Genomic DNA, 72,089 nt, shown 5'->3' with positions numbered 1-72,089 from the left:
TTGGAGCACCTGTTGATGATGAGGACTTAGTGTCCGTGACCTTGAATGGTCTTGGGAATGATTATGCACAGTTTCGGACATCCATTGGAGTCCGTGAAACATTTCCTGATTTTCAGGAACTTATTGCTCTCTTGCTGAGTGAAGAGCAAAGGAATGGTGGTTCAGCCACCTCAACTTCTCAAGAGACTGCTTTCTACTCGAATACAGGTAGAGGCAGGGGTAGAGGAAGAGGCCGTTTTGGTGGCCGTGCAGGAAATCAGAACCAACAGCAACAACAGGAAAACCAGTCCTATGGAGGAGGACGTGGTAGTTCTAGAGGCAGGGGGAGCCAAAGAGGCCGTGGTTCATGGCAAAGGAACCAACAAGTAAATAGCAGCACAGAATGCTATTATTGTGGAAAGCCTGGACACAAGGAGAATACATGCTATAAAAAGCAGAATGACATCAAAAGTGGGAAGTTGCAGCAAAGCAACTATGCATCATCAAGTGGGCATGGTGACGACAGAAATGAGCACCTTTTTGTGATGCAGCATATGGTTAACTCCATGTCAGGAGATGCTACAGCTTGCAATGATGTTTGGTATGTTGATTCAGGTGCCTCTAACCACATGACCAGTCATGGTGAGTGGTTTCATGATGTTAGAAATTTGGATAAGCCAGGTTATGTTGAAACAGGTGATGATACTGCGCACCCAATTACGCAGGTTGGTAAAGTGCCATTGGCTATGCAGGATGGCAAAACGAAGTACTTGGCAGATGTACTTCATGTTCCAAAAATCACTAAGAACCTGGTTTCAGTTGGCCAGATGGTTGAGCAAGGTCTGCAGGTTAGATTTAATCCTGATGGATGCTTTGTTGAGGACTTGAAAAATAAGTGCCGCTTGGTTGCGAAAGGCAACAAAAATGGCAGAATGTTCACCTTGGATGTTGATATGCCTGAGGTGAAAGCTGCTATGTTTGCGCATGGGAGAGGTGTCATTGCAGATATTGAGATATGGCACAAGCGCATTGGGCACGTGAATATACAAAGGCTGAAATCTATGCAAACGAAAAACATTGTTGTAGGTTTGCCTAAATTCAGAGATGAGGGAATGTAAAAGGTATGTGAAGCATGCCAAATGGGTAAGCAGGCCAGACATGCATTTCCCAAAAATGCTAAGGTGAGCAGAAGACCTTTGGAAGTGATCCATTCAGATGTTTGGACAACCAAAGCTGCTTCTATTGGTGGATGCCATTATTATGTGACGTTTATTGATGACTACACTAGGAAGGTGTGGATTTATTTTATGAAGCACAAAAGTGAAGTGTTCAACCATTTCAAGGCTTTTAAGGCCATGGTTGAAAAAGAGAAAGGTGTGCATATTAAAGTGCTAAGATTTGATGGAGGGGGAGAGTACTTTTCAGAAGAATTTTGTGAATATCTGAAAGAACAGGGAATTCAAAGGAAGTACTCATGCAGGTCTACCCCTCAGCAGAATGGGGTTGCAGAAAGGAAGAACAGGCATATTGCAGAAGTAGGACGCGCGATCCTAAATGAGAAAAACATGCCTGATTATTTTTGGGCTGAAGCAGTAGCAACTGCTGTTTATATTATGAATAGAACCCCCACTGCAGCTGTCCATGGCATGACGCCTGAAGAAATGTATACAGGCCAAAAACCAGATATTTCTCACTTGAAGGTATTTGGTTACATAGCTTATGTTCATGTTCCTGATGAGAAGAGAACAAAGCTGGATCCAAAGGCAGAAAAATGCATCTTTATTGGATATGCTCTGCACCAGAAAGGGTATCACTGTTATAACCCTTCCACCCGCAAAATGCAAGTGAGCAGAGATGTTGTTTTTGATGAAATGAGCAGCTGGTATGCACCAACTGTTATGGTAGGAGATGCAGATGTAGGAAATGGGAATGCTGCAATAAATGCAGAGCAGCAATCTCAAGCCTTGAGTGGACCCAGAGAGTCCTCTACTAGTGGATCTAATGCATGGACAGGGAGATTGAGATCTAGTGAATCGTCACATGGCAGCCCTGATAGTGTTGTGCAGGGAAAAGAAAAAGTAGACCATGCTCCAGTGTTTGATGTGTCTGCTGGTAGCTCTCATGTTGATGGAGAGTCAAGCGGCTCTGAAATGAGCCTTGATGAGGAACTTGGGATTCCTTCTGTTGTTACACCTGGTGCAAGGAAAAGCAGGCATGATTTAAAGACTCCTGCAACTGATCCAGTTGTACGGAGGTCCACTCGTATTAAGTATCCAATTGACAAGCTGAGATATGATGGGTATACAGCACATCACTATGCTTATATGGTCAAGGTTCTAGAGGAGCCAGAGCCCACATGTTTTGAGGATGCAGCAGGGCATAAAAATTGGGAAGCAGCTATGGATGAAGAGATGGCTGCCTTGGATGCAAACCACACTTGGGATTTGATGCCTTTGCCTCATGATAAGAAGGCTATTGGCTGCAAGTGGGTTTACAAAGTAAAGCACAATGCTAATGGGTCTATTAGCAGGTACAAGGCAAGATTGGTTGCCAAAGGTTTTGCGCAGACATATGGAATTGACTATGAGGAAACTTTCAGCCCAGTTGCAAGGATGGCAACCGTGAGAGCAGTAATTGCTATGGCTGCTGCAAAGGGATGGTCTTTGCATCAGATGGATGTGAAAAATGCCTTCTTGCATGGTGATTTGCAGGAAGAGGTTTATATGATGCAGCCAAAAGGTTATGAGGATAATTCACACCCCGATTTTGTATGCAGGTTGCGCAAAGCCTTGTATGGCTTAAAACAGGCGCCGAGGGCATGGTCTGACAAGATAGGGCAATATCTTGTCACTATTGGATTTCAGATTTCCAATTCAGATTTTTCACTTTATGTGAAAAGGACAAACAGAGGGATTGTGCTTGTAGTCATCTATGTTGATGACTTGATTATTACAGGTGATAGTGATGCAGACATTAATGAAGTGAAGCTGTTGTTGAAGCAGAAATTTGAGATGAAGGATTTGGGAGAGCTGCGTTACTTCTTGGGCATTGAGGTTATTAGATCCCCGAGTGGGATATGGCTGTTGCAAAGGCAATACGGTTTGGACATGCTGTCCAAATATGGGATGACAGGCTGTAAGCCTATTTCTGTTCCATTGGAGCAGAATGTGAAGCTCAATGCAGAGACAGGTGAGCTTCTTGAAGATATTACTATGTACAGGCGCATAGTAGGTAGCTTGATTTACATGACTATAACCAGACCAGATTTGAGCTATGCTGTGGGGCTGGTAAGTCAGTTTATGCAGGCACCGAGGAAGCCACATTTGGATGCGGCTAGGCGCATACTGCGGTATGTGAAGTCCACATTGCATTATGGACTGTTTTATGAAGCTGGGTGTGCATTACAAGTACATGGATACACAGATTGGGCTGGTAGTGTCTTAGACAGGAGATCTACTAGTGGTTTTATGTTTTCCCTTGGGAGTGGTGCCATCAGTTGGAGCAGCAAGAAGCAGCCAACAGTTGCCTTGTCGAGTACAGAGGCTGAGTACAGGGGTGCAGCAATGGCTGCATGTGAGGTAGCTTGGTTACGGAAGCTACTTGCAGATATGGGACAGTCAATTCATGCAGCAGTTGTCATTCATTGTGACAACATTAGCAGCATCATGCTTGCTAATAACCCAGTTTATCATGCTAGAACGAAGCACATTGAGGTGCATTATCACTTTGTGAGAGAGAAGGTTCTAGCTGGTGAGATTGATCTTGTTTATGTCAGCACTGAGGAGCAGGTGGCTGATATTTTTACGAAGGCATTGGGTACCGAGAAGCTTCGCAGATTTAGGAGCTTGCTTGGTGTACGTGAGATGGATTTGAGCTTGAGGGGGAGTGTTGAGATATCAAGCTCTACCCCCGATATATCTCCTGGATGACTATCATTTATGTCATCGCCTATGTTAGTTGTACTCGTGGTGTAGTTAGACTACCACGTATGTTTTTGGTTTGGGTTCACATATGAACCACGTATTCTAGGTTTTGACATATAGGGTATTTCCCTCTTCTATTGTATTATTGTTGTGTGCAAAAGTGAAGAAAGGCTTCACCCTCCAACCTTGTGTCCTCTCTCTTTTGTGTGTTGTGAAGAAAGCTGAACTTGAGTCTCCTATCTCTCTCCCTTATTCTTTACAGGTCCAGCCTAGCATGCAGGCGACGCTGTTGGCACCCTTTACCACGGATGAGATGCTGGAGGTTTTGATGGCCATCGATGGACAGAAATGCCCAGGTGAGGATGGGCTATCCCGAGCATTCTTCACCTCCTTCTGGGACCAGATCCATCAGCCCCTCTTAGCAGCTTTTCAGAGGATTTTCAGCAGCGGTTATATGCCAAAGAGCCTCTCCTTGGGATTGATTTGCCTCATCCCGAAGGGAGGAGATAGACAGGAGATCCGTCAGTGGTGCCCGATCACTCTCCTTACCACTGCCTACAAAATCCTAGCCAAGATGATCAGCGCCAGAGTTCGGCCTCTACTTCCAGACATCATTCACGACACTCAGACGGGCTTTGTTCAGGATCGCAGTATCCTGGACAATGTCTTCACCTTTTCAGAGGCGGCAGAGTGGGCTCAGCACAGCGGATCACACCTTGCCATCCTACTTCTCGACTTTGAGAAGGCCTACGATCGGGTGGACTGGTCCTTTCTGGAGGGGACTCTGGAGCGGCTAGGTTTCCCTGCAGGTTGGATTCAGGGCATTTCAGCTTTGTACAGGACAGCCTCTAGCAGAGTCATCATTGGAGGCAGGATGGGAGAGCGTTTTAGCTTGGAGAGATCAATGCGTCAGGGCTGCCCCCTTACCCCTTACCTGTTTCTCTTCTTCACCGAGGCTATGACTTACTATCTCCGGACGAGGTCTACAGGGATCAGGGGTGTTCGCCTACCCCTCCGAGAGGACACGGAGCTCTTGGACTCGGAGTACGCGGATGACACAGCCCTGTATGTCCAGGACGATGAGTTGATGCTAGAGAGGGTGAGGTTGGCCCTGGAGGTCTTCTGTTCGGCTGCTGGTGCGAAAATCAACTGGAACAAATCAGTTGGTTTCCTCACAGACCCCGGGGCGCGTTCTCAATGGGGGAGGTTTTTGGGTTTCAAGTGGATCCCGCGGGGACAGACAGCTAGATACTTGGGTTTTCAGGTCGGCCTGGACATCACGCCAGCTCAGCAGTTTCTCCCGGTGCTAGATTCCATCCGATGGAAGCTGGCTTATTGGAGCACTGCTAAGCTCTCCCTTGCAGGTCGTGCCTTGGTAGTCAACCAAGTCCTCCTTGCCACGGCTTGGTATGTGGCTTCCTGTTGGTGTTTCTCGAGATCCAGTGTGGCTCAGCTTAGGAGGCTGGTTCGGAACTTCCTTTGGTCCGGGGAGGATGGCCTCAGAGATACCAGAGCCAGGGTTGCTTGGCAGACAGTTATTCTTCCGCAGGCTGAGGGAGGCCTTGGAGTCATCGATCCAGAGCTGCAGAGTCAGGCCTTGCTAGGCAAGTTCGTCATCCGCGGTTTGACCCCGGGGGGGCAGACGTGGAAGATGCTACTTCAACAGGGGGTCGGTTCTTGTGTCCCGCGACGAGGTGGAGAGTGGCTCCCGTCCCTCAGGTGGATCTTCACTTCCGCCCCACTTACTCGGCCCCGTTCCCCACTCGTTCGTAGCCTCCTTATGGTTTGGAGGCGGCTCAGTCTCATTCAGTCCCCTCCTCGCTGTCAGGAGGAGATTGATCACCAGCCGCTTATCTGGAATGATCAGGTCAGAGATGCCGAGGGCCTTCAGTTGGGGGGAGAGATCACACATCAGGTGGGATGGTTGGATGAGGGTGCCAGCCCAGTCCCTTCGAGTTTGGAGGGACACGTACAGATATTTGGAGATGGCTGATCTCGCAGACGCCGTTGGAGGAGTTCGTGGAGCCCAGGCGAGACGCACGGAGATCGACGGCGCGATCCCAGCTGACTGGTTAGTTCCACCGGAGCCTCAGATCCTCATGCCTGGTGACGACCGTTGGCTGGGACAGTTCACCCCCCGTGGCATCCCACTGGTGGTCGCAGGACGTATGGTCGACTCCTCTATTTCTTTTTTCGCGGTTATGGGGGATGGACCGACTCAGGAGAGAGGATGCACTCATCGACCCCCTACTTCCATGGCAGAGGGTTCGGATCGTAGGCCTTTTGGGGAAGGTCTGGCATACCGACCCTAGCACATCGAGCAAGATCAGCTGCAGCTTTGGCGACTCTGGCTCTGGGAGGGGCGGGCCTTGTCAGAGCTTGAGTGGGACCCAGGAGAGTGGAGTTGGCCAGAGGTTGTGACAGGACAGGGGCCGACCTCCTTCTTCACCTACAGCACGACTTTGGGCAGGCGAGTTCTTGGGAGGATGCAGAGTCGCCCCCCCACCCAGCAGCCCAGCTAGTATGCACAGGGTATCTCCAGATTCTTTTTGCAGGCCTTCTGGAAGGCCTTGTGGGAGAGCTGGCAGCCGCGGAAGATCTCCTACTTCCTGTGGCTTCTCGCCCACAAAGGTCTTCCGCGGTGGGGAGCTGGTTGAGACAGATAGGCCAGGACGGACGCTGTCAGATCTACCATGTGGCTGAGGAGTCACCAAAGCACTGCCTGTGGAGCTGCACTCGCGCCCAGGAAGTGTGGAGGTGGACTTTCGGGATTCTCACTCGCACAGCACCAGGCTTGATCACGTGGGGCGCGTTCTGTTGGTGCAGCACCGCACCTGGTCTACATCACTTATTCGAGGCATGCCAGCAGGACCCCACTTTTCTTATCACGCAGGGTACATGGGGGCTGCTTGAGGGTATCCCGCAGCACCTAGCAGAGGCGGATACAGGAGTTCAGGAGAGGCAGCCAATCTGGGAGATTATCAGCAGCATAGCAGGATGGCACATTTAGACCTCGCATTGCACGCAGATCCTCGGTAGCACCTCCTTATCGACTGCCCAGGTCATGACTGATATTTGGTGCGAGATTATTCATACCCTCAGAGGCCAGTGGGACCAAATTCAGGGAGATTCCCGGTCCGGTCAAGAGAAGGAGAGACGCTTCCTTCGGGCTTGGAACACTCAGGGCCTCTTCTTCGAGCAGACCTCGCAGGGCCTTCGGTGGTGCTATTCACCACCCCGATGGCTGTTCATTCACACTAGCCTCATCCCGACGTGAGAGAGTGACTTATTGTGTTACCTTTTAGGGCTGTGTTCGATTTGTGTACGCAGCCCGTCAGCTACAAGCTGACTTTTTGTATCTTGTTCTCGAAGTAATATAATTAGCACTGTTTTTTCGGAAAAAAAAATATGCATTGGATTTCATGTATCCCAGACTAGCAAAATACTTGTCGATTCTGATGTACCAACTTCTAGGTGCTTGCTTTAAGCCATAGAGACTTTTCTTAAGATGGCAATCCTGATTCTCCTTTCCTGGTTCAACAAAACTTGCTTGTTATTGCATGTAGCATTCCTCGTCTAGACATCGAGCTAGTACACATTTCATCTGCTAAGTGTTGCTAGTGATATCAAGAACCATATGGAATCCATCTTTGCTACTACTGGAGCATAAGTCTCATCATAGTCTTGACCATATTGCTGTGAATCATTTTGCAACTAATTTGGCTTTGTATCTTTCAATACTTCCATCTGGATTGTACTTCACTTTGTATATTTTTTTGCTATGGCCTTCTTTCCTGGTGGAAGCTTGCATAATTCCCAAGTATAAAGCTTCCATTTCTTCATTCATAGCAGTTTGCCATTCTTGCTTGTCAACTACATCTTCAAAGTATATTGGCTCTTCTATAGCCATGATGGTAGTCATAAGGGCATAGTTGGTGGCAACCTGAATTGGTTTGCCTTTCTGAGCATATGTCAATATGGATGGTGCCTGCTTTCCCTAGTAGACCGTCTTATTTGCTGTTGTTCTTCTTAGGGTGCTTCTGGCAATTCTTGCTCTTCTTCATCAACCTTTTTTGTAGATGAAATTGAGTAATCGGTGTGTATATCTCTTGTGTATTTAAGGTTATCCATTCTAATTCCTCATCAAAGATTACATCTCTGGAGATAATGACCTTTCGGTTGATGGGATCATACAACTTGTATGCTTTGATTTCTTGACTATAGCCAACCATGATGCATTTGCATGACTTCGCATCCAATGTGCTACAATGGTCATCATGTATATGGGCATATGATGTGCATCCAAATATGCAGAGATGCCCAATGCATGGCTTGTGTCCACCAGTGAATGATTCATAAGGTGTCATACCTTGAATCAATTCGATTGGAAGCCGATTAAGCAAGTAGTTTGCAATGGCTATTGCTTCTACCCAATACTGATTTGGAAGATGCTTCTCACTGAGCATTTCACTAGCACTATCTGCTAAGGTACCTTTCTTCCTTTCAGCTCTTGCATTTTGTTGAGGAGTATCTACACACGTGAATTGTCTTCGAATGCCATGACTTTTGCAAAAGTACATGAATTTTGAAGACATGTATTCACCTCCTCTCTCTGATCTCATGACCTTGATCTCTTTGGTTGTTTGATTTTCTACTACACTTTGAATTCTTGAAATCTAGAAAGAAATTCAAATTTCTCTTTCAAAAAGGAGACCCAAAAATATTTGTTGTAGTCATCAATGAAAGTCAAGTACTAAAATGAACCATTTATGCTGCAGGTCTGGGCATAACCCCATACATTTGCATGTACCAAATCAAGAATACCTCATCCTCGAGAGGTGCTTCTATCAAAATTGGTTTGCTTTTGTTTATTGAAGCAGCATGCTTCGCAAACTTTTCCAAGAAACTGAAGCTTAAGAATACCAATTTCCATATTATGATTTTTGAGCTCTATCAAGCTTTTGAAATTGACATGTCCATATCAATTGATTTTTGAGCTCTATTAAGCTTTTGAAATTTTGCAAAAAGTGGCATATGTTGTGGTTGAGGTGACATGGCATGCAAATCTGGTACTGTGGGCTAGCATTTTGAATAAGCGTCCTTCCTTGACTACTTTTCCTACTAGCTGATATCCTCTGGATTTGTCTCTGATCGTGCATTCATCTCCATTGAAGACTCAATGGTTGTGTTCCGTCATCTAAGCTTTGAAACATAGAGTACATCTTTCACTAATCCTTTCAGATCAGTGAAATTGTTCATAGGGATAATGCCTTTTCCTTGAACTAGATTTGGTGTGTTATCTGCCAAGTATATGACATTCTTCTGTCCTTCTAACGGTTTCATCTTTGTGAACCATTCCTAGTGCTTTGTCATATGAGATGATGCACCATTGTCAATGTACCAAGGATCTTGATCTACTTAGTTGAGTTGATAATTGTGTTGCCCTTTTGAATTGCAATCAATGTCTAGATACACTATTTCAATTTTTTGCAGATCCTCACTTGAAAGAAACATGTTCTCAGGTTCATTGGCGTAATGATTGTGACTTGAATATCCACCATGATTATTTCCTCTTCCTCCAAAATTCCCTCGATTGCTGTTGCTAGATTGACCTCCTTGGTCATACTGCTTCATGCGGCTCTCATAGTGTCCAAACTTATGATAGTAGTTGCACTGAATTTTTGACATGTTAGTGGATACATTCCCTCATCCTTGGAATCTTCCTCAATTGGAACGATTTCCTCTTTGCTGAGGATGATGCTGATGCTAATTCTGACTTTGATGCTGACTTTGTTGTTGATGATGACCACTTCACTTGAATGATCTACCTCTGCCTCTACCTCTACCTTTGCTAATATGTTAAGGTGTGAATGCTTGATCATTGGAATGACTTTTGCGTGTGTGAATGGACTGCGTCTTGAGTTCTTCACCAAATAAGACTAACTAGAGCTATTCTAGTGTTGGAATTTGCTGTTGGATGGTGATACTCTAGACTATATTCTTGTATCCCTCTCCTAGTCCATTCAAGATGACTTGAACCATTTCTGCTGGATTTATAATCTCTCCTGATGCTACAAGTTTATTGTTGTAATACTTGATCCTGAGTATGTAGCCATGACCGGTTTCACCATTGATGCAGAACCTCTAGTTTCCCAGTGTGAGAATCTTGGAAGTGTTCTTAGACTTGTAGAGAGCTACAAACATATCCCATGCTTCTATTAATGTCTTGACTTTATTGAGTTGTTCTAGCATGACATCTTGCACATTCTACTTGATCTGATGATATGCATATTTGTCTTTCTTGTCCCATTTTCATGTGCTCGGGCAATGGCATGATCTGCTACCTACAAGTGTGGACACTATTGGTGTAGCTAGAGATCCCACTGTAGATCCCATTGTTAGTGCTATGACAACAGGTGGAGTAGAGCTACTACTAGCTAGATCATCCAATGTGTAGATCCATGACATACTCCCATTTGTCTTGAAGTACAAGAATGGTCTCCATTCGATATTTCCATGTGCCGTAATTGGAGTTGTCTAGCTTAGTAGATGCCTCTAGATAGGTTGCTAGTCGGACATGGTGCAAGAAGTGTACTCAAAGTGTCTATGAAATCACTATATGAATCAACTACAAAACACAGGATTGTATTGGCTAAAATATGAACTATGATGAAGATGGTTGACGGCTTCTTGTTGTAATCTCACGAGCATGCTAGGAGATGTCCTCTTCCTTCTATGGACCCAAGACTACATCGTCATGAGTTTTTTCACTAAACATCGCCGTGATAGCCTGGTATGTTAAAGAAGGGGTGGTAGTGGATCCTTGTATAGTAAATTCCAGCGAGGTCCTCAAACCAAGAAGGGATGTGTAGGAGATGAAGCAAATTCACAAAGTTAGGATCTTTAAAATCCAAGCGAACCTACAACGATGTGTGTTACCTACTATTTCAATGAATCTAACTCTCCACTAATCCACATCCTTAGCCAAAGATTTGCAAAGCCCCTAGCAACCATTGCTTTCTTAAGACTATGTTCACATTAAAGTTAAGGCTTAAGGGTGAAGCAAAGAGAATCACCAAGCAAAGAGCAATCCAATTGATTACTCTAGCTGCATTTCAAATAGAGAATCCAAGAGGGCAGTTTCTTGTCAATTACTCCAATGGTAAAAACCATGAGACAATTTCTAGCTTCAAGGTAGTTCACTTTCTGGTTCTTTTTGCAAATGGATACATCTATAATGGTGTACATAACAGGGCTGAGATTACCATATCTCTCATCACAAGTCTCCCAAGTGTATTCTTCAAGGTTGCCAGCATCCTTTCTTGGAATATCATGTCCAAGTCTCTACCTACAAATCTGATGGAGAGGTGTGCCAACTCACCTGGCACCATTACAACCAAATGAAAGTTAGAATAATTTATTCAAGCTGTGGTAGCTAGGCTTCAATGCTAGCACATAGTTGCTATCCATGGAACTCTATCTAGACTAGCATGATCAAATCTTGGCATTTTAATATTTACAACATGCTTGTAAACCTCGAGTTTACCATCCAGAACTACTCGTAATCCACCTCCATTATAGAGTGGGAGGAGTTAGGGAAAAGAAATAATTTCAAACTTTAATTTTGGCAGGTCAGCTTCCAAATGAAGCCTAGTCATGGAAAAGCCATGGTGGACAATTATGGATCCCATAGGTTGCTGCTAACCGAGATAGCAAGTAGTGCATCATAAATAAACTTTGCAAAAACCATTCTCTCAATTTTCCATTGTTTGCTATTTGGAAACATACTTGTCTTCTCATGTTCTGTCCCTGGAGCCCGAATGGCTTTGGAGCATTAGCTTAGGCCAAAGAGAAATCAAATTATTGTCAATAGAACGAGTGAGCCTATGAAAAAATCTTTGCTCCAGCCTTCTCTTAGACCTAGAAGTCCTCAATCCCAAACCTGCAAAAACATTTGTTACTGGCTAGAGAGAGCGCTTCTTCCATGCTCCTTCAATCTCAAACCTAGAGGTCCTTATGGGAAACTTAGAGGAGTTTGCAGTGGTAATCGGTGGAGTTTTTGTGTGCTTCACTCAATCACTCTAAAGAAACCTTGAACGACATATGTTGCTTGCTTACAAGGTCCTAGCAACAAGTATAACCCATAGCAATGGTCGGGACCCGAGAGTTTGTTGCTAAACTTGCATGCACATAGTCTGGGGAGTTGCTGAGATCCTCTAGCAGCATGGCAGCATCACTGTTGGCTCCAACAGAAGCCTGAAATAAAGCCCAAAAGCAAGTGAAGTTGTAGCTTAGGGAATTGAGAGAGCTTGCAAGAGGCAAGCACAACAACTTAGCATCATCGATCTTATAAAGCTACACATGATAATATAGCATCAATATAAATCTCTGGCAAACCAAACAAGATGAATTACATTCATTAGGCCTACAAAGATGGGATATCTATGTTTGTATAAATGAGTGAATGGTCTTTCCACCAGTAAATAAAGTTTGTGCCATGTATGTAGTGATCTTGTGGTTTATTTGTCCAAATATGGTTTATAGTAGAACTGCGTATTGTAGTTGGTTGTTGGATCAATTGTGTCATGTTCCACTTGGACATGAATGTGGTGAGTTCTTTTGTTCTATTGTTTGAATTGTGGTAGTTGATGTTGAAGTCTCCAATAATTGTTATTTTTGTGGATGTTGTATATCGGTTAGTAGTGTATGAAGGCAGGAGTTAAGAGTTTGGTTGATGTTGAAGGGGAACTGTATACATTGATGATAGCAATTTCTTCATTTATTTTAGTTGAGAAAATTGCTAGTAGGCATTCACAATGATGTTTTTGTATATATTGTTCTCTTATCAAATGGATGTCTTTTTTGTAACATGTTGCAATTCCAATGCCATTTTTTTCTTTGCAAACATGTAAAGTCTAGCAAGTGGAGGATGTTGGAGGAGTTGTTATGCAATTCTTGAAAACAAAGTATTGATGCATTTACTAGGCTTTTGTCATTAATTATATCTTGAGAGAGTGATTTTAGAGCTCTAGTATTGAGTGATTGCAATGTGTTTATTATTATGGTTGGAGAAGTCTATTTGTTTTGTATTCCATAATCTCTGATTTTCAAGCGCTCAATTTCTTTGAGACCATTGGGATCTACTTTGATGTGCTTGTTTTCTATTGGATTAATGATGAACAAATTTTGAGGGTTGCATACGTGGGAGAGGGCTATGTATGCAAGGCCATGGGATTTGATTAAAGAGGGATCAAATGCTAGTGAGTCCATGGACAGGCCCTGAGGATGGTGGATTGCCTGTGCAACTGCTGGTTGTATCGGAAATTGTGTTCGAGAGATTGTATTCAAGTGGTTTTTCTCGATCTAAAATTCACGAGTGATTGGATGTATTGGTGTCCAAGTGGATGGGATTTTGTCATTGTAGATATGTTTGTTGTTGAGACATGCCATTTTGTTGATGTTGTTGTTGTTGAAGAGGACCCAAAGAACATGCAGTTCTTTATTTTCACTTCAGTCTTTGAATATTCCATCTACACCATTGACCAAGTCATCTAAAATGTCCAAATTTTTCGAGCATATTTTGACTATCATTCCAAGCTTCAAGTGCAATAATTTGTGTAACACACCTGTGTTCTCTGGGTCAGCTGGTATTGCTACTTTTTTGCTACATGTTTTGTATTTTTTGTCAGTTGCCCGAATTATTTATGGACTTGTTGTTAGCAATTCAAATACTTCTTTGTTGTGAATGTCTTTTGCTGCATTTGTGTAGAAAAGGTGAGGTATGTCTTGTTTTTGCAAAGGCTTGCGAAAGTAATTTCTATTTATGTATGTAATGTCATCTTTAGTGTGTTTTCCCACTCTTATTTTGTTTAGCAATTGTACATATTGTTGATTGTTTGATGCATAGGTGTGGTTAGCTCATAGAGGAGTACATTTTCTTCCCAATAGGTAGAAACTTTTGAATTGTTTGTTAATTTTTCCATAAAAATCCATGAATCTTTTATGGGGCTAGCTTGGCGTAGGTTTCCACACAAGAGTATGTCTACTTCCCCAAATGGTTGCATGAGACAAGCGTGCTATGACCGATTAGAGAGACTTCATCGAAGACCAATAGCTGGAAGTCTTTGTAAAGTTGCAATAGTTCTCCTCTACTGAGAGGCTTGTGTAGCGGGCTGCCATTAGAGGCAAATGGAGAGCTGAACAGTTGTTCCTCCAATATTAAAGGCTACCTTCCTAGTGTAAGCAAGCAATAAAACTTTGAGTAAATCTATGTTCATTGTTTATCTGTGTGAGTAATACCTTAGAAGTACTTGGACAATGACTAGTAATGTGAAAGTTTTCCCTGTGCCTTCGTTGCTGGTCAAGAAAAGATGTATCGTGTTTTGTGGTTCCACTCTTTTTTAGTCGTTCTTCATTTAGTTGTCTTAATGTGGTGTAATGCTCATTTTGCAGAAGTAGTTTATATATTAAGAGAATTGATTTTGGTGTAGAGTTTGCTTTTCTTGTTTTTGGCATATCAATGGCAATGTCATACATGTTCCAATTTTGTACATGGGATTGGTTTGAGGTTGTTGTGGTACTAGACACATGTGTATAATTTGGTGACAATGATTTACTAATTTTGTTAAAATGTGCCTTATTTTTGTATATTATTTCTTTGTTATCATTGTATTTATCATGCCATGTAGTATGTAAGCCATCAAGAGCAGGTTCGACAATGTGGTATGGTAGGAACAAAGTGCATAGCACTCTATAGTGGTTCTCAGGATCACCGTTTGCATTGCAATTGTTGTACCATATAACTCTTTCTTTTTTGCACTTTTTTTGGGTTGTTGCTGACAGGGTGTATTGACTGGCAAAGCTTGCCAGGAAAATTTGGTGTAGAATCATGGGGCACTCCAAATATTTAGTAATGATATCATCGAAGAAAATATTTATACTATTTGGGTCCAATTGCTCCAGTTGTTGTCATCGCTTCAATAGCAACGTATGTTTTTCTGGTGGACTTGTGTTGATGTATTCAAAGCACCTAGACGATGTTGAAAGAGGCAGTGACAAAGATAGGTAAACTGCTTGTTGGGAACTTATGTGTTGAGTATTTAAAATTGCATTGCCTATTCATCTGGTACGCTCATTGGGTCGAGCATTTGTTGCCATACTTTGTGACATGGCTGCTTTAACTTTCTGTAGTCTCTTTATCTATTTTTGTCATGTACGTTGTACAATACGCAACAGCCCCATGTGGATTTAGTATGAATTGCACATCAGTGTTTGCACCCCATAAATAAGACAATGTTGGATTGAAGTTATTTGTATATATGTCTTTAGGATCTCTTTTCAAGAATATTGTGGGTTGTAAAATAGAAGAACATAGACTTTGAATGTATTCATGTTGTGATAGTTTTATAGCTGCCAAGAAGGAAGTATAGTCTCGTGACAATGTTGCATCTTCTAGTAGGATTGACTTGATTGTCTTCATGTTCTTTTATAGAGTCTTATTATTTGAATCAAGCTGTAATGGAGTTAGAATATTTGTTGTGCTCATTGGAGGTCTCAAAAAACCAAATCTGCATTGCTTTTGTCTTTTGTAGCAAGTTTTATGATGTTTGTGTACTTGAATATCCTTTTGTGCAAATGGAAGCAAAGAGATGTTTGTACTTATGTTTTTATCCACAAAAGCTTCAATTTCTTCATCTGGTGAAATTCCATAGATTGGTGCATTGTTGATCCATAGGAGGCCATGGTCATGTTGGCTTCCCCTATTTTGGAACTTTGTGATGACAAAAAAGAAGTCATTCATTTTCCCAACAATGGATGGATCATTTTGCGAAGCAATGTTTTAAGAGGTTGAAATTTGTGGACATAATATTTTGCTATAGAAACTGGGTCTGACCGGATAAGTTTTCTAACCTCATTGTTTGAATTTGTTTGGTCTAAGGTATTAGAAGTTGGGTTTAGTTTCTTAAGGAAATCTAAGTGGGTTCCAAAGTTTCTCTACAGATGACAATGTGATGAAAAAAGTTGGGGTTCCCAATTGCCTTACCATTGCAAGAAGTTTATTTTGAGATAGTATTTGTAGTCTGCTGATGTTTGAAGGTGTGCGAAGTGACGATAACCTATATTCACTTTGCAATTTTTTCTCTATGTTAGTACTATTATTGCATCTTTTGCTTGGAATGACCTCCCTTGTGGTTGGCCTTTGCACATGCAAACCCAAGATGAAGAAAGATTTGTTTGACAAGGATTTTCATTATTTTGAAGAAAATGTTATCTATTGATAGCACAAAACGTCTATCTACATTCATTAATTCCCACTTTGCTATGGTTTGGTAGGACATATGTTCAGGAACATTGTATGCTCGAGCAATGCCAAAGAAGAGTTTTGGATATGTGAGCTCTTCACAAAATTTTTCTTTGAAAATGCCTAGTGGTGAGAAACCTTCAGATGGAGCAACAACAATTGTTTGGTTTTCATAGTCAACAACTTGTTGACTATTGTATATGCTATGAACTAAAGTGGTAGTTAGAAGCTCATCCTCTACAATATTGTTGGGATTGAGTTCTATTTGATAATTGATTGCTTGTACACTTTGAATATATCTTACATATTGTTCCCAAAGATTGTTTATGCATACATTGTATTGTTTGTATAGTGGTGTATCCAACAATTCTCTTAGGGCAAGCATTGCAAATGTTGGACAAACAATGCCACTCATGTAGCTATGTTGGTACGATAATTTTGGTTTGATTGCTACAACAACTGTGTCATTTTTTTCCAAGAAATGTGGTAGAACTTGCTGTGCTTTGCCAACATCAGCAAAAACATTGACAACACTTCCATGAAGGCCAAATTGCCCTTTATATGTTAATCTCTAATTTGAGCAAATGGAATTTTGATAGCAACCAAGCGTGCTTAAATATCATTTAGTTTTTTAGTGTAAGTCTTCATGTCTACCATTTTCATATTCTTTCTAGAGAGCATGGGTATTTTGCCATTCTTAATGTCTTTGTAGCATAGAATACATAGAAAACCTTCACTAGATTCAGATGTTGATTCATGTATTCCATCAGCTACAAGGAAAATAATCATGTCCTCCTTTAGTTTTTTAAAGTTTGCATGAAATGTTAACATCTTGAAACAAATGCATGGAAAACTGGGGGTATCAAGGACCTTCTTTTCATATTTTTGCAAATGAGATGTTATTGTTCTTTTTTTCTTTAGGTGTTTACCTTGTTCTTGAGTAGGAGTGTTATTTTGTTCAAGGCCAAGATTTTGTTGAAGTATTACTCTTCTCATCTTGTATATTTTGTTCAAAGCATTTTGCATTGTATAATTTTTTTGAGAAGAATGTTGAAGAAAAAGAGAAGCTATCTCTTTTGCAGGTGAACTTGGAAATTGCTGAATGAGGTCATGCAAACAGAGGTCATCATCTTTACTCCATATGTTATAAGCATGTTTACCGTGTAAATGTTTCAATGGAGTAATTGTGCAAGGAGAAGTTGATTCATCAAGCAATAATTCTTTGACATCACTTTGTTTCTTATTGCCTATTGTTATCTTTGTCAACAATTTGCTTTTATTGAAGACTAGTAAAAGAAAAGAAGATTTGAAAATGGCATGCAAATGTTCGAGTACATCTACCACCAACGCATGAGAAGTAGAAGAGTTTTCTACTAAATTTTGGATTGTTTCTATTGACACTCTTGTTGTTTTTGCAATTGTTGCAAATGAATGCCATGGATTGTTTCTTGTCTCAAATGTAGCAACAATGTTTTCAAATAGAGGTGTTAGCAATTGTTGGTATGTTATGCCAGGGAAGAACTCTAGAAGATAAATAAGGGTATTTGAGTTGAGAGGTTTTTTAATCATGAAGTCTTCATTTTGCAACAATTGTTTTGCATGAAAACAATGTTTTCAAATAGAAGTTTTAGCAATTGTTGGTATGTTATGCCAGAAAAGAACTCTAAAAGACAAATAAGGGTATTTGAGTTGAGAGGGTTTTTCATCATGAAGTCTTCATTTTGCAACAATTGTTTTGCATGAAGTACTTCTTCTATTTCCCATTGTATTCATTGTGGTGCGTTCAAAATATTATGTCTTTAAAAGAGATTTCAAGCTTGAAATGACAATGAAGAAGACAATCACATTAAGCATAAATGATCATAAGTGAGATAATATGCTTTTAGTGGTGTACATCTGGACAAAAGAATGCCAAATCGCCTTTGACACTCTTAAACTTACACTGGCACTGCACTAGTTCTAAGGGCACCTGATTGGGATTTAATATTCCATGTCTATTCCATGCTCATATTGATTCCTCAAACTTTGCCATAGGATGTGTGTTAGCATAGCTATGCAAGTATAACTTGGAGTACCCAACTTATTTTGCAAGTCATCAACTTTAATGATACAAAAAGAAACTATACAACTGTGGAAGGAGAAGCTCTGGTGATGGTTTATGCAAGAAATTTCTTCATCTTATTAGCCAACAAGTTTGTATTTTTTGTGGACCATCAGGCGCTTCTTTATTTAATAAATAAGCCTTGCATGACTAAGTGAATCATGCAATGGATGTAAATTTTTATTAAATTTTTACTTTACTGTCTCACGATCAGGTAAAACCCATGTAATATAGCTAGCTGACTATATGTCTTACATCCCCAATAGTGAGCCACCAATGGGCATTGTGACAAACTTTCAGATGCCCATTATTTCTTGTAAATTTGATACCAAAATGGGCAAACGAGATTGGATACTTTTTCGAAAATGGATTTCCATAAGATAGACCTGTTAACAAAGGATAGATCATAGAAGCTAATCAAGGATGTAGACCCATACCAGATAATTATCAGACATTGTATCAAATAGAAAAAGATAGCATTATGTGATGGTGTGTATGTGAAGCAAAATTTTTTGGTATCCTTGAAGAAGCACATTTTGGAGTAGTTGGTGGCAACTTTGTTGCTAAACTTATAGCCTGAAAGGTGTTACAAGTAGGTATATGGTGGACTACACTCTTTGGATATGTGGTTGAATTTATTAAACGTTGTGATCCCTATCAAAGAGCCATGAAGAAAAGGATAAAATGATTCTTACTAGTATGCTCACCAGTCAACCCTTTGAAAAATGGCCTATTGATTTTACGGCCCAATACGTTTACCTACTAAGAGCACATAGGCACCTTATTACTTCATGAAGTGAATAGAGGCTAATGTGACAAGAAACGCCGATGCTAGAACTATGGCTAAGTTCCTATATAAGAATGCTAGGAATACTAACGATCAATCCTACCAGGTTGCTTATGCATTTGCAAGTTTGAAATCAAACATTGGTAATAGGAAATGTATTGGTGGATTTGAGTGCAAGCTATAACTTTATTGCATAAGAGTTATGGGAAAGCCTACACTAGATCTATCTACCTTGGGTAGTGTCACATTCCAAATTTCTATTCTTAACCATCTATCTAAGGCTCAAACTTTTTTCATGCCTACTGGAAAATCGAAGAGCGTGTCATTTGGGATAGGTCATCTTGGGACAGGTGTGGTGCTAGAATGTCAACTACCAAATCGATTGAACGACCACACTCACAAATGGTGGTCGGGGACCTTGGTGGTGTCTCTTTGCAACGAAGCTGAAGGTACCATTGATTGCCTTTTTAAGGGTTTTTTTGTAGTCATTAAAGAAAAAAATGTAACCATAAAGAATTGGTGTTGCTTTTCTCCACCATATCAAATCAATACTTGGGGAACCTCCTCCCCATTATCACAATTGGGCAGTTTGTGCTCATTGCCTTTTGAATAATCTGTAGTAGAGAATAGTTCCTTTTGCAAGCAATAGGCCAAAAAAGGCATTATCTCAAAAAGAGCTTTTTAAAAGTCTCTTAAGCAATTAAAGGATGAGAATGTCTCTACAATTGATAGCTTCCTAAGGAATTTTTCATGCATTTTTGGGAGCTTCATGCTAAAGGTCTTACTAAAAATGTGAATGCCACTTCCAAGAAAGAAATATGCTCTCTCACAAGGTGAATCTAGGAATTATCAAGTTTGTTCTTGTGTGGTCTCGACGATGACTCACATGTCATGGGGATCTTGAAGGAATGTTGATGGAGCCTCCACTCCAAGCTACTCCTTGTGAGAGCAATGCCCGTTTGCATGTGTCACTCAAGCAGCTCTCGGATTGTTGCAGTATTCTTCCATGAGAGAAAGAGGGAATGGGGAGAAGGAAGAAGGGAGGGGAGGAGGGAAGGATAAGGAGAAGGGAAGAAGAGAGTGAAGGGGGATGGAGTGGCAAACACAAAGGCACTACAAAGGAAACAAGAGAACATCCAAAGACACTCTTGGAAGAGAAGAGGGAGCTTGTGTTCCAAACTTTTGCATACAACAATGAAGACTAAAGTCAACCATTTGACCTTTTATACAAGTCACCTTTTGAAGGGAGGACCAACCCTAATCTCTTTATACCACTCTCTCTTCTCATTCTTTTACCATCTTGTTGGGCCCACCTAGCTGCAAGACACAATCCTGGCTCTCTGGACTTGCCAGTGTCCATCAAATCACATCACGTAACCAGTAGTGGTATATTGTTAACCAATCTGTTAACATGCCCCCCTTCTTGATCTCGATCCAATCCTTTGGATCCTGCAATGCTCATGGTTGTTGGAGAGTTGTCAATGAAGATCATGCAAAGTAGTCTTTCTTGTGCATTGGGCTGAATCTTCTTTTGGTCCATTGCAGCAGCAGAGGGATGTAGTGACTCCTTGTTATGGAATTTTTGCTGGAAGTATGGATGAGTGATTCTTCTGGAATTAGCACCTCAGGGTTTGTGTGATACTTGTGACCATTCAAAGAAGGAATAAGAAAAAGAAAAAGAAAAATCCAAGGAGTAAGTTATTAGGAAGAAGGTGTTAGTAGGGATTGATGTAACATCCTAGTGGTGTTAGTGTTAGTAGCAGAGTAAGTAAAGTGTTAGTAGGGATTGATGTAAGATCCTAGTGTGTTAGCAGAGTAAGTAAAGTGCATTCTCATGCTCCTCTTAAGTCCCATATTTGATTTGAGTGAGACTTCTAATGGATTCTCATCAGACTATCTCTTTGACATGCCATGGTTGAACATCTAGAGTTGTGCATAACATTTTGTCTTGCTTCTCTGTATTGAAGTTCCTTTAAAATCCATTTCATTGAGGGCTTTGCTTGGAAGTATTTGAGCCCAATAAGGTTATGGCACCATTTGGAGCTTTATTTTTCTGAGTCATCAAATCAAGAGGAGTCTGATGATACACCAAATTGAGTCCCTAAAATGAGGACTATGGCTAAAAAGGATTATAGAAGGGGGATTCTAGGAAAGGCTTCTAAGCTAGAACAAGAGAAAAATAAAGAAAAGAGGATGAGCAAAAGTTAGATAGTTAATGGCGATGTTAGTAAAGGAATGTGAAAAAAGCTTTGAGGTTCACAAGAAACTCATCCAAACCCATATTGGTTTCATCACCTTCACCCTAGAGTTGAATGCATCCTCAAGAGCTACTTGTGGAGAACCACTTGTCATTCCATGTGTGAACTCAAATTCAAGACCCTGATGACTTAGGCATAAGTCCATGCCTTGTTCTATTTTGGCTTTGTTGATGGGATTTGTTGTTAATCCTGATTGGTGTATTGACATTCCCTAGTGTTTGTAGCTCCTCTTGACCTTAGGTTGATGTAGTTGTCAACTGCCAAGTCAACCAGTCAAAGTCAAAGTGCCACATGATTTGCCACCTTAGCAGTGCCACGTGTAGTCCCCTATCAGGGACAGTTACATTTTGCAAGGCACACACAATCACCCAATTGCCACATCATCACTACTTCAATGGCACATCCCTTGGCATGCACACCCCTGCATGTGACCCCTGACTACCACATCATCATTGAGCACATTTGCACTTCGTTTGCCCCTCCACCTAGATCAAGTCGTATCTCTTGATCCAGGAAGAATTTGAGGGCGCTCCAAAAAAGAAAAATCACTCAATTTTTTGTGCTCTACGTGCTTGTTACATCACGTGCACATTTCAGCACAAGTATCACTCACTTTTTGAGCCTTGCCAACAAATCCACTTCCTATAGACACATCAGCCTCTACATTAATGCATTTGACCCAGCACATAAAAAGAACCAAAGAAAAGAAATTATTTACTATTCTTTCATTGATCGACCGTTGGTATAGATCTAGATCAGAGTAGACTAGATCGCCATAGAGGAGACGCTTTGAATTTCTCCAAGTTGCCAATCTAAGCCATGCCCAAAATTCTTGACTAGTTTCTACTCGGAGTCAGTCCCTATGCTCACATACGATTTCACATCATTACATTACATGAAACCTGACATTCACCAGCTCAGTTTGAGAAGTCTTCAGTGGAATTGGCACATTGATCAGTGGAGGGTAGATAGCACGTGATTTGATTTCTCACACACGTGCCATCATTGTAAGCCTCTTTGGCTATTTCACGGCATTGTGCACTTTATTCGAGCCTTGTAAAGCCTCTTGGCTATTCCCGACATCATTTTCCACAAGCCTTGTAATTTAGATCGGATTATATATTGCAGTTCTATGTTCACTGACACTTCAGATTTCACTTGCCATAGTTAGTGTTTTGCTGTTGATTCAGACAGTGATTTTCACGGCACTTTGGGTACATCTCTTGCACAATGTCTACGTCTAGCAACCTCAATTTGGAGGCATATGCTAAGCTAGACAACGTCAATTATGACACATGGAAATACTGAACGGAGACCACTCTTGTACTTCGGGACAAATGGGAGTATGTCGATGGATCTACACCTAGACCATTGGATGATCTAGCTAGCAATAGCTCTACTCCACCTGTTGTCATAGCACCAATAGCAGGATCTACAGCTACACAAATAGTTTTTGTACCTATAGCAGATCCTACCATTGCCCCAGACCGAGATAAGAAAGACGAGTATTCATGTCATTTGATTAATTAGAATGTGCAAGATGTCATGCTAGGACAACTCAACACTGTCAAGACATCAAAAGAAGCATGGGATATGTTCGCAGCTCCGACTACAACAATCAACTCGTAGAGTAGCAAGAGAGACCATGAATCTAGCAAAAATGGGTAATCCTAAATGGACTAGGAGTAGGATAAGAGAATCTAGTCCAGAGTATTGCCATTCAACGGCAAATGCCAACATTGGAAGAGCTCCACTCAGTTTTACTTGGTGAAGAACTCAAGACTCAAGCCATTCATGTATGCAAAGGTCATTCTAATGATTAGGCATTCACAGCTTCAAACAAAAGTAGAGGCAGAGGCAGAGGTAGATCATTCCAACAAAGTGGTCATCATCAGCAACAAAATCATTAGCAAAGTCAGAATCAACATCAACATCATCCTCAGCAACATCAGAATCAACAAAGAGGAAATCATTCCAATCGAGGAAAATTCCAAGGACAAGGGAATGCATCCACCAATGTTTCAAACATCCAGTGCAAGTACTGTCATAAGTTTGAAAACTATGAAAGAGATTGCCGCAAGGAGTAGTACGACCAAGGCAATTAATCCAGTAGCAATTGAGGGAATTTTTGTGGAGGAGAAAACCATCGTGGTGGACATTCTAGTCACAGTCATTATGCAAATGAACATGGGAATATGTTTCTTGCAAATGATGAAATGCAGAAGACTAATAGAGTGTATCTAGACATTGATTGCAATTCAAAAGAGGATTTCAGTTATCAAGTTGACCAAGCAGATCAGGATCCTTGGTACATCGACATAGGTGCATCATCTCATATGACAAATCATCAAGAATGGTTCATAGAGATGAAACCATTAGAAGGTCAGAAAAATGTCATCTACACAGTAGATAATACACCAAATCTAGTTCAAGGGACACGCATTATCCCTATGAAAAATTTCACTGGTACGAAAGGATTGGTGAAAAATGTACTCTACATTCTGAAGCTCAACAAGAGCCTCTTGTCAGTAGGTCAAATGATGGAACACACCTACTGACTCATCTTCGACGGAGATGAATGCACTATCAGAGACAAATCCAGAAGATTTCACCTAGTAGGAAAAGAAGTCAAGGAAGGACGCTTGTACAGAATGCTAGCAAGAGCAATAGGTATCATTGATTGAATACATATAGATGTATGGGGTTATGCCCAGACCCGTAGCATCAATGGTTCAATCTACTACTTGACTTTCATCGATGACTACAACAGATATTGTTGGGTCTACTTTCTGAACAAAAAATCTGAAGTGTTTTCCAGATTTCAAGAATTCAAAGCCATGGTAGACAGAGGAGGTGAATACATGTCTTCAGCATCCATGAACTTTTGCAAGAGTCATGGCATTCAAAGACATTTCACTTGTGCAGATACTCCTCAGCAGAATGCAAGAGCTGAAAGGAAGAATGGTACTTTAGTAGACAATGCTAGAGCACTGCTTAGTGAGAAGCATCTTCCAAATCAGTATTGGGTAGAAGCAATAGCCACTGCAAACTACTTGGTTAATCGGCTTCCAAGTTCCTATCGAACCGATTCAGGGTATGACACCTTATGAAGCATTCACTAGACACAAGCCACACATTGGGCATCTCCGCATATTTGATTACATAGCATATGCCCACATACATGATGATCATCGTAGAAAATTGGATGCGAAGTCACGCAAATGCATCATGGTTGGCTATAGTGAAGAAAGAAAAGCATACAAGTTGTATGATCCCATCAATCGCAAGGTCATTATCTCCATAGATGTAATCTTTTATGATGAGAATCAGAATGGAAAACCTCAAACACATAGGAGATAGACTCACCGATTTCACAGTCATCTACAGAAAAGGTTGATGATGAAGAAGAGCAAGGATTGCCAGAAACACCCCAAGCAGAGCCACAGCAACTTAGATGGTCTACTAGGGAAAGCAGACCTCCAGCCAGATTGACATATGCTCAGAAAGGCAAAGCAATTCAAGTTGAAACCACCAACTATGCTCTTATGACTACCATCATGGCTACATAAGAGCCAGTGTACTTCGAAGATGCAGTAGACAAGCCAAAATGGCAAACTGTTATGAATGAAGAAATGGAAGCTTTGTACAATAATAATACTTGGGAATTATGCGCCTTCCACCAGGAAAGAAGGCTATAGCAAACAAATGGGTATACAAAGTGAAGTACAATCTAGATGGAAGTATTCAAAGATACAAAGCCAGACTAGTTGCAAAAGAATTTGCACAGCAATATGGTCCAGTAGCAAAGATGGATTCTATATGATTCTTGATATCACTAGCAACACTTAGCAGATGGAATGTGTATCAGCTCGATGTCAAGAATGCATTTCTCAATGGTTACCTAGATGAGGAAGTCTCCATGCAATAACCAGCAAGTTATGCTGAACCAAGAAAGGAGAATCAAATTTGCCATCTTAAGAAAAGCCTCTACAGCTTAAAGCAAGCACCTAGTAGTTGGTATAGCAAAATCGATAAGTATTTTGCTGATCTAGGATACATGAAGTCCAATGCAGATCATACTCTCTACTACAAAGTTCAAGGGGAAGACATTACTATTGCACTTTTGTACGTAGATGATTTGATTGTGATCGGAAGCAAGGATAGCTTCATCAAGAAGCTAAAACAAGACTTATCTACAAAGTTTGACATGAAAGATCTTGGACTTATGATTTATTGTCTTGGAATTGAGTTCTGGAGAGATTCAGACAGCACCTTTATGAGTCATCTCAAATATGTTGGCAATCTCATATATGTTGAAGAAGTTTCATATGGCAAATTGCAATATTGCAGCCACTCCCATGGAACAGAGTTTGAAACTTGCAAAAGATTCAAAAAAGCCTACAGTCAATGACAGGTACTACAGGGAGCTCATCGGATCTCTTATATATATCTGACTATCACATGGCTAGATATTTGTTATAGAGTAAGTTCACTAGTACAGTTTATGGCAAATCCAAAATAGTCTCACTGGAATGTAGCCAAAAGAGTCTTGAGATACATCAGAGGAACAAGACAGTTTGGAATAGAATATAGAGGAAGTCATCCAAGGATGCATGGATATTGTGACAGTGACTATGCGGCAGATCATGAGACCAGGAGATCAACACAGGAATATAGAGCACTCACTACAGCTGCATGTGAGGCTATATGGCTCAGAAGACTATTGTCAAAAACAAATTACTTTGATGAATCAAAGCCAAGAATCAAAGCCAACAATATACTATGACAATCAATCGGCTCAAGCATTGGCCAAGAATCTAGTATATCACTCCAAGACAAAGCACATTGATGTCAGAGAGCACTTCTTTGAAAGAGTGTTACTTTTTTAGTAACATCACATTGTAGCATTTTGATAGCAAAGAGAATGTTGCAAACATCTTTACTAAACCACTCGGTAAAGAGCTTTTTGAGAAACACGAACAAGCTCTTGGTTTGATGCAGAGGAAGGACATTCCCATTAAAGCGGTGTGATGGAATGTAATGTTCAGTCCTTCTTTGATTCCCCATAATCATCATCTTGAGGGAAGGCCTACTTCATGATGTTGATCTTGAGGGAAGGTGTTGAGAGACCATGCTCAACATGATGTGATTACATGTGAATAGGACTAACACATATAGAGTGCTATAAAGGAAAGGGTTAGATGCCCTAACCCTAACCCTAAATGGGTTTGTATATATTCTACATTTTCAACTAAATCTAGTGTACGGTTAGTCCGTACGGTTAGTCATTTGTGGTGTGCTCTCTAGCTATGCCCTCTCTCCTCATCTCCACTCTTCTCCTCGCCCATCTTCATGTTTTGTCAAGTCCCCTACTCCTTCCATAGCAACTCAAAGGGAAGTCTTGGGCTGACTCAACCAGTAGATAGGGTAAATCTTGTTGCTAGATAGAACAGGTGCTAGAGGAGCTATAAGTGTCAGCTCAACTACTAGTGTTGGAGGCAATATATAGGGAACCAAGTCCCCTCGGTCCTATAGGAAACCACCTCAAAATCAATTCTTTAAAGGATCTTAGCTATTCAAAAGTGAATTTGGTCTTATATTTCTATAGAACTACTAAGTGCCTAATCAAGGAGAACAAATGAGTAATGAGATTATTTGCTTATTAGGTTTCGAGCACCTCTTATATAATTTGGGCTCAAGGCATGGGAGGCATTCCATACCCAACTTCCACTACCTATTCTATTATCCCTTCTTATGTTGGGACCTCAACTACCATCACCACAAATCACTCTTATGAATCAAGTGTTGGTGGAGCAGCTATCTAGTGATTGGAAGAGTGGGAATGACTATTCCCCCTATGAGGAGAATACAAATTAGTTTAGCTTTTTGAGCCATTATCTTATGCAAGATGACCAGTATATTCTAGTCTATCAGATGGCTCTTATTTCTCAAAAAGAAGAGACATGTACAACTTGACAAAGAAATTGTCGACTCAATGTTACACCTGCCAAAGTCCTCATAGGGCCAATGAGTGTCCATATAACATGCAAAAAATCAACAAGTCACTTGTTATAAGTTTCAAGAACCTCAATGTTGTATTTGCCAAGGTCTTCTTCATAGGGCCAATAAGTTTCCATATAAGATGTGGAAAACCAAAAAGTCACTTGTTATAAGTGTCAAGGACCTCATTATTTGAAGGATTGTCCTTAAAAGGACAACCAACTCGCACCATCCACCACTTCATCTAATGCACCAACACCATTATGCACTAGGTATGGAGTTGACCATCTCTATATTGATTGACCAATGCAAAGGTCATCAACGCCTTCCACTAACTTTAAGGCCATAAGTCTTAATCTGATAAGCATTGAGAGAGGTCAAGTATCACCAGTATCCTTCAATGCAATCATGAGATTGCAAGAACTTGAGGAAACATGGAGAGTCCCAATCTGTTAATAGCAATTGAGCATGTTGATGGATCTGGCCCTATATGTTTCGATCCTTAAATGGATTAGAACCGTATGGAGCAAGTAGGATGGAACCGCCTCTAGAATGAGTCAAAAAGTCTAGCACCAACATCAAGGTAAATTTTCAAAACTTCAAGGGCACTGATGAGGCGAAGATCCATATAGTCATTTGCAGAGTTTCTTGTGAGTTTGCCACATCAATGGTGCCACAACAGACTGGGAATACATGGATTACTTCCCATGTACTCTAATAAAAACTACTTTGAGATGGTTTAATCAGTTCCCAATTGGGTGTTTTCCTGATTGGTATATAATGTTTGAAGCATTCCTATGGAGGTTTAGGTAGAAGATTAATGAAGACAATGTTCACACAAAGCTAAGTGAGCTAAATCCTCCCTTCAAAAGGTGACTTGTATAAAAGGCCAAATGGTTGACTTCTCTTCATTGTTGGATGCACAAGTTTGGAATACAAGCTCCTTCACCACGGCATCTACAATGCTAGATCTCCAACATCTCTACAAGACGTGCAAGAAATTATTGTTGCTGGTGAATACCATTGGGATGTTCATTAAATTCCTCTGAAATGTAATTGATGGAGTTGACCGTCATGGTTCATAGCAGCCACCTCGGTACATTGGAGTATCTGATGTTATTTGAAGGGGCTGGTAGTCACATCGTTTATCATGCCGATGTCTACAATGCAACATCTTCAAAATACCTGTAAGGCAGCTGCTGGAGTCATGCTACTCATTGAGCTCCCAATAAAGAGATTGGTGGTGGAATGGCATAATTTATCACATCAACTCAACACCACGGCATCTACAATGCTAGATCTCTATGAGCGTATGATAAAGTATTGTGGCTAGTGAATACCATTGGGACGTTCATTAAACTCCTCTAAAACGTATTTGATGGAGTCAGCCATCATGGTTTGTAGCCACCTCGATACATTGGAGTGTCTGATGCTATTTGGAGGGGTTAGTAGTCGCTTAGTTTATCATGCCGATGTCTACAATGCAAGATCTTCAAAATCTCTGTGATATATTTGATAGTAGAATCATCAGGCTCCTCTTTACTACAATTGATGGAGTCACTTACGCATTGAGCTCCCTGTAAAGCGATTGATGGAGTGGCATAATTTATCACGCTGACTCAACACCACGATGCCTGCATGCAAGATCTTCAAGATCTCTACGAGATGTTCAATAAGTAATTGTGCCAGGTGTGTATCTTCAGGATGTTCATTAAACTCCTTTGACAATGTAGTTGATGGAGACAATGCTTGACATCATCTTGTAACCACGACGTGTCTGATGTAAGTTCAAGTGGCTGGTAGAAAACCTCATGTAATTCATTGATCTCCTCTACACATTGAAATCTTTGAGAGGTTACGATTTGAACATTTTCCTTCTTGTATCATATGAGCCTCCACATTCGCAAATACTTGTTGCTCCAAATCATTTCTACCCCTGTAGGTCGTTCCCCTAAGCATTGTGTGGTATTCCTTGACTGCACCTGAGCTAATTTCTAGCACTAGGATGGAAGAATCTTTGATAGAATGGGTGGTCAAAGGAGTGAAAAATTCTCGTTCTATTCCTCTTAGAGATGGACAGGTCATACTTAGCTCATTTTTTCTTTTCAAAGCCTACTTCCGCTCAACAGCCGTGACAATTCCTTCAGTTCAACACAATTATTGAAGGAGGTGAAGGGGGTTGTAATGAGAGCCTACCTTCACAAGGTGACTTAGATGGCAATGAGTATTACCTACTGGAGTCATTTTTGTCGAAGACGTATCTCATTGTTCACAAACCAATTGGGGCGCCTGATAGTGCGGCTATTACTGCAGTAACATTCCCATCAGGTTTTGAAAAATTTATGCTAGGGATTTAACATGCTGCAAAGGTTGTACTGATTGAGGATGCCATAGAAGAGGCTGACATTGATGGGATTCAAAATCCATTTTTTGGAATCTCGGGGGATGGGAATGGAACCTTTGCTAGTGTGCGTGGAGAGGTTTTAAAACATGGGCAAGGAAGTTTTTCGACTGCTAGGAAAGGGGTCGTTGACCATCTTGAAATCTTAGACGATAATGGTGAGGGCGGTGATGACAATGGTCTGGATTCCAACAACACAATGGCGGGGACATTCTAGATGAGGACTGCAAAATTTGCCATAGCTTCCTGACGTGGATTGCGAATAATTCACATACCAATTTGCTGATTGCTAAGATATCCACCATCAAGAATAGTCTTTGAGTCACGGAGTTACCTCATCAAAAACGTTGTTATGGAATTTCCACCCACCTTTGGGAAATGTGAAAGAATGGATGCAATGGAACAGAAGTACGATGGTCACATTTCGATGAAACGATTGACCACCAATATATCTGTCCAATGTACTATGAGGTTAAGCTATTGCGTTGGGGCTTTGGAATACCACAGAGTGAATTGCCCTCACTACATCAATGAGAAGAAATACAACACAACCTTCTTCAAAGAATCTCTACCAAAGAGAGTGGCATTAGGATTGATGGCAGTGGACAAACATAATAGAATTGTTTGCCACTACTGCATTAACACTTGTCAATGCATGGTTTACTATGTAATGCCACATGATATAACATTAATGCACCTCATGGTCCATATTGGAGAGCATTGACATCGAGTCCAGCCGGGAAGCTCCAAATTAATGATCGAGAAAACAAGGGCCCTGATGTCCAAAGTCTTGAAGGTAGACAACAAGGCAAGGTCCATAAAGATTCAAATGATTGTGGCTAAGGAAATGATATTGGATTCCATGATGAGTGGAATACTAGGACGAGAACGCATTTGCCTTTTCCACTTGGCACAAAGTCTGCAGAAGCACACGAGAAAGTTTGTGAACGAGTCTATGTGTGTAGAGCATGTGATGAAGTGTGAAAGGCGACAGACGAGTGCGACAAAGCAAGAGGCAGCCATATTAAGCTTGGCTATAAGGAGGTGGTGGTGCAGTGGAGCTATCCAAAGGGAGGGTATTCCATCCATGGACATTTAGCTTAATTGGTAGGAAGCTCGCATTGCACACTGGGGAAATGTAATGGCTATGGTGAGGGTGTTGTCCCTGAAAAAACCATAAGATTGTGTCCTCTGTTTTTTGTGAGGGATGCACCCCAGTCTGACAACTTGTGATTGTTTGATTAGGTGGTGAAGAGTCCTTCAAAGGAAGTTCAGACACCAAGAACAAACCTTGTACAAAGTATGCATGGTAGCTAGTTGTCTGCAAAAGTATACAAGTCAAAGATAACATTGTATTGTGTATCTAACATGGCAAATGCACTGCTCCAAAGTGCAAAGTAGCATGAATGTGTGCTAGGTAGGCACATCAACAATGGGCCTAGTCTTCAAGATCTCGTGGAGAGGGTGGCCAATAGACAAACTCCATCCCCTCCACAGGTTGCGTGGATGATACATGAAGTGGTAGCAGGCACACCAATGTTTTAAGATGAACAGGTTTTGCACAGAGATAAGGAGACAGTGCAAAGGAAGGCAAGCAAGTCTTCAACACATGCAGCCAACTCTCACAAGCCTAGGTACGTGATGGAGACAAGGGAGCGCAAGAAAAGAGGGAGACCATGCAAAATCCAATTTGGGGAAGCTCCTACATCGAATGAAGTGCATAGGCCAGGTGTCTCAGACACTCCTTTGTAGAGAAATGATGGAGAGGAGGTTCCCACACCAATTGCTGCACCCAATAGAGAGGAGGTCCCTAGTCTCATAGAGGAGGTGGTGAACTGTTCTATGTGGGCAAAAACTTTGATCCATTCAAGGGTGAAGTGTTTTGGCGCAATTGATAAGAGGAAGTGTGGTTGCCATATAGAACAAAGCTCTCAAGGAGTCGTGGCTCCTTGTTTCTTCTCTGAAAGACACCATCCTGGCCCTGGTGGACTGAAACCCTAGTGGATGTGGTTTAGTGCAGGTGATTGGGAGCACACATGGCATGTAGATAGTAATATATTGTACAAACCAACACTTCTAGAGTTTTGGTAGGTTGATGCAGGAACAAACCAACACTTCCAGAGTTTTGGTAGGTTGATGCAGGAACAAATATAACATTTGCGGAGATATGTTGTCTACAACGCGAGCTGGGTTCAAGCTAAAAAATGTGAAGTCAACATGGGTTGAAGCGGTGTCCTCGGGCATACCATTAGAGCTTGCCTCCAATCCTACCAACAACAGGACCTCGACTGGGCAAAGTGACAGTGCTATAGCTACAAGATCGTCCAAATGGAGACATGGAATTTCAAAGGAGGTCTCCAAGAGAATTGCAAGTGTGGAGGAGATGTCTGATGAATGCAGTGGTATCCACAAAGATGACAATAGAGCCTCTTCGACATTGTGTGTTCCATGTTTCTAGCGACGGTGGAAGCACCTATGAAGTGCACATCAAGACAAAGCCCTTTTGTAGCTGTCCTAATTTCCAGAAAAGAGAGGTGGCTAAAAAACCATACTTGGCTTGCAAGCACTTGTACTTCATGTTCCTTCGTGTTCTAGGGCCACATAAGAGTGAAGATAAGTTCATTCACTAGCCAACCATTTTGTCCACACAAATACCATCACTGGTTAGTGTGTGTAGACCCAACACAGTATGAGTTAGTTGGCCTCTAACATTGGGATGGAGGGCCTAGCCCTTGGAATGTAATTGAACATGTTTCATCAAAAATTTGTTTCTGCAATGTCTCCGCACTACTACTTATATTTTTATAAAAACCCGCAACATGTTTGCTCTGCCTACAGTAGGGTAGGCACTATTTAAGAATGCTTTTTTTTCCCACCTCAAAAGAAAGGAGATTTGTGTGTCCACATTGCTTAGGTTTGCTAGCTGTTATTCATGCACAATCTTATTTTTCACGCCGATATTCATGTTCGCACTGCTTAGGTTTGCTAGCCGTTATTCATGCACAATCTTATTTTTCACTCAATATTCGTGTCCGCACTTCTTAGGCTTGGCAGTTGCTATTCATGCACAATCTTATTCTTCACTTGGAAGGAAGGGAAAACTGTAAAAAAAACCCTATATCTTGGTCTGCATTGTGTTCGCACTGCTTATGGTAGCTGTTTCTCATGCACCGTCTTTTCTTATTCCTCGCAAGGAAGGTGATATTGTATTAACAAAGTGAAAAGAGATACAAGAGATACTGGCAACCAGTTCCTTAGGCTGATCGCATGCAAGGGCTCCTTGCACTTGTGCAGCCTAGCATTTAGCAAGCATTTACAAACTTGAATCATTCTTTGAATTCTTGGGTCTTGAATCTTAGCCTCCAGTTGCCATGACACAGAAAACAAAAGTCCGAAATGCATTTGAGAGAATCGAGACTCTCAGGAATTCAAAGAATGATTTGGAGAGGGTCGCAATGACACCAACCTGTATATGCTTGCTCAATGTTAGGCTGCTGAAGCTTCACGTGGGTGGGATCTCAAGGAAACTCCAAACTCCCCATTATCCCACTAACCTTAAAAAAACAAGCCCGTTTCAACTCCCAGGGCTAGTCACTACCTTGGGAGGCATCCACAATCTCCTCACACACTAGCCTCACCCCCCACTTGGAGTCTTCTGCAAGCTTGTAAGCCTCCAAATACTCCTCCTTGCGCTCTGCGATTTGGTCGTTCAATCCTTGTTGCTTAATAACACGCGTGGCGGCCACCATATCCTGCATGAGAACTTGGATTGTAAGCGTGACAGTCACATGATTCAATGAAACCAAGAAACAATGTAGGAATATTCACTGTTTCTAAGCAGTTCAAATCGAACAACCATCCATGTATCATATCCTTTTGGACAAAGGCTTCTTCCCTCATCTCGGACTCATATTCCTCGATCTTCTCTAGAAGGGATAGTAGACAACAACGTAGTTCATTAAAGGTTTGCGGGTACATGTTGGCCATCCCACAGGATAGGGATGTTCGTGGGTAGATGTTGGCAAAAGCGGAGAGGGTATGAAAGATGCGCAACGAAATTTGGATGGTGATGGATGAACTTTGTCTGTTTAAATAGTAAGATGGTACAGTGGACGCAGCGTACTACTTTCAGTTTCAAACTGTATACTAGCACTGGCTACAAAATCCCAAGAAAGTATTCTAACTGCGGGCCTCCAAAACCTCACTCAAGAAACCATGTGGAAGGTGGCCACATGGAGCGCGCTAATGGGATCCCAGGCCCTAAGGCAAGGGCGGTGAAGGCAGTTCAGCAAGGATTGATCCGAGTTGTTTAATAATACGAAATTTTGTAGATGGATGACCGGCACTTCCCGCAAGCAGGCAAGTGGGAACTGGGAATCCGGAGCTACGCTAGTTATCATTTCAATCCATGCCATGTGGCCACCGATTCATGCCACTTGTGTTGACTGGAGATTAATGCCTTATACCAAGCTATACTCCCCCCTACGCCAACCTTGGCTGGTGCTAATAAGACTAATTAATTAATCAAACACAATACAATAGACAGTGGGAGCATATTTCACAATGCTAGATAAACTTTTTTAAATGCCTTCAATGTAAAGACTATGCGAGAAAATTATGCTACAACTTCGGTTCCGTGAACAATGGGCCTGGAAGAAGTCTGAAAAGAGGGAGCTATTTGAAATTACATCAAATTGGGCATGGAGTCCAGGCCAAGACCCCAAATGGCTGGAATGATGCCTTCAACAAAGTATGCAATGACTAACTTGAAGCCTTTACTGCAACTGAAGCAGCAGCCAGTTGATAGGCCTCCTGAGGATCTACTCAAGTAGATCCGGTGAAATGAGGTCCCCCCGATAAGAAGGCCTTGGAAAGGAACTTCCAAGAGCCAACCCTTTGGTAACCATTCACAAATATACCACTCGAATGATGCCTTCTCATGTTGAAGGTGGTAGAGGTAGCAACCAGGTGGACTCCAGGTGGATAGCCTAACAGATGAGGAATTATTCGATGCAGGGGGTACGATGAAAGAGCTGAAGGGAGGAGTTGGACACAATCGAGAAATTTGCAAGCCAGGGAATATCGTTCCTTCAGCACATATGCAATGACTCGCACTGAGGATCTACTTTAGGTAGATCCAATGAAATGAATCGAAGGGAATATACAAACGCAGGTACGGACGGTGAACTAAGCCGCAAGGAGGAGCTTGCCATAGGCTATCGAGCAATCTTCATGCTGAGGAATTTCGTTCCTGTGGACAACCTGCCAGCTGAGGACGCAGGTTGATACTCATGAATGATGTTCAAAGGGAAAAAGCAATCTATAGGCTGGGGGATATCGTTCCTCAAGTGTGTCCTTGGAAGGGATGCTTTAGGTCCCTATTGGGTTGTTAATTGTAATTGCATTATGTGAATTTCACATATTAGTGATGGTCAAAGGATGTGTCCAATATTCAATATTATTGAGTCACCCAGGAATCATCAGGGTAGATTGTTGGATAGATATTCCCAATAGGAAACATTATTTTGGGAACTGGCAAGTCATGAGTCATAATTGATGTCTCTCTGGATTCAAAGTGCTCTTCAACTTGTGATGATAATTCAAATGCAATGAGTGACTTTGGTTTACTAAGGTGCATTAGATATTCCTAGTAGAAATGGATGAGATGAACTTTAATGTGCCTAAGGATATGGAGTCAATAGTAAGGTAGGATATCATGAAGAGGGATGGTGCTAAATGTGACCAAGATTCTGTATCATTAAATGGCCATACAAAAGGAGGGGATTCCAAGATGAAGAGGACACTATAAGCTCAATTGGCATAGTGAGCTAGCAAATAACATGTAGTCATGGGAAGGTAGGGAAACCTCTTGGATGGAAAGACCCTTAGAGCTAGGACCTAATCTAGCACACCATGCTCCTAACAAAATCCAAACTATGTAAGGAATAAGGGCCCAAAAATTTGTCAGGTAATAGGGCTCTTAGTCTTTCCCGCCTACTCGAGCAAGCCAACAAAGTTTGAATGGAGCAGAGATGAGTGGTAGAGAAAAGAGTATATTAAGTGACTCATATAGTTGACCTTAGAGATGAGTGCTAGAGTAAAGAGTACAACAAGTGACTCACATATACAACCTCAAAGAAGACAAGCTACAAGGAGTGGGATGAAGCCTATTTTCCAACATATTGTGCATTACACAAGGCAATAGCCTTAAATGCTTGGGGTTTCAATGCATGTTCAAAATCTTGGAGGTCGCAACCTTCAAGACTTTAGGGTGGGAGGATTGCACTCTAGCCATCTTATTAAAGGAAGGACCAATGTCAACAAGGGCAACAAGGTAGTTGCCGTACCTCTTTGGTAATGTGCCACACCAGAACAAAGTGGCACGAGCAACTCAAAGAAACTGCACTTGTGTGACAATGGAGGCCTCAGACCTATGTTGTAAACAAGTGGTGTTTTTAGGTAAAAATAATGGTTTGGGCATTGTGCTCCAAGGGTGGAGGCTTAAGAATAGCTTATGGATGCTCTTGGGGGTGACAGTCGGATGAGGAGGGAGGGAAAGGTAAAATGTATCGTGCCCTCAGAGGAGAATGAGGGTGGGCAAGATCCAAGCAAGCCATTTAGGTAGGATTTGACCTTAGCTTAGTAATTTGCCGCTTAACATTTCAAATTGGCTTCCCTTGCACTCCAAGGTCCCTAATAGAAGCCTTAGATGGATGACAATCAATTCGAAACCAATTGGTTAGAATCTAATGCTTTTTAGTTATATTGCTAGTCAAGTTTTGGTTGAAATTTCTCCATTTCTAATGGTAGCGTGAGAGTGCATGAGGAGTAAGGGTGTTTACACACTATCCCCCTGTGGGCGTGCCCAAAGCTCATTGACAATCAAGATTGCCCACCCACGATCGAGATGCATTTATTGTATGTTGGGCACCAAATGCCCTAAGGAGGCATTCCCACGTTAAAGATTTAGCAGATGATAGAAATCCTCCATACAAATCGCTTGGGGCTTCGGCTATAAGGGAGATCTCTAAAATCACGGCTAACTTCAGGAAGAATGGTGAAGTTAGCCCGTGAAAATAGGCTCCTGGTGGATTTTGGGACCTTCAAGCCAATGACTTGCAAGGCTTCGCTTTTGCTTTTCCTATGCTTTGGCGAAGATGTTAGGGTGGTAACTCGATTTCTCTAACACCTTCGAGATGATCCCATGATACGATCCAAAAACTTTGCCTATTTCTACGTTTCTCACAGGAATATCCTCTGACCTGAGCGGGGGCTGAGTTGTTTTGTTAGCACCAGTGCACACGAGAGAGAAAATGATGAACCAGTGCGGCATTGAAGCTTCTAATCAAATAAATCACGTGAATAGATTTTGGTGGGCATTTAAGAACTCTGAAGACTTGCACGGAGCTTTGAAGGTGCTTCTGGCAAGCTGGCACATTTCTCATTGGCTGGACAGAGCATTGGAGACACTCCAGCGGGTACAAACTGGAATGCGCATCTGGTGCCCAAATTTGCACCCTCAAATTTTGAGTTGCAAAATCAGTGGTGCTTCAAACTTTCTGGAGGTCTATGCCATTCACCAAGAGCTGCGCATTTCAAGGATGGTGTGCAATGGGCTTTAGTGGGTGAGGTTAGGCCCTCCCCGGAAAAAGAAGAGGGCAAGAAAAAAGAATGGTGTATTTACACAAGGTCCGAAGGGTACGTGGGAGCCGTTAGAGAAGATGTTTGAAATTCGAATGTAGAATTAACTAAGGAAAAGAGGAGCTTGGGGTCCGCCCTTTACCACCATCAAAAGGGAGTTCAAATACTGAGAGAAGCCCCTCACCTCGGATGCGCACAAGGTAGTCGACGCGCTGTCGACGCAGAAACAACCTCAACATTCCACTCTTCCGATCACTTTCGACCAGGTAAGAGCGCCAATCTCAGATTTTAGTCTTTCAACGAATTTCGGAAGATGCAACTCACGAATTTCGGTGAGGGAGAAACTCAACAATCGTAGAACGTCGATAACGTTTCCTTGTCAGTATTCGACTACCACATAGCGAGTGGAAGCCTGCACAATAGTTGACGGTCGATCTCGTTTCTTGTTCAACATAGGTAAGGATTTCGTTTGGGAAGCACGCAGAAGCGGAGTAAGGAGAGCAACAGCGGAAGAACTCCTGCTTGATTTGGCTAAGATTTGAGTCGAGACAGCAAAGGAGAAACCGCTGCAAGCCGCCGGGGCGACCTGGGAAAGGCATAGAAGGAGAGCTCCCATTCTTTCGACTCCCGCCATGGAGACCATCATCGTGGACCAGGAAAACGTCGGCGTCGCGCCAAAGAAGAAGGTTAGTTTCCCGAACTGCGCTTTTTCCTTCTCTTGCTCTTCAGAGCAGGGGAGATGTTAGAAACGCTGTAGTAAATTATCAAATGTTGCCACTCCTCGCTGCGTAAGGCACATTCTGGTTCAACCTGAACCTGGAGAGATTCTTCCGAGAGCTGCTAATTCGAAGTACACGCAGTTCTGCCATATCGGAACGCTATGTTTGAAAAGATAGGAAAATAAATTTTACTTTCTCCATAGATCTACCGCCAAAGGTTCGAGAGTATCTTCCTCATTTGCCATATTGCAGATCCATTGAAGCATTCCCGACAAGCAACCAGTGCTCTCGTTTGTTACGTTTTCTTGGTTTGATTTCTTCTTCCCTCGCCTTGATTTCAGGGTTCCAAGGGCAAGGCTACTGGAAACAATCTCCCCGTGGCGAAGCCCCCTGTCAAGCCCCTTCAGTCTAGTTCTGGCTTCAATATAGATGCAGGCCGGCTGGAAAAGACAATTGAGGAGACATATCAGAAGAAATCTCAGTTGGAACACATTTTGCTGAGGCCAGACACTTATGTCGGTTCGATTGAAAAGCACACTCAGAATTTATGGGTCTACGAAGGACAGGCCATGATATACAAGAGTATATGTTATGTTCCGGGGTTATACAAAATATTTGACGAGATTCTGGTGAATGCTGCTGATAACAAACAGCGCGATCCGACCATGGATTCTGTGAAAGTAGATATCAACATTGAGAACAACACAATCAGCGTGTATAACAATGGTGATGGTGTGCCCGTGGAGATTCACAGCGAGGAAGGCGTTTACGTTCCGGAGATGATTTTTGGTCATCTGCTGACAAGTAGTAATTACGACGACACGCAGAAGAAGACAACCGGCGGACGTAACGGCTATGGTGCAAAACTTGCGAACATCTTCTCGACAGAATTCACCATAGAAACAGCAGATGGCAAGCGATGTAGACGTTACAAGCAGGTGAGCATATCTGACGTCAATGTCCGGCTTCTCTTGTCGGATTCCTAGGCCATTAACAGATCTCGAATCTAACTCGACGAGCTTCATTACAGGTTTTCAAAAACAACATGAGCTCCAAGTCGGAGCCAATAATCACAGCCTGCAAATCGAATGAGAATTGGACCAAAGTCACGTTCAAGCCTGACCTTGCCAAATTTCATATGAGTCAACTTGAAGACGATGTTGTCGCTCTTATGAGCAAAAGAGTGTTGGACATTGCCGGCTGTCTTGGGAGGACAGTGAAGGTAGAACTAAATGGTCAGCGGCTGCCGGTCAAATCATTTCAAGATTACGTTGGCCTTTACCTTGACACCGTTAACAAGAACAGAGAAGAGCCTCTTCCCAGGTTTGTCGAATTTTATTGTTTTCCACCTGACACCAGTAGTAACTGAGAACCGGGCGTCTAGGAAAATACACTGCGTTAAAAATGAAAATACACCACCTTTACGAATGTCAGGGTCATTGTAAAGGTATGTCTGGTTCATTTTTGAAGCTCGTTCTAAATAATGGAGCTCTCGTATCAGGATGTACGAGCGTGTCAATGATCGCTGGGAAGTCTGTGTCAGCTTGAGCGACGGGCAATTTCAACAGGTAAAATCGTCAGAAATCTGTATACAGGAGCATACTCGTCTTTTGAATCAGTAGAATTTCGGATCTTGACTGTCATACTTCTGATGTCCAACAGGTTAGCTTTGTTAATTCAATTGCTACAATCAAAGGAGGTACTCATGTACAATATGTGACGGATCAAATTGTAAACCATGTGATGAGTATTGTAAATAAGAAGAATAAAAATGCTGGGGTGAAGGCATTCCAAATCAAAAATCACATGTGGGTCTTTGTCAATGCTCTAATCGACAACCCTGCATTTGACTCGCAAACTAAAGAAACTTTGACCACTCGTCAAAGCAGCTTTGGGTCCAAATGTGAACTCTCTCAAGAATTCATGAAAAAAGGTACTGCTTGGAACTCATCCTACACCTCCAAGGGAATGATTTATAATTTAGATGAGCACTGACATTGCCCTATTGTTTTTCAGTGGCGAAGTGTGGAGTCGTTGAAAACGTCCTTCACTGGGCTGATTTCAAGCAAAGCAAAGAATTAAAGAAAAATGATGGATCAAAGAGACAGCGATTAACGGGTATTACAAAGCTTGATGACGCCAATGATGCTGGTGGAAGATACTCAGACGATTGTACTTTGATTTTAACAGAGGGGGACTCAGCAAAAGCTCTTGCTGTAAGTAGATATCATGACAATGAGACAAGTCAATGACACATACTCTTTATGAAAAAGCTGTAGCCATTGATTAGTGAATTTTAAGTTATTGTTTATTAATCAATCGATGGGCCATGTTACATACAGGAGAGTTACAAATCAGTGGATGAAACTTGTTGCATACAGATGAGGAATTTATTAATCAAATTGATAGGATTTGTTGCATACAGATCAGGAATTTACTGATCAAATTCATGGGATTTGTTACATACAGATGAGTGGTATTAGTGTTGTTGGACGCAACAGGTATGGTGTCTTTCCACTGCGGGGAAAACTCCTCAATGTACGTGAAGCCAGTCATAAGCAAATCATGGAAAACCAAGAAATCAATAACATAAAACAGATATTGGGGCTGCAACATGGGAAAGAGTACGATAGTGTAAAGTCCCTACGCTACGGTCACCTGATGATAATGACAGATCAGGTGAGTAGCCGTACATTAAATTCATTTTTCCTTCATGCTATGCCTCATTAACGTGCTGTTTTTGTTTCAAGACTTTCTTACAATTTTTTACATGTACAGGATCACGATGGTTCTCATATCAAAGGCTTGCTTATCAACTTCATTCACTCCTTTTGGCCATCTCTTCTGAAGATTCCCTCATTCCTTGTAGAATTCATCACCCCCATTGTGAAGGTGTGTAGTCCTACGATGCAAACCCTGTTAAAAGTTCTTTTACACTAATTACAGTGCTAAGTTTTGCGATTCTTTGTTCAGGCTACCCATAAAAATGGCAGGGTTCTCTCATTTTACACAATACCAGAATATGAAGCCTGGAAAGAATCTCTAGATGGACATACAACAGGCTGGGTTATAAAGTATTATAAGGTTTGAATGTTCTCATAAATGCATAATCTTTGAATTATTAAAATTAGTAGAGCTCATAATTTCTCATACCTGCTAGCGATTGTTACACTATCCAGGGTCTCGGTACCAGCACAGCAAAAGAGGGCAGAGAATACTTCAGGGATATTGAGAAGAACAAGAAAGATTTCTCGTGGGAGACCGAGGAAGATGGAGATGCAATTGAAATGGCTTTCAGCAAAAAGAAAGTTGAAGCTCGGAAGAATTGGCTTCGCCGATTTGAAGTAAGAGTTTCATTATGCATGATGACAAAAATTGATTTTGGCTCTCTTATTGCGGTTGAAAAGCTGAGCTTCTAATAGTCTTTATGAAACTGGGATCATGGCAGCCTGGAACATTTCTTGACCAATCTGTGAAGATGATCAAATACAGTGACTTTGTCAATAGAGAGCTTATCTTATTTTCAATGGCCGATCTTTCAAGATCCATCCCTTCTATGGTAGATGGGTTGAAGCCAGGCCAGCGAAAGATTCTTTTCTGTGCTTTCAAAAGAAACTTCGTCACACAAGCCAAGGTATGACTGTTGGATGTACTTTTCAAAATTCTAACCTCATGTTGTGCTTATGCAAATGCTGACTATTTATGTCCTCTCATCAGGTTGAACAGTTTACTGGTTACGTCTCAGAGCACTCTGCTTACCACCATGGTGAGCAGAGTCTTGTGAGTGCTATAATAGGGATGGCACAGAACTTTGTAGGAAGCAATAATATCAACTTGTTGGCTCCACTTGGGCAATTTGGTACAAGAAGCCAGGTGACAATTATTTCTGTACCCCTTTAAATGTGAAGAAATGGCAAGGAAAAGGCTAGGCGTACCATAATAAATCTAACGTAATCCTGCCGCTTTGTGCGTACCAATTCAACAGGGTGGTAAAGATCATGCAAGTGGCCGATACATCTTCACATGCTTATCCCCCATCACACGCTTCCTGTTTCCAAAAGCGGATGACATCCTCTTTGAATACTTAAAAGACGATGGCCAATCGATTGAACCCATCTGGTTAGTAACTAGACCTGTAGGAATAGTTTTCAACCAGGTTTTTAACTCAAGTACATCTTTGTTTCCAGAAGCTTGACCAGAAAATCTGCTTTGAATTCTGATTTAGGTACTGTCCGATCCTACCTATGGTGCTTGTAAATGGAAGCGAAGGAATTGGCACAGGGTGGAGCACGTACGTTCCAAACTACAATCCCAGAGACATTGTCGCAAACATAAGGCGCCTGCTTGACGAACAACCCTTGGAGCCAATGGACCCGTGGTACAAGGGATTCAAGGTATTTTAAAGCTGGCTTCGATTTTTGCTGTACACATTTCCATCTTTAATATAAAAGATCTGTAAAGGACTAAGCGAGGACATGGTGATAATATTGTTGATAGGGTACAATTGAACGTACTGCCACAAAGGAAAGTGGATTGACCTATACCGTAACTGGTGTATATGAGATAGTAGATGAGACGACCATAAGGATCACAGAGCTACCTGTTCGGAAGTGGACTCAGGATTACAAGGAGTTTCTTGAAGGAATGATGAATCCTTCAGACAAAATAAAAGAGCCATTTATTAAGGTCATTTTCTATACTTATGCCGGTTATGATCGAGTCAAAGTGCAAATTCTGAAATCCCGGGTTCCCTGTGACAGGATTACCGAGAGCACAATACAGACACTCGTGTGAATTTTGAGATCCAGCTATCAGAAAACAACATGGCTATTGCCCTTGCAGAGGGGGTTCTGAAAAAGTTCAAGCTGACGACTTCAATAAGCACCAGCAACATGCACCTTTTTGATGCTCGAGGACATATTCAGAAGTTTGAGACGCCCGAGCAAAGTATCCAGCCATCATGTTATTAGCTCTTTAGTTTTAGAGTGGAGTTTAAAAGGATTGTCATTTTTAAAAATGTTCCTTGACCAGTGCGTAGTCTTGGAGGCATTCTTCTCCATTCGCTACGAATTGTATGTGAAAAGGAAGGTCGGGTTTCTGTACCTAACGCTGGAAAGATACATTTGTAAATTGGTCGTTGAGAATTGCGAAGTTCGTAACCATCTATGGCTGAATTATGATCTGTAGGAAATTCAAGTGCAAAACCTCGAGCTGGAGCTCCTCAAACTTGCAAACAAGGTTAGGTTTGTTCTCGGTGTCGTCAAAGGGGAGATAATTGTTAACAACAGGAAACGAGCAGACCTTTTGTTGGAATTGAAAGTGAAAGGATTCACTCCCTTTCCAAAAAAATCAAAGTCTTCAGAGCCTCTAGTCGCTGGAAGTACTCCTGAGGGAGAGGACAGCAACGAGCCAGAAGAGAATGTTAAAGGTGTTACAGCTGGGGACTACGAGTATTTACTATCCATGCCAATTGGAACCCTAACCTTGGAAAAAGTGCAAAGCCTTTGCAAAGATCGGGACAAGATGGAGGAAGATGTGGAGGAGCTTAAAAGAGCAACGCCCAAATCTTTATGGATTAAAGACCTTGAAGCGTTCCTTGAACAATTAGATGTAAGTATATAATATTGCCAAACTGCTGTCTAGAATTTGGGTTCTAGACAATTGATCGACACAAAGCTAACGGACTTGTTGGCAGGCTCAAGAGGAGGAGGAAGCTAAGGACGAGGAGTATGAGCTAAATCATATGTCCAAAGAAGGAGGTGTGCGCGGTAAACGTGGTCCTGGGCAAGGCGCCAAGAAAGCCACCACTGCTCGAGCTGGAGGTCCAGGCGAACCAAAGAGTGAGGACTTTTTCTGTGAATGTGCATTGCCGAAGATTTTCTTGATCATCTGACCCTGAGTGAGTCGTGGTGCTCTTCTGCAGAAAAAGCTTCCGGAGGAGATGGGCCAAAGCAGGCAAAGGCAGCGCCCAAGAAGGCGGCACCTGCTCAAACTTCTGTGGTGAGATCAAAATCTCTGTCCTCCTTTCCCGAATTTTCCGTCATGACAGGCTTGAATTGCAGCGTCATTACGGAGCTTGACGACCGTTTTGTTGATTGCAGCAGGAAATTGAGAGTGACGACGACGATCTTGGAGCTAGCCTGAGGGAACGCTTGGCAGCATACTCAAAGTCTGGAGAGGGTACGAAGTCTTCAAGTGAAATCGGCATGTACCTTGAAATGATAATTTTGGAAGGCTTCTTTTGGAGCTGAGTCGAAACTTCGGATTTTGCAGTCTCTGTTCCAGTGACGGACAATGGCGAGAAGCAAGAGCGAACCAAGCGAGCTGCGGCGTCCAAAGTAGTATCTCCCAAGCTAATGGACATGTCGGACGGAGAGGAAGGGGAAAGTATGAGTGAAGGTGAAGCACCCAAGGTGGCAGGTGGAGTGAGGAAGGGCAGGAAAGTAGTGATGGAGAGCGAGAGCGAGGAGGATTATGACCCAGCAACAGATACTTCGGATTGGGAGGAGGAGAAGCCGAAAGGGAAGAAGGCAGCTGCTCTTCCAAAGAAGGTGGAGGCTGTGAAGCCCAAAGCAGCAGCAGCAACAACAGCATCAGCACCAAAGGTTGCAAAGCCATTGCCTGCAGAAGGGGCAGCTGGTGTTGGGCGCAAAAGAGGCAGCAAGGCCAGTGCTGCTGCCAAAGGGCAGAAGCTCATCAACGAGATGCTGCCCCCCTCCCAAGAGGAAGCCTCTCCTGCCCACAAGTCCCCCGCCCAAAAGGTCAGACGCATGCGCCCTTCCCCTTTCCACAAGAAGAGTGGGTCGGTCATCGCCAAACTCTCAGCCCCTCAGCCCCAGTCCAGTGATGTCGAAGAGGTGGCTGATTCAGCTGCTGCTGCTGCCGCCAATCGGCCCAAGAGAGCCAACCGAACCGTTGTGCAGTACGTTATCAGTGACGAGGAGAGCGTTGGTGCAGACGATTCTTCTGAGTTCGATGAGTCCGAATGAAGGGCTCCCTCATGATTTTCTGTTCATCAGCTTGATGAAGATTGCCCAGATGATGACTTGATTCTCTTTCTAGAATACGCCCATTGACTGACAGTTAAGCAATGTCAGGGTCATAGAGCCACTCATTGTGACTCCATTATCTCTTGACCATCATTCACTTTGTGTACCATTTAACCATTAGCGCATCTTCTTTTTGAGAATTGCTCGTGTGACGTTTTTACTTTGTTCAAGGGGAAAAACTTTAGTTTGGCCGTTCTAGCAACTTTGAAAGGTTTCCATTTGTCGTCCCCCAGAGTCACCCCTGCAACGATAGTGTGTGTAAATGCCGTAAGTACCTTTGCTCCTTCGATGCTTGTTTGGTAGTTTGTGATCTCTTGTTTGGGTTATTTCACTCTAAGCTTTAGTATACTTATTAGTGATGCCAATGCCCAATTTGTAGTGGGCAAAAGTGCATTTGTGCTTATGCTTAAGGGATTGATATACTCATGACAATATATATGTGTAGCATAACGCCACATGATAATTGAGCACCCTTAGAATTCTAGCTCTATCTCAATTTGTAGTGATTGGAAAATAACTTTGGCAAAAGTGGATCCATGCTTATGCTTAAGGGATTGATATACTCATGACAATATATATGTGTAGCATAACGCCACATGATAATTGATCACCCTTAGAATTCTAGCTCTATCTCAATTTGTAGTGATTGGAAAATAACTTTGGCAAAAGTGCATCCATGCTTATGCTTAAGGAATTGATATATTCATGATAATACATGTGTGTGGCATAATGCCACATGATAATTGTAAGCCTGCAGAATCAACGTGAGAAGCACCAGCTTCAGTGGGGACAAGGGAGCATAAAAGGCGCCCGAATAGAGAGACCAAGAAGGGGCACCGTCCTCGCGAAGTCTGTCATCGTCAAGAAGAGGGGTCTTTCGATCACAGACTTGTAAGGGGATGGACGTTGTGAAGTCGAAAGCGCTCACAAGTACAAGGGGAAAACTGGGCAAGACGAAAGTCTGTGATCGAAAAGTGGGGGAGGAGTGGACCAGGCTCAAGTTCACTGCCAATGATTGAAGTAACCATTCTAGTGGAGCTATGCTCACTGTGCAACGCAAGCGTTAGAGCATTACTTTGAGATGGAGGAGGCAAGGCGAGGAGATGGAGGAGGCAAGGCGAGAGGGGTGAAGGACGGGGGTGAGAGATAGAAGCGAAAGGGAGAGGGCCGGGATGGCAATGAGTCGTGGGCGTGAGCAGGGAGCAAGCTTGCAGAAGGCTAGGAAGCAGCGTGCCGGAGGAACACACAGGGATGGAAGGTCTCCTCAACCCCTCGCCTCCTCCTTGCCTTCTTTCCTTCTCAACTTGCTTTGCCTTCTGCTTCTGCTTCTGCTTCTGCTTCTGCTTCCTTTGCCTTCAACTCCCTTGCTCTGAAACCCGTTTGATCCCTCCTCCCTTGCTCGCTTATCCCTAGTTTTTCCTTGCAAGCTCGTTCAGGCACCTCGCATTCACCGCCGACGTTCCTTTCCTCCCTTTCAGATACATTCTTCTCAGAAATCGCATTTCTTATTCGCTTGCTCAGGAAGCATGTTTGCTGTTCCGCCAGAGTATTGGGGCTCGCTCCTTTTCCTACACTCTAAAGCAGCAATTCCCTGCCATATCTGAGCAGCCATCTGGATGACAGCTCCGCAAAACCAATCGTCAACTGCAGTGATTCTTCGTGCTCTTAGAAAAGTGCCCAGACCAAACCTCTACCGCAATTGTTCATCGGGAGAGCCTTGACCCTCTGCTACGCCTTCTTAGCCGGGATAATAGGATCGTCGTCTTCTCTAGACTTTCTGTCCTTCAACTTTCTATGGTTAAACCACATCTTCAGCTGTCTGTCCGAAAGTCCAAGCTGGACGGACGGAGAGCTGCGCCCGAACGGCTTCCGAGGGATACTTTTCCTCTGCGGGAGGGACCAACAAAGCCAAAACTTTAGACAATTTTGCACGACTGTTCCACAGGCTGTTGGAAACGACGCAAATCAGGCAGAAGAAGAGACTCAGTGAGTTCACTTGCGAAGACTTTCTCGAGCGTTTCCAACTGGAGAGGAGTTTTCATCCTAATTCTCACAGGGTCCTCTCTTGGACATGGGTGTGCTAGTCCACCCCCTTTCTTTAATTTGACTTTTGGGATTCCACTTGGTCCTAGACATTACAAGGGCTAAATGTGCTAATTGAAAGTTAGTCAACTCCATCCATGCTTGCAAGTAGTGGTCAGTATTGCCTCTATGATGTTCAAATAGGTGTTCTCCTTTTTTATGGTTAGGAAAAATCATTGCTATGTTGAGCCTTTTACAACAATTAACAAGTCTCACAAATTGGTCAGAAGAGCCTTTCACAACAACAAAACCTCACATTAACATCACAAATATCTACATTTTTAAATTTTATAGAATGAGACAAGAAAATTGACATTTTTAAGAATGCAAACAATGAAAGTGTTTGTATTCATATTGATGAAGGTATACAACTATATCATTGTAATTATTTGTAATAAATATGTACTCACATGCACACATTTTGCGCCTTTGAAAAAGCCCCATGTAGTAGGCAAGGGAGGCATATTTTCCAAAATGTTGGCTTGTGCCTCCCTTTCGCATTCCAAAAGTGTCAACCTCAATTGTAGCCTAAGAAATCCAACAAAACATATTGATTAGAACATTTTTTACTCTGAACTAAAATTCAAAAACTAAAAAAATTTACCACTTTATACGTACTAGCACTTCTCATCTACTTCCTCAAGACCTTTCCTATGAAGTTAAATGGAGCTCTTAGTCTACTCAATTGTTGAAGGTCCAATAGATGAAGAAACCGCTCTAGGTGATTCTCCTCTCTCTACTCAATTGTTGAAGGTCCAATAGATGAAGAAACCTCTCTAGGTGATTCTCTCTCTCTCTCTCTCTCTCTCTCTCACACACACACACACACACACACACACATTTGTATAAGTACTTACCATGTGAAGGAAAGAGCTTCATTGGAAGCATTAGATTGCATGTCACGAGCCATGTACACATGTTTTGTACCCAACTATTATTTATTTTATTTCTTGTTGGTCCCCCTCCAAAGCAAGAATTATAAATCTTAATTCTTTGGTCATGATTTTTTTGTGGGGAGGAGATGAAAACCATAAAATAATAATAGCAAAGGCTAGGTGGACAAGTATACTCTACTCAAGAATTAGGGAGGTTTAGGCATTGTACTTAGAATGATCTGTTGCAAGGTTCATGGGAGAGTGGCATTGCATTTGGAATGGACTGCTACAAGGTTCATGGGAAAGTGGCTTTTCAAGGTTGTAGAGGCTAAGAAATCTAGCTAAGCAATCCTTCTTAAAAGGAAATTTACATTTACAAGAGTATCTAGATGTAACCCATGGAAATTGTGCCTTGAGATCACACATATGGAAAGCATGAGGGGTTGAAATCACACATTAGGTGGACTTTTTTTCCAAAAAAGCTGGGAGATTCAAAAATAATGAATCCATTTGGTTCCCTATAATATGGAAAGATGTTGGGTTAATGGATAATAGATCTAAAACATGCACATAGGTTTACAAGAAAGGAATTTAGACCTTGGGGAACTTGTGGCATAGAGGTAGACAAGAGTGGAAATTGGATGGGACTCTCCAACAAGGATTTAGGAAGGGTAGATTTGACCTCTCTTGCATCAAATAAAGGTTGTTGGTATGGGATAGAGAATCCCAAGCATGCCACCGGGTGGGGAACAAGATACTTCTCCTCGTTCTTCTCTTTTATTAACCTATCAATCTTGCAGGAATTCTACATGGCACATTGAGAGTCGTGAATACAAATTTAGAATGTGTCCCCACAAAAACTAGTATTGTTATATGGGACATTAGTATTAGTGATGCAACATGAGAAGCTGAGTTGCTCTAAATTTCGCTAGGACTATAGCACTAAACCAAGTTTTCAAGATTCACTAGCCCAGCAACGCATTACTCAAAAATTGGTGTGAGAGGATCTCTAACCCTTAACACCCAATTGAGAAAACTTGCACAAATTACTTATAGTACGCTCTCAAAACCGAGCAAAAAGCACCAATGTTCAACAATGGACTACTAACACAACATTGCCATAACATCACTAGCTTAAGCATAGGTATTTCCTCTCAAATCACCAATACAATTTTTGCTTCTTTCTAGTGATCTATTCTTAAGATGCATGCAAGCAAGTTGAGCATTATACAAAAAATAGATTGCTTTGAATTCAACTTCTAGAAACACTTTTCTTTTAGGTTTTTTTTTGGGTGATTATTACTTTTCAAACTAATAAATTCTCAAGAATCAAAGTGCAAGCCACCCTCATCCACCTTGATGGACATTGAATGCACATTACAACATGTCCCATGGTTCCTTTTGTCGCCCATAAAAACAAAAGTGTCCTTGTGTAGGAACCATTCACATTATTTATTGAAAACAACAAGATTTATGATGGACTGATGATGTTTGCATGTTCATAGTTGTCAACTTGGGAATGTAGCGCTTTGTGTCAAGATTTGATATAGTCGCACTTGTCAAGAATAAGCCGAGCGGGTCTCTTATGCATGGATGTGCAAGGGAAATATGTTTTCCATATGAATCCCTTCCTTACACAACACATTTGCATGATTTTTATTAGAGATTCCTCATAACAAGGCCCTTCCACTTTTTCTCCTTGTTGATAACAAGTAGATGGTTACTCCACTCCCATGCAAGTAAGGATCAAAACATATTGATGATTTAGGATAGCTTGACTTTTTACAAAGTCATCCACCTCCAAGCATTGAATATACCCCAAAAAATAGTCCAAAACACTTGCTTTGCAATCACCTTGCTTCTAGAGCCACAAGCTTCTACTAGTAGAACCTTCAACAACAAACTCCAAGAGGAGTCAAGACTCCTTAAATCACACCAATAGTGTGCGCTATGTTCTACGTCCTTGAAAAAATAAGAAATTTAGCATTAAAGAAGCTCCTGTGGGAGTTCCCTTTATCTTATGAGTGTATTGAAAGCTTTAGCCAATCATTGATAAGGAAGTCAAGAACTACGTCAATAAAACCATGATGTCATCGCATGTAGGCAATAACAATGTAGATACCGAATAGCTCTCATTTTGATAATTTGTGAGCTGTTTTACGGACAAGGGGATCTTCCTAACTAGAGTAATTCAATGCTTGGTCTTTGAGCACAAGAACTAACTCAAATAACATGAAGACCTAGAGCTGGGCCATCAATGTGCAAGTTAGATGCATTGCTTTGAAACCCTATAGCCTAATCCACAATAGAGCAACTTGTGTTCTTTGTTGCATCTTTTTCACTATTAGAAGCTGTGATATTTTCTTTCATTGGATTAGTAGGATGCAAGAACTTATTATAGGCTCCTTGTGATAAAAAATTACCTCTAGTCATTCGAGTTTTTGCTTTTTACTTTACAAGACGTGAAAACTTGTTGTAGCCTAACAAAAATTAGCCTATGGTCATTTGAGCATATTTTGCCACTTTATTTTTGACTTTGCATTTGGACCTTTCTTGTGTGTTCAAAACCACCTCCATTTGCTGATACACAAATTTACGGCCTTGCTTCCTATGTACAACTATGAAGGAGATGATCCACGACAGAGCAAAGAAGAAGACGACTCACAGCAACAGCAATTAGATGCAGCAAAAGGTAACGAATTAAGCAATATAATAGTAGACCCTCTTGTAGATTTTCTACCACTGCCCCCTCCTCCGAAAAAGTGTTCAGCTCGCCGACAGGATACCTTCTCCGAATATTTAGATCGGAAGAAGTAGGGGCTTCAATCACAAGCTGCAAAAATCAAAGGGCTACCACAACCATTGTTCCATGTAGTGTGGTATATCATATATGAAGATAGATGAAATAGGGATTTACTAAGATTTTTAATCCACAAGGCTATGATCCTGAGGATTTCTTACACACCAACAAGCCAAGAAGCAAAAGGTTGATTTTGTAGCGTTAGAAATAAAACGTCAGAAATAACCATGACACATGGGTCATCCAAAAGAGCAAGTTTCTTTGAAACCTACAACGCATGTTTTAGCATCCATTAAAAGCTATCTTGAAGTTCTTTTTTTGGATTCCATTTTTTTGTATTTTGCCTACACTTGGCTATATGAGAATAGCTTGCTACAAGTTTGACAAGATTGTATCAAAAATTGATCCGCTTGCATTTAATTAATTTACTAATCAAACTTTCTTATACATCATATCACATAGTACATAAAGCCCTCAACATTTCTAAACACATGTCATATCCGGTTGGAAGATCAAGCCCTCAACTTGTTATTGATTAATAAGATTGCCTCTAAAAACCCTGCCTAATCTAATGTTGCTTGAGCTTCACCTATAGATAGTGTGGCAGCCAACTCCATTCCAGTCCCTCTGTGAAAGAAGGCCAACTCACACAGACAAGACCCCAACATCCACAATAAAGAAAGTTAGCCATCACTCACTTGGCAACCATTACCATTGACCTTCAGTATTGGGGAATGATAGCGATGGAGAGTTGTTATAGAGAGTTTGAAACGTCAATTATCTTATACAAGGATGACCTAAAAACCTGTTGTGTAGGGTGATTGGAGGAGACTAGGTACAAGGGGTGACTTGACAACCTTGACTCGAAGAGATAGTGTACAAGACGTAACTTGAAGACGTTAACTAGAGGAGACCATGTACAAGGGATGACATATGACCTATGATACAAGGATGACTTCAATTGACCAAAGAGCTTCAGTGATGGCCTCTTGTACACTAGACTAGCTAAGTGACTTCTCTACTTGACCAAGTCACCAAGACCATTAGAGGTGATAATTGATAAGGTTCCTAACATCCTCTGACCTCACAAGCCGCCAAGTTCGAGTATGCATCAAAGTGGTGCACATGAGAAGCACATGGACAAGGACAAGATTGCTGACATCCAAGGTGATATGATCCAGAGGCCACCTTGGTCAACCTTCGCATAAGTCAAAGCCAATAGAAGGTGTACATTTAAGAGTCATGATGCAACTGAAGAGTTAGAGGATGGCGTGACTTGAATGTATTTAGATATTCGAAGTCAATAAGAGAAGTAAAATAAGAGAGAGACAATAAGAGCAAAAGGGTGGGATTCCACCAATAGGAGAATTCACAATTCATCACCATTTCATGCAACCACCTACGATTAAGGCAAAGAGGAGGTAGAGGGGGTGGGGTTACTATTCAAAGAGAGAGAGAGAGAGAGAGAGAGAAGTGGTGGATGACTTATACTTGTTGACTTCTCTCTCTCTCGAAGGACTAGTTCTTTTTGTATGTTAAAGGCGTGTTCAACTTTGTGTGTGTCCTTATCACTCGTGCACGTATCCAAAGCCAGACAAACTTGTTCCATGGGGCCTCTTGGACATTTTCCTAAGTGCCTTTTGTGCATTTGTATATTAGTATTCCTTGTACATTCGCACCACTACACTCCCCTACCCTCGTAATCCTTTTATGCATGCACCAAACACTCCATGTAAAGATGCACCACAACGCTTCACATACCGATGCATGCCTTCTATGTTGCACCACATCACTTTCCATTCCTTAGTATCATGCACTAGTTTTATTAATCTCCTCACACCAATGGCCTTAAACTCAATACTACTTTGGTATCCCAAGATTGTCTTAATAAATGCATTTATTAAGACAATCTTGGGATGACATGCCCTTTCATTGGTGTCTTGTATGCATTTATTAAGACAATCTTGGGATGACATGCCCTTTCATTGGTGTCTTGTATGCATTTATAGTCAACATCGTGGACAAAGTTCTATGAAATATTATAAGAAGTTGCCCTCTATATAAAATCTTTGAAGAAAAGTATGTCTAAGAAGAGAAAAGTAATTTGAAAATGTGGCGGCCAAGTATGCTCTTGATTCTAGCTCAATAATAGATGATGTTTGTACTTGAGTTTTTACAATTTACATATCCTAATCAAACATCCACTTTGGTTATTCATCTGCAACATCATGTACTTAGATTGAGATTATTGTATTCTCATAATGTATAATATACAATTAAGTTTCAAGCGAATGAGGGATTTGTATCTTCATCCCAATCCCCATTCCATTCCGCAACTCCTCCCCTCCCTTCGCCCCCTCCTCTATCTTCAAAGACCTTTCATTTTCCTTATATGGCTTTCTAGATCTCAATGTATGTCAAGTATAGTATTTGTATGACCACCTACAAATAGATGTTCTACTTTACACTAGAAAACCATGTTTAATTGTGTTGATGCATCAATGGCCATTTGCATCCTATCTTATTTCACCTATGTTGCTTCCCTCATTGAATGTAATTGTTTGAGGTAAGGGCTCATTGTCTTACCAAAGTAATATTGAGGTCTAAGTCCATTGGTGTGAGGAGATTACTTCCAAGATTAATGAGGTCTAAGGCCATTGGAGTGAGGCCACTGGGTATCCGAAGAGGTCTTAATAAATGCAAAGTGCCTTGGAGGAAATATCAAAACGAGGATCTCACGCTACTTAGAAAAATATTCTCAATTTAACCCACCGAGTAGGTTAGGTTTATTCCAACTTGATCATATAGAAACAACTATGAATTAACAAAATGCGTGAAATAATCATTCAAGTTTCATTGTAAGTGACACAAATACTAAAACCCAATAGAGTTTTTTGGTAGGATGTATTTTGAAAGCTTATGATCACTTCCGAGTACCAATTCAATAGACCATCCCCACTTGGGTGGCAAATGGTTAGGCTATGAAAGAAAATATATTTGGCATGTCTCTTGAGGGACTCTTACGTGGAGAAATACCTTCTACAGATAAATTCAAATAACATGATGATACATCTATGGATTCTTAGAGACTGACAAGTGTGCAAACTAGAAGCTTTACCTTCTACATAACCTTCTACATACTATGATCCTTATTGAGTGAAGAATATAAAAGATTCTACTTTTCAATTGGACCTTAAGAAAATATCAAGGCACATTTAATGTCGAAAAAGTTGCTTGTGGAAACAAAAGTGCAAAAGAGAGAATTTATCGCCTCTGTCACTAGAACCAAAAGGGGGTTTAATCAAAATAGATTCCCTACAAATACATGATCCAATAAAGAGACATATTAAAGATTATGATAGATACTCTCAAGAAGAGATTGCCTACCCTTCCTTAGAAGGAAAAAGACTTACATGTGTGCCTAGCTTTTGCTTAAGAACAGTTCGTAAAACCCATAATTTCCTTCACTACATGTTTGGTTGCTGGTCGTGCATTTCCATGTTAAGCGATGCAACAGTCTGCACCCGAGATCATCACATCCCCTATTCAGTTCTCGTTCACTAAACTTCACATGTAACCATTTCCTGCAAGCCCTCCATATTTCCTTTATGCATGTCAAGCAAATAGTTCGAGGTATCCCTGAATGTACAGGGCAATTAGTTCACTTGCTAGGGAAGAAGAACTCATTAAGATAACTTGCCATTTGCTTATGGGCTTTCAATGATCCTACCAACTCGTTTGAGAACAAAACGTAAAGGATTATGGGAATGCCATCCAAATTCTTCACCCTTACCTATGATTGGCTTGCACAAGCAGTGTTTTTCTCCATCAATAATAACCAAAGACCTCATCGACAAAACAAGAGACAAAACACAAAGATATATGGTAGTAGCAAACCCCACACAAGTGATGAACATGAAAAGACGCACTTTAATCTTGCTTGATCGTGACAAGAAACAAAAGTACAGCAGCTTTTGAAATGAAGATGCCATTACTTACATATGAGTTGCTCCATCTTTGGAGCTCTTTTTTGAACTTCTTACATGATCACGATGGAGATAACATCTTCTCCTTGTATCCCTTGCCTTGAGATGCCATAGTGCAACAACAGCAAAGGGTTGTAAACAGACAATAAGATGTTTGTTCCAAAGCCTTGCTCAATGAAATATCTGGACCGATTTTGGAAACCAAGAAATCATTCTGAAAAACTGATGCGTGATGCCGTTTCTGCAAACCAGCATCAAGCCATCTCAGCAACGACCACGTGTTCATGAGGAAGAGGCGGTCACATTTGGGGTTAAAAAAATAAATCAATCCCTCTCTCTCTCTCTCTCTCTCTCTCTGTAAAACCTGTCCAACAGGGAAGTGAACAGTACACACTCCTTCACTTTAAAGCATACATACGCATAAGGGAAAAGTACAGTAGCAATGCCCTCAGCCTAAACGTCCTTACGAGTCAACCAACCAAACAACTGGTGCATATCTGAAGGAAATTTTGGGATACCACAGTAAAATCCTTGAGGTGGCGCCGAATACATAAGGTGGGGGGAAAGAGTTCTCCATGGAGATGTCTGGTGGGTGCAAGCACCCCACACAGAAAAAGCCAGATCTCGAGTTTCAAAACTAAACTAAACTAAAATCCTGGACATGGCTGACCTGCTGGCTAAGCACATACTAACAACTTAGGAATTTCTTGAAATTGTATCAGATGGATGTAAAGAGCTATTATCGCTTTGATAGTGGTTCCTAGTCCCAATGATCCTGTAAGGGACTTTAAATTTTCTTTTCCAGACAAAGGAAGCTTCTATTAATGCTTGAAAAACACCGTACAACTCAGCTGCCAAAAGGAGCTAAGTACAAGAAAATCAACCGGACTTAAAACAATCATATAATATCATGTCTTGCTTTCTCTCAGGAATACAAGTACACATTTCTAAAACAAAAGTCATAACAATCAGGACACGAAACAAGCAGACAGCCTTCCTCTTTGAAGGGAAACCCTTGGAAGGAGACAACTACGGGCGGAATGACCGCGTGGAAAGAAGAGGCATGGAAGGGTTGAAGCCATTATACAACTTTCAAAACAAATGCAAGAAGGCACATCTGTAGGGCTGGGAAATGAGAATGTTTCTGAACACCATGCTCGTACAAACGGTAGTGCTCTACGGCTGCCCAACCTGGGCACGCAGACCATCCAGGGCATATTGGAAAGGGATAGAGACCATCTACAAGGGTTTTCTGATCGGTGAGTTGGCCATAACTCCATACCTCATCTTGCTTGCATTTCTTTTCCAGACAAAGGAAGCTTCTATTAATGCTTGAAAAACACCGTACAACTCAGCTGCCAAAAGGAGCTAAGTACAAGAAAATCAACCGGACTTAATACAATCATATAATATCATGTCTTGCTTTCTCTCAGGAATACAAGTACACATTTCTAAAACAAAAGTCATAACAATCAGGACACGAAACAAGCAGACAGCCTTCCTCTTTGAAGGGAAACCCTTGGAAGGAGACAACTACGGGCGGAATGACCGCGTGGAAAGAAGAGGCATGGGAGGGTTGAAGCCATTATACAACTTTCAAAACAAATGCAAGAAGGCGCATCTGTAGGGCTGGGAAATGAGAATGTTTCTGAACACCATGCTCGTACAAACGGTAGTACTCTACGGTTGCCCAACCTGGGCAAGCAGACCATCCAGGGCATATTGGAAAAGGATAGAGACCATCTACAAGGGTTTTCTGATCGGTGAGTTGGCCATAACTCCATACCTCGTCTTGCTTGCAGAGACAGGGATGTTACCTCTTGAGGGTGAGAAATTATGCCAGTACATGGCCTATCTCAAGAAGCTCGGAAAGATGGATGCAAGCAGTACCCCACGCAAGGTAATGGAGGCCACAAGAATCCCAGGGTGGCACAGAGAAAGGGCAAAATGGATGGAACACTGGGAAATACCGGCCGCCGATATCCCAGAGGATGTAGAAGAAATCAGAAATCTGATCATGCAGAAAATGCTATGGAAGCTATGGCAAGACCCACGGCCGAAAATGGATGCTACAAAATGAGCAATCAATCAAATGGCCAAGTATGAAATGCAGGATTATCTCGGGAAGGACATGTCATGGTACAAACAGCATTTTATCTGTAAAGTAAGGACCGGCTCTCATGAATTAGAGTGGAGAACGGCAAGTGGACAAGACCCAAAACCCACAGAATGCAAGGCTCTGTAAAATTTAAATGTGGACCATCGGTACTTTATCATTGTGCTCTAGATGTGGAAACAATATATTTTATCGGTTGGTTTTGGAATGGGAGCTTCATCAAGACTTCCGAGAGAGAGAGAGAGAGAGAGAGAGAGAGAGAGAGATTTCATAATTTATATTGAGACACACCAAAGGGAGAGAATTACCCACAGTACATGAATACACATGGCTATCCACACATTGAAAGAGACCCTACACACCAGGAAGTACACCGCTCAAGAAGGGGGGGAGGTTTATTCCCCTCATTTCAAATCACATGTCATTGTCATAGGCATGGACGAGCATACTTACATGTGATTCGATTCAAGGGGCCCACAGCCACAGATGTATACATTGCAATGTGCCCCTTCCCCCACGAACATCTAAATACACAACGATTTCAAGAGGCAGAGGGCAGGAATCACCATTCTTGGCACTCTATGAGGACATCTAGAGATAAGTGCAACAAAGAGAGCCCTATTTTTTGCGGGCTTTAACATTAGGACAAAGGATATGCCATCAGAATTATTAATTTGCAAGAGGATGCCATCTTACTCCCACAACTAGACACACTCTGATAGGGGAGTTCAGTTGCAGCCCAGAGGGCACACATGCTATTAGGTCCACACTCACTTCGTGATTTAGTGTGAAAGCATGGCCTATCGCTCCTTTAGTGTTTCGGAATTTGAAGCCAGAGGTGTCAAAAAAGTTACCTCAGGGATAACTGGCTTGTGGCAGCCAAGCATTCATAGCGATGTTGGTTTTTGATCCTTCGATGTCGGCTCTTCCTATCATTGCGAAGCAGAATTTGCCAAGTGTTGGATTGTTCACCCACCAATAGGGAAAGTTGGGGGCTCGAACACGATCAGATACCGTCCTAGTCTCAACCATAAACGATGCTGACTAGGGATTGGCGGATGTTACTTCGATGACTCCGCCAACACCTTATGAGAAATCAAAGTTTTTGGGTTCCGGGGGGAGTATGGTCGCAAGGCTGAAACTTAAAGGAATTGACAGAAGGGCATCACCTGGAGTGGAGCCTGCGGCCTTGTTTGACTCAACACGGGGAAACTTACCAGGTCTAGACATGGTAAGGATTAACAAGGTACTTGCTAGATATGTGCAATACTCACGAGATAAAGTATATAATGGTTGCAGAGATAGCCAGGCTCGGAGAGACAAATGCTGCCAACATGGAGGGGGCCACAATGCAGTTGACTACGTCTTCAAATCCCTGTCTTCACGTCCAATGTCTCTGATCTCACAGTCCACTTCCTTTTGTCAAGGGCCAATCAGTCACGTCTATCCTTTGGCCTGACACTGTCTCAACCTGTCCAGACCACTTCCATAGCCACTTTTTCCACCTACTACCACCACTCACTAGATCACATCTAGGGTAGCTGTCTGTGCACTTGGGGAACAAAGACAATAAACCAGCCATAGATGTCAAAATCCACCTCCTCACCAATTCAAATCATATTGGTCTGTTGGTACGATGACAAGTACAAAGCACTTATGTAATGCTGGCATTTCCAGACCAAACAAGGATATCTAGACAAGAAGAAACTCGAAAAGAGTACGAAATCTAACATGAAAGGAGTTTCTTGTTTGAAAATTTATTGTACAAAGGTAATAGCAAAGAATTTAAATACAGCTCTTGGAAAGGAGATCGCCATGCCCTATCCAAAAACTATCTTAGAAACTGATCCTAACACTCTAAACAATGTCCCCAACCAGCCAATACCAACTTCAAGCATATAAGATTTGACAACCTCAACTGGTTCTTTATCAAGCGTGAATGACTCGTGGCAGTGTTGAAGATCATACCTAATGGTTTCACCAAAGTTGACCTTCATGTCCCAATTGCCATAGGACCCTCGTAATGCTGCCGAATTACTCTATTGTATTGCAGTTATTCCAAACAACGCTGGATGAAACTCTTAGAAAGGAGATCAGAATGCCCCATCCAAGAACTAGCTTTGGACCCTGTCATGAAACTCGAAAAATTTCCCTAATCAGCCCACACCTAACTTCGAGGGCATTCAACATCTCATATATACCTAGATGAATCCAAGAATATTCCCAAACTCATCCTCTAAAAACACAACATAGTGCAGTTTCAATCTCACGATAGTCACTCATAAGATTGAAAACCATAAACTCCATCACGCATAGCAAGGACTAGCTACTATGACATCCCCTCTGACGTCATCAACGCCCAACAGTGGGTGTAGACCATAGTATAAAAATATGCTCTCACACATACAAATCCACACACCCACACATACTTGAGCATCCTTTTCGTACCAGGTTTCTATCGGCACTCCGGATGTGAAGGGCAAACTCAGCCATGACTAAGGCTAGCACTAAAGGAGAAGGCTAATCAAAAAGTAGTCCAAAATCTCTTCATTCAAGCTACAACTGTGAAGTCTAAACAATTTCATTTTAGTCTCTCCCAAATGAGCATCACCATCTCATAGACAAAAAAAAAGCTGTCAAGAAATTGCCAAACAGCAAGCCCAAGGATCATGAAGGCCTTCAAGTAGAACTCATGATCATACCAATTAGTCAAAGAGGAGGTTCACATGCTGAAAATGGGCCTGAAAGCATTCTCCCTCGTAGTAAATGTGGGTTCTACGACGATCCACCTCAACCCGTTCTTCAATAAGAGTGAATGCGGATCCTAGCAACGGTTTTGTCAAGGTTGACCTCCATGCTCCCACTATCATAGAATCTTATGATAGAATCCTTCTAATGCTGCCACAGGCTCCCATATTGTGGCTTAAACCAATTCCAAATCATGCGCAGAAAGCAAGATGGGGAGAATATGTGCTAATAAGAATAAGTATTCTCTCAAAAAGGGTTGGGGATAAAGCGCATCCCTACTCCACACCAGTTAAGTTATTGAATCAACTCTCAACTAGTGAGGAAGGACCCAAAAGATCTACAATGGTCCGAAGGACATCTGATAGGCTCAATGTGAGTCACGCATAAACGACTAATATGAAAGATATAGCTGAGCTTGAAAAATAGGAGGATGCAAGGACAATCTTAGGTGGCAAAAAGCCATGAAAGAGGAATATGATAGTTTGAATTACCATGAAAGACTTCCATCGGTAACAAATGGGTCTAAAGGAAGAGTTGAAAGTGATGAATAAAGCCAGGCTGTGTGACGCTCCACATTTTTGTGTGACGCTCCATATTTTGTGTATAAATTTCTTTTTAGTTTTATTAGTAGTAGTTATTTGTGAAATTTATTTTCATGTGAATTTTGAGTTTTGAAAATACTAATAAGTGATTTGGGATTTAACAAATCCTATATATATATATATATATATATGCAGGTTTAGAGGAGGGTCCAGCTTTGCGGATTCTCAAGGAGAACTTGGAAAGGAGTGATTGATTTAAAAAGAACTAAAGTTATTGCTAGAATGGCCCAGGGGAGCAAAGTGGTCGTGAAGGGCAAGAAAAGCAGAATAAAGTGAAAAAGCCAGCTAAAAGTGGGGAAAAGCAGGTCGCACGTTTCTTGGATAAAACATCAGTCACTGTTTCGACCATAACTTTTGATTCCGAACTCGGATAGAGGAGCTCTTTTTTTTGTTGGAAAGCTGAGATTGCAATCTACAACTTTATAGAAGAGGTCGAGATCTAATTCTATGATCTATTAAGTCGAAAACTCAGAATACGCAGAGGCAGCATATTTCAGAAGCTCCGAGATTAAGAGTGAGAGTGCGAGTCAGAGTGAGATTCTTCTTTCATCTATGATTGTATCATCTTGAGTGAGAGTGAGATTCATTGAAACACCTTGGTGTGAGTGAGAGTGAGAAATCTGATGCAAGTGAGAATGAGAGTAAGAATAACTCAGGAGTTGTCCAAGACCTCGCAAGAGAACAAGAGTTGAAGAGGATGTTGCTGAATCAGCTCAAGAAGGCAAAACTTTCAGAATTTGACGGTGAAAAGAAGACTGGAGAAGATCTTGAAGCTTGGCTCGAAGAGCTTGAAGATTTCTTCGCCCTACGAGAATTTGTTGAGGTTGAAAAGGCAAAAATTGCATCTCTTCAACTCCACGGAGTCGCAAAGTTATGGTGGAATTCTCATCTACAGGTTAGAGAAAAACCAAGTGAACCTATCACTTGGGCAAAATTCCGAGCCACAACTAAAAAGAGGTTTTGCTCCCCTCACTATTACATGGAGAGAAAAAAATGAAATTTTATAACTTTAAGCAGGTTCAAGAGGGAAAGCACGATCTTTCTGTAGATGAGTATAAGGAAAAGTTCCTCCGACTGCATAAATTAGCACTTGAAGTGACAGGTGACTCTTACACAAGTTTGTAGAAGATCTTAAGAAGAATCTTTTATACATGATGAAAGGGACTGGATCCAAGGACTTCTTGGATGATGTGCCCAAGGCAAAAAATTTTAAAAAATTAGAAGCACACAACGAACGGAAAGCGACAAAGACAGAGATGATTCCAACAGGTCATCCTTTTCCAAGAGTTCAGAGTTCAAACATTTCCCAACAAAGATCAGAGTTTTCTAGTGCCAATAAATTTCAAGGATGGAGGGAACAACACGATGGTAGAAATCTTAGAAATCAAAAAAGATTTGTTCCTTATAGTCAAGAGGGCATCCAAAGCAAAGATCTGCCTGAATGATTCCAAGGTTAGCTAAACTGCTGTGCATGAATGGCTTTCCAATTCTTATTCAATACAATAGACACACGAACTGCAAGGCCACAATTAATACTTTAATAAGCGAGCAGTCATCTAGAAAAACTTACCACATATTTCACATCCCATATAAAGGCGTTTCTACGTCTGCGTCTAGGATCATAAGCAAAAAGATGATTTAACAATGCAGCAGGTGTGGCAACTACAAGGTTTGGGGGAGAGATCGGCCATCCCTGCAACATCAGAAACCCATCATTTAAATGAACGTCATAGTGTCACATCTGAAACCCATTATTCTAATATATGCCTTGTAACAGCATAGCTATAGATTTTTCTCAAGAAATGGGAAAGAGCTCTTGATAACTAACCTGACCTCCACACACAACTGAAACCTTCAGCAGTGGCACTCCAGAAGTGCATTGGCCATTTCAGCCACTTGCTCACAGAGCATTGCATTAGGACACAATACAAGTGCAAAGTGGTGCAGCTCCGAAGGGTGTGTTCGTCCCAAAAGTTCATTTTCTGCTGCTTCTGCACTATGATTTCCTTTACATAGCTTTTGAAAAAGAGGTGCAAGGTATGCCTGAGTCTTCCCACTGCCAGTTTCTGCAGCCATGACTACATCCCCATCTTTTAGAATGAATGGAATAGCCGCACCCTGCAATTGGTAAAACGTAAGGACTCAAATACTGCAGAAAAACTAGGGACCTTTTCTGACAGTAGTGAACATATCTATGGTTAACTTACATGACATAATAACTCTCGCAATCAGAGGGGATCACAACTCAGCTGAAGAAACGAAGAATAAAAGAATATAGGCTTGACGTCCAGTGCAATGGCACCACAAAATGGAAGGCTTATCTCCGTGTATCCTCAGCTCCATGTATGTTTCCTGCTCATCCTAAGTTCTCATTTGTAAAAGGCATATGCGAGCCCTCTTCTTGCTGCTACAGGGCCGATAAATACACAATATATATAATCATAACAATATATTTACTAGATATCACAAATGTATATGGGAATGTTCGCAACTGTCTCAGAGTCAATAGATAGTTTTCCACCTCAGTTTTCTACAATATGAGGCACGGACGTAGGAAAATTTACGATCTCAAAGTACAGAAGTATCATGACCAGAGGGAATCAAATGCCATCAAGGTCTGAGGTGATGTCCAGCATCATTGAGTGGCTTGGGCTCTGGCAATTTGCATCTTCTCCGGACAATGCATCTACCAAAAAATGGCCGCTAACATTTTCAACCGCAGCAATCTCACAAGATAGCAGCAAAGAAAAAGGGACCTACAAAAGAAGCCACAACCAATGTCGTTAAATGTTTGTTTCAAATTGAATTCCTCTACTCTCAAACTGATTACAGCTGCCTCTGCCAGCATGGTGTTTGTCAAACTTAATGAGGCAATGGAAAAACAGTGTATCGCATGCATTCACAAATGTAAGACGACCTGTAGAACCACCAAGCCAGATCAGCTCACTTTCTGTCTTCGCCTTAATGGCGTAGAAGGAATGTAGTGATCTCATACACAACCCTAGACTGGCTTCATAAAAAGCAGGGGCATCCTCAATAACATCTTCTCATTTTGGTGATCTCATACACGACCCTAGACTGGCTTCCTACAAATCAGAGGCATCTTCAATAACATCTTCTCATTTTAGCAAGCAGATGAATGGGGCAAGGAGGGCCATCAACTCTTGGCCATTCTTCTGCTTAACTTTGAGAAGGCTTACACAAGCTGGATAAACATTTGTATCATATACATATAGAGAGCATACCTTGACAGTGGTGGTGGGGGGGTGGTTTTGGGGGGGGGTTTAAAAAGCCCACCTTTGGCCCCTATTTCATTGCACTTCTGTTTGGAGCTCCACCCACGCTGCAACGAGGCCAAAAATATAGGAATCTACAAATAGAGATTTCATTGGGCCTCCCTTTCCTCTCTGTGGCTGAGACGATGAGTTACTTCTTCCACTCACACACATAGATTACCGGACTTCATCTTCCCATCAATAATGGCGAGGAACTCCTCAACAGACAACACAACTATATTCCTAGAGGCCTCCCTCACGAGCTTGCGATGCTTCAAAGTAGCCTTGGAGGAATTCTACCTTTGTGATCTGCAACTCGCACGAATCGGTTGGATTTTGGGTTGGTGATGCAAACATATCAGGATAGGGGACTGAGCATAGCTTCAGATGGATAGAGGGAGGCGCAACCACCAGATATTTAGGATGCCAAGTAGACATGAATATCACCTCCACCCAGCAATTCATTCCAATCTTGGAGAACATTAGAAGGAAGTCACTCTCTTCCACTATGGACCTAGCTTCTAAAGCGCTTGGGGTGAATTAGGTTGTATTGGCCTCTGCTTGGTACGTCACTTAGAAGTTTAGTACAAACCTAACTCTATTCCGGATCTAATGGTACGTATAGCACATAAGCCAAAGTGGCTTGGAGTACATCACCTTGCCTTTGCATTAGGGAGGCCTCAAGGTCATCAATGTTGAAGCCTTCATGGTGGAGACAGAAACATCTACAGGAGAAAAGAGTGTGCTGAAGCAAGAAGAGTACTTGCTTGAGAGCTCATCTAAAGCTCATGGCCCAGGTGTTCTAGAGATACAGCTGGGCTGGGAGATCTGTGTGGATCAGCCACTAGGGTCTCATTGCTTGAGTTGGTTACTCGGTTGAAGACTCTTCCATAGTTGAGATGAGTTGAAATAGACCTCGGGAGCACGGTGCTTGGAAGATTTCAGGCTGTTCACACTGATTGTGAAGGGGACAGCTGGATGATGGTTGCACCGGAAGTGCTCATATCACCAGCGAGTTTGTGACCAAAGATGGTAGTGCCTTGGACCAGTAGTACTACCGAGGTTGTACCTATGTACCGAGGTGGCTCGCTTGGGGCAGGGACTACAGGTTGAAAGACCAATGAATAGGACGGCACCGATTGTTCCAAAGGGCTTCTCCCATGGGACCCAGTGGAGCATCTACATCAAGATGAGGGGTTGGCCCACAATGTATCGCTGAGAGTTTCAAAGGTCACCCTCCTCATCTGTGAGCCTCCAATGAGGAGAGCTTGGGGGAGAGGTGCACCAGCAGATGTTAGATGCCATGTGTGTATAGAGAGAGTCTGCCACAAGGGCAGACAAGGAGTATGAGGCTGCCACATGGGCAGCATGTAGGCTGCTATGTACAGCAGAGAAAATTGTGGGACTGCAGAAGCAATGAGCATATGGATACACTGCTTGTGGCTAAAGAGGCGACTGGAGCTGGGATGCCATGCGTCAGTCAGGTGCATTTGGAAGAGGCTGTCTGACACAGATCTGCAATCAGCTAAAGGCTGCACAGCAGCCAGAAGAAACAGGTGCAAGAAACAGAGTTATCCGGGTACTGCAGAAACAGTTTAGGTCACCCCCAGATAGGGTCGGGCCCTGGGGTTGTGCCGAACAGAGGCAGCTGGAGGTGGGCCAGTGGCAGGATGCCAGACGGCCAGGTCAGTCAGAGAAACTGCAAAAGAACCTACAGACTGCGTCGGCCCAGTCTGTAGTACAGGTCGGGCAGGTTGGCTGGGTTTCCAGCCTTTAAAAGGACCCGAAGGCTGGGGCATTCTCCATTTTCTTGTTCCCATATTTTTGGTGTCTCAATTGGAGCTGCCACCACTGCAGCAGGGAGGTCCAGATCACAGCAAGTCTTGATCAAGGGGCTCCTACACAACAGCAAGGGAAGACGGTACAAAACAGACTTGTGCCTCACCATTGGGCTGCCTCCACAGCAGCAAGGATGTCAAGAATCCAAGAGCAGGCACTGCCTAATGATAGGCTGTCCAAGGGAGCAGCAGGAAGGAGTGATTGCGGGGCACCACTATAAGGCCCACAGAGGCTCTAGGAGAGCAACGCAGGCGGAGTGTTTTGAAGGTGCCACAAGGAGGTAGGAGAACAGGTTTTGAGTGAACAGGGATCCACATCTAGTCAGCACTCAGCTAAGTGGCACACTATACACATTTTTGTATATGATTTGGTCCATACTGGACAAATATCTATTGCTGTTTTTATCTCTCTCTCTAGCAAAGTTCACTTCCCATCTACACATCTACACTGGTACACATCAAGAAAAAAGTGAGCTGTGAGAATTGAAATTGACAATGTGTGATTTCTGGGCATTATCTTGTTTATCTATCTTCTGCTGTTCGGAGTGTTGGCCTTAGCAAGCAACCCCCACCCTCTGTTTTCTAACAGGAGGGTGCTGTCCAAGTAGCTCACACCCGGATAGTCACTGGAGGAGGATGCAACCTGAGGAGTGCAAGGACAGAAGTAGGAGCAGTGTTTATGCTAACCATAGAACATCCAGGGCAGTGGACTGCTGCGTGCTTTTAATATATTCTAAGACATTTTTTTACTATTCTACTAGTTCTTCAAATGCAAGGAGCTGGACATGGAGGTAACTGGCATGTTGGTATCGGGACTTGATTTTGACTTTTGGTCATTGAGAGCCCACAGTGTGACAATAAGAGGGGGTTTTGGAGATTAGGGCCCATTGTCCCACGTGTAAGCCCCCACATGAGGGCAACATAAGGACATGGTACCAATATAGTATTGGGGGACATGACACACATGGTACCAATATAGTATTGGGGGACATGACAGTGTGCTGTGTGTGGATGCCACGTGGGTAGATCTAGGTGAAGGGAACTATCCACATGACAGCCACATGGGCAACCATGTGGGCTGCTACATAGTCCACTGTTAGAGGTGGGCAGAAGCTATGGATGAGGGCAAACCTGTGAGCAGCATGCAGCAAGAACAGGGCGTGAGGTACAGCCTAAACGATGGCATCTGCAGGTCTTCCTGGAACATCCCAAGATACGTTGATCAGTTGTGTGGCTGCTATGCAGGACTGTGCAGGAGCTGTCAAAGAAAGACATGGTCATAGGCTGCTGCAGAAGAGGCTAGCAGAGGTAGCACACACAAAGAGGAATAGTAGCAGTACAGGCTGCTTGAAAGGCCTGGTTGGACTTTGGGAAAGGGCAGGTGAATTGGCAGACAGCAAGCAAAGGCGCCTGCAGAAGACCTTCTATAAGCCAGCCAAAGGAGACAAAGCAGGTCAGCAGAGCCACAGACCAAGTCTGTGGCAGGTCCGTTGGTTGGGGGACTGGGTCGGCCAATCTAAGGGCTTACCTATCCCTATAAAGGGGGAGGGCAGCAATCACTTCAGTCTCTGGGCATTCCAGGCATTCCGGACTACTCTAGTGTGCAGACCAACGATTTATTGGAAGAGTAGAGGAGTGGCAATAAGTAGAGGGGTGCCACATGGGCAGAAATGCAGTAAGTAGAGGGCTTCCATGTGGACACCGTGTGGCTGGCCGTATGACCAGCACGTGAGGCTGCAACAGGCCCAGCATTAGGGTGGCTACGAGATTATTTCAGTATTTTCAATCTTGCATGTCCTTGGCTTTTATCATCGGGCCCATGAAACTCTCCATCCTTTTCTATGTTAGTGGGCATCTCTATGTGTCCTCATCATAGTAGGCCCGAAGCCTACGAAATGTTTCAGTTCTGAAACTCACGTTCGGGACCCCCAAAAAACCCACAATGTTCAAAAAATCCCCATTTGTCCTAATTTTGGGAAATCTGGTGTCAGGTTGCATTTTTGCCACCCATACATCTCAAATTGCTGCCCGTATACTGAAATCGACCTTCAGCCCGTACATTTTTCTTTAGCCCATCTAGGTGCAGCACAGACATAAATCAAAATTCATGATTCCATGTATCTTTTTCAATTTTGAATATGACCATTGATGCTTGAATCTACAATGATGTGTTGTTGATTTTCTGATTTAGGATTTAGTAATTGTTTCAAGCATCCAATTTCAAGTTCTAAGTGACACATCAAATGTCTCTGCACTATGTTTCATGAGTTTTTTTCAAGTATTGGACTTCTGGTGATAATAATCTAGAATGTTTTAATATTTTTGCGGAAAGATATATACTTAAATACCCTATTATGCACGAAATGTTTTTACAGACGTTTCGGGTTTGCCTCGAAACCCTGAAACCCGTTTCGAAACTTGGCATTTCGAAACTCCTCGCCGACTGTGGTCCTCATTCACAAAGCCCTTGCATATCCCAACAGTTGTTGTAAGCTAAAGAAACTACCTGTGTTGCATCCATGTCGTCTGTGATTACCTTCACTACTACGCTCCCAAAGAAGATTCGGGTCTTCTGTTTTCTAGGATTATTTTAATCAGCTGAGCAATTTATAAGCTCCTGCAAAGTCCAATGTGAGTAGCTCCGCCCAGTTTCTTCATGACCATTCACTGCTTAATGATTTCATCCCTTATAGGCCACTGATCAGACCCAGCTTGCATGTTACCAGTGAATTTTTTGACCCTTCTTATCCATTCATCCAATGGCTTTGACTGACTATGGGCACATACCAGCTTCAAGCAAGTAGTAATAAACAGCCACCAACAGGCAGAAGGGAGGATGGCCATGCAGCCTGAGGCTGCCAGCTGAAAGCAACTTGTAAGCAGACTTGGTGCGTTTGAGGCAAACCACCACATATAGGTGGTGGTTGTCATTTCTTATACAACGCCAAACCTAGGCTACATAATATGAAATTACCTCCAGTTTTGAGGTTCAGTTGAGTTCATAAGAATTGGGATGACAAAATCTTCCTTCGAAACTCATATGAAGGAAAGCCTAGCTAGAAGTACATTGAATCAATCGTTGCATAAATCCCACGTATAAATCGAAAGGCTACAGCAAACTATTTATGATTCAAAGAAGTTGAAGCCCACGAAACAAAGAATCACAACGGACCGTACTCATGACGCCTCAAAGACGTCTTCCTTTACGGTTTTCTGTAGATCCCTATGCCATCTGTGACTATACGTATGCTCACTGAAAATGCGCAACTATTAAAGCTTATAATATTAAGGGCGACACCGTTACTAGTAATTAATGATCTTCCCAATGACTCAAGTTGACTGCCAGTGATTGAAGTAACCATTCTAGTGGAGCTATGCTCACCGTGCAACGCAAGCTTTAGAGCATTACTTTGAGAATTGAAAGGAGTACGTTAATTTGCACTAAAGAAACAGAATTCCGCGTATGTGAAGGCGTTGTCGAACCTGGACAGCAGAAGGATGCCGAAGTTGGGCTCGTTCCAGTGCATTCACGATCTCCTGCGACAGCCCAAGGGACTTCCAAGTGACGTCGGGGTCTGCGAAGAAGGTATTAGCATCGTGAGACGATGTGGGGGTTGTGGACGAAGGGCGGATGGCTTGAAGGGGGTAGGAAAGGTGGTGGCAGGAGGCTGTGGAAGGCGAGGAGATGGAGGAGGCAAGGCGAGAGGGGTGAAGGACGGGGGTGAGAGATAGAAGCGATAGGGAGAGGGCCGGGATGGCAATGAGTCGTGGGCGTGAGCAGGGAGCAAGCTTGCAGAAGGCTAGGAAGCAGCGTGCCGGAGGAACACACAGGGATGGCATCATCTTTCCTGTAAACCCCTCAATGCCTTCCCAACGTCTTCCTTCTTCCGTTTCAGAAATATGTCTTTCTTTATTTATATGCTCTTCCTCCCTCCTTCGCATTGGTTACCCTCTTCTCGCTTGCTTTCCTCCTCCAACTCGCTCTGCCCGTCTTCTTCCGCTCTCGCATCGCCCCTTGGGCCACTTACAACCTCATCTAGGTACCTATTGATTATTGCTACGCTTCCTATTCTCCAATATCATCTTCATTCCAATCGATGACTGCTAGCAAAGCAAGTCTTACTTTAGGCCTCGACAACCTGAGCTGTGCGAAGAGCTCTCAATGGAACTCCTTGCAGCCCCACAAACTACACTGCGTCGTTAATATTCCCCAAGTAGAGGCGAAAGGCCCATGGAAAGTGCCATATCCATATTGGTTGCACCCTCTTTGCTTTGATTGCGCAAGTTGAGAAGGTCCATGAGGAAGACGTGAAATATTTTGTCAAGTAGAGAAGAACTAGAGAGTAGGAACGAAGGATGATATGCAGGGAGAACTCCTAGAAGTGAATGGCCAACAAGTTGCTTAGCCATCTTGTCGATCGATTTCGTGAAATTCCAGACGCGTTGATGGTTTTCTTGGCATCTCATATTTGTTAGGTCTCGCTTCCGCTCGACCTTTTGCTCGCTATGGTTGCTACTTCGACGGAGATTGCACTTGATTGAGTAGGGCAAGCACGATGGTGCCTATGAAAGAGGCACCGAAGAAGCATGCTCGGCCTGCAGTTAAGCTACCAGGAAGATGATAAGCTTCAATCTTTGCAGATACGCATGTTGATGAATTAGCTCTATTGCCCTGGCTTCTATATCTTCCCCGGCTTTCCCTTCTGCAGGTGCTTGCACAAGTTAAGTCTTTACAGGCATTACCTGCAAATCTTTGCCACCTATAACTACAAAATATACAACCTCTTGAGGCTCCAGGATAGGCTGACACTTCACAAAATGCATGTCGCAACTTTTATGAAGGGATGTTTGCCCGGTCGAGCTCTGGCAAATCTCTCAGGCTACAGAACATAATCCTATCGTGAATGAAGACGTGACGATGGCCATAGCCACTGTTTCTGTACAGTTATTAGGAGTCTTGGAGTCCAGTAGTGAATGCAAGGCCGAGGAATTAGGGTAGTGGATGACGCTGATTTGGAAACTAATGGGATGAGCCTTACAAAATTTGCTTCAACTGGACTAAGTGTTGATGGGAGAGGGGATTTCAAAGCGGGAGGAAAGGGGAAAGATTGTGATTCAAAAGATGGGTATGCCATTGGTGTACTTGTTAAGAATTTATTGTGCTATTGTGTGACTGAAGATGGTATAACAAGACTCACAGAGCTACACAGAAGAGGAACAGTGGCTGTATTTCAGAAGCGATAGAGGCAACCGGAGGTTCTGATTCAGCTTAGTAACATAAGTCATTTGCTTGATTTTGAACCTCAAGTTTCATTTCTCCACCCTCCACGCTCCAATTTCTCCAAACACTAATCTCTTCAAACTTTTTGCTAGATGAAACACAGGCAAAAGCAATGGAACGCCAATGACGAGAAAAATTGATTATGCAACAACATCAAGAGCAGGATCATTGTAGGCACAAAAGTGAGGGAAGACACGGATGATCGAAAGAATCGATCGGATTCTCATGATGGCAATGTTTCCTTTGCGAAGGAGCAAAATGCTTCTTTGATAAAGAGTCTTTTGGGTTTCAAGAATGTCAAGAGAGGTCGAACCCTTATTAAAAGTGTGGCATCTATCATACTTTTGCATCTCAAAACATTACATGGTTAAGGCACTTGAATATGCTCCAATATCTTAGAATTCCCCAATTTGGAACGGAATAGAATGGCAAGAGCTAAGGAGTAGCTAAAATATTGATTTTGAAGGGGCAAAGAAAAAGATTGACTTGAAATTGAAGCAATGCATAGTGCATACATTGATGCAAGTATAGGGGGGGAGTATGGGCATTAAGTGGCAAGTAAAAAGCCTCATTCTCAGGAATCATAAGAGTGTCTAAAACTTTCGAGATGAATCTAACAGATACGGTCAAATTCTAAAAAGTGCTCGAAGTAATTAAGTGGCACGTGAAAAGTCCCATTTTCAAGAATCATAAGAGTGTATGATGGGGGATACGATGCTTGCAGTAGTTAACAAATCCAAGTAGCAAAAAGTTATCTTCTTTGCGATGGCCCAAGACCAAAGCATATAACCATTTCAGTGTTGGAGATTCATAGAGAATTTGAAGACTATCAATGACTTTGTTGGAACTAAGATCGAGATATTGCAAAGACATCCTATTTGTCAAAGGTGTTGGGCAACATGTTGAGCTAAGATTGGATGTTGCCAAAGAGATGATGCATGGATAGATCAATATGTTGGAGAGCTAAGTTACTAGATAAGGTAGTTCATACGTCACCCATTAAATTATTTCTATGAAGAGCAAGCCACCATAATTTGTGCATCATGAAAGAGAGAGAGAGAGAGAGAGAGAGAGAGAAAGAGAGAGATGCAATGCCACAATAACTTTTTACCTACATGAAAGCAATGACAAGGCTTAACAGAGATCCAACTGTAAATTTCCCTAAGAAGCATTTAGATATAGAGATTTATAAATAAAATCTCAAATTGTATTTCTTGAAATGAAAGGGAGCCTAGGATCCTTGAGACCTTGTGTAGCGGGTCTCTAACCCATCCTAGACGGGTCATGCTACTCGTATGGTATAATGCCACATGATAATTAAGCACAA

The 72,089-nt window shown here is 42.2% G+C and overlaps 1 protein-coding gene and 1 pseudogene across 3 annotated transcripts; one reads left to right on the top strand and one right to left on the bottom strand.

The window, feature by feature from the left end:
• Positions 1-37,557: 37,557 nt before the first annotated feature.
• On the top strand, positions 37,558-45,345 carry TOPII (topoisomerase II). Of its 2 annotated transcripts, none has more exons than XM_087374622.1 (23): positions 37,558-37,657; positions 37,848-38,077; positions 38,452-39,048; positions 39,141-39,433; positions 39,612-39,678; positions 39,773-40,043; positions 40,127-40,326; positions 40,580-40,789; positions 40,889-41,002; positions 41,084-41,194; positions 41,290-41,454; positions 41,559-41,744; positions 41,828-41,983; positions 42,096-42,229; positions 42,336-42,504; positions 42,608-42,796; positions 42,871-43,057; positions 43,149-43,198; positions 43,298-43,720; positions 43,806-43,950; positions 44,034-44,110; positions 44,215-44,290; positions 44,384-45,345. In XM_087374622.1, the coding sequence occupies exons 2-23, from the start codon at positions 38,024-38,026 to the stop codon at positions 45,097-45,099; spliced, it is 4,590 nt and encodes a 1,529-aa protein (XP_087230748.1). In that variant the 5' UTR covers positions 37,558-37,657; positions 37,848-38,023; the 3' UTR covers positions 45,100-45,345. The 2 variants fall into 2 exon arrangements, with proteins under 2 accessions (XP_087230748.1, XP_087230746.1); XM_087374620.1 differs by having other exon boundaries at positions 44,212-44,290.
• Positions 45,346-46,458: 1,113 nt separating this feature from the next.
• On the bottom strand, positions 46,459-70,113 carry LOC147901800 (uncharacterized; annotated as a pseudogene). Its single transcript, XR_015540976.1, has 6 exons — positions 68,965-70,113; positions 62,197-62,486; positions 61,939-62,061; positions 47,660-47,769; positions 46,964-47,105; positions 46,459-46,734 (listed from the first exon to the last, which is right to left on the bottom strand). The product of XR_015540976.1 is annotated as an uncharacterized LOC147901800 (transcript).
• Positions 70,114-72,089: the final 1,976 nt, after the last annotated feature.

This window comes from Dipteris shenzhenensis, chromosome 5 (genome assembly GCF_047967505.1).
Source record: "Dipteris shenzhenensis isolate YYH24624 ecotype China chromosome 5, Dip_SZ_1.0, whole genome shotgun sequence".
Taxonomy (NCBI): Eukaryota; Viridiplantae; Streptophyta; class Polypodiopsida; order Gleicheniales; family Dipteridaceae; genus Dipteris; species Dipteris shenzhenensis.
Note: the sequence above shows the minus strand (reverse complement) of the source record. Positions and strands in the feature narration are given on the sequence as shown.

Excerpts from the sequence above, each read along its gene's own strand:
- TOPII (XM_087374620.1), top strand. The coding sequence starts at position 38,024 with ATGGAGACCATCATCGTGGACCAGGAAAACGTCGGCGTCGCGCCAAAG. Across the intron at positions 41,745-41,827 it reads ACTTCGTCACACAAGCCAAG|GTTGAACAGTTTACTGGTTA; the intron begins GTATGACTGTTG and ends TCCTCTCATCAG. Across the intron at positions 44,291-44,383 it reads ATACTCAAAGTCTGGAGAGG|TCTCTGTTCCAGTGACGGAC; the intron begins GTACGAAGTCTT and ends CGGATTTTGCAG.